The sequence below is a fragment of the Mytilus edulis genome, chromosome 13 (genome assembly GCF_963676685.1).
Source record: "Mytilus edulis chromosome 13, xbMytEdul2.2, whole genome shotgun sequence".
In the NCBI taxonomy this organism is placed as follows: Eukaryota; Metazoa; Mollusca; class Bivalvia; order Mytilida; family Mytilidae; genus Mytilus; species Mytilus edulis.
In genome coordinates, this window is record NC_092356.1 from 42904167 (window position 1) to 42976255 (window position 72089).

The following is a 72089-nucleotide window of genomic DNA, read 5'->3' on the forward strand; positions in this document are numbered from 1 at the left end:
AAACGTTATGAACGAAGAAGTGTAAAAAATCTACAATTTAGTCATGTTTGGAGACGAATTTTAATATCAGCGCCAACGTAGACCATCCTGAAATATTTCACAAGCAACTCTATCCTTCTACGTCGTATCCAGTCGTTAAGACATGTTGCTCCCTTTCAGAAAATAAGTAATACATGTAATTGAACCGATGCAAAAAAAAAAAACCTTCCACAGTGCAGACAAAATACAGAGTAATTTCCCTTGATATATGCAGAATTTATTTTTGTTCATTTTTTTTTTAAATTCATTTAAATCTTACAAATGAATTTTATTATAAGATCTAAATAATTTAAACTATTTGGTAATTTTAAAATAAATTCTTTATTTTATTTATTTGTTTTGTTCATTGTTTGTTTGTCTTTTTTTTTTTAGCCATGATGCTTAAAGTTTATTTTCGACTAATGATTTGAATGTCCCTCTCGTATCTTTCGCCTCTCTTTAAATTGTAAATAACACAATATTTATTTTTCAAATAAAGAGTAATTACATTTAATATACATCCCATACCAATCATGTTTACAAAAAAGTTTTGATCCACAAGGTTAGTTCACGGGCTGTGATGTGTGATTAATCCATGAATGGGTTAATCCATGTAGAAACATCTATAATTAAATCTGTTGCATAGGAGTAACCATAGGGGACATTAATATTGTTCTTGTTTAGATATTTGATCTAGTCAACAACATCAGATCACGGAGGTCACTAGTATAACCTCTTGTATCAGATTAATGGCTGTATGAATTTCTAAGTTTTGTTACAGCAAGTCCTGCGCATGAAAACATCCCCTAGGAATGAACGGACGTTGTTGGTATTTTCTATAAGACAGGGTAGTCTCGGGAAATGTTAGGAGATATTCTTAATATTTATAAAAAGCAAACGAGTATCCGAGTACTTAAATTGTACTCGAGTACTCGGCTTTCCGAGCGAGTACCCGAGTACTCGAGTACTCGTTGTCATCCCTACTTTCTATAGATGAAATGGTCATCAGTTTCAATTGATAATTACAAATGAAGAGGTTATATACATTCTTTAATATTCCTACACAATATTACTTTTATCAAATAGACGTTAAAACCTCCTAATTAGACAACAGTTCATTAATAGTACTAGTAATCTAAATCGCTCTCTAGGTCTACATGTTGTAGTTAAGTGTAACAGACCTAGTTTCCAGACATTTTGTTTGTGCTCAATTATTAATAATCATCTTTCATTTTTCGTAATATTACTTTATCATCATTTTAATAAAAAGAATAATCTTCGATGCATTCTTTGAATTTGTCAACAGCAGTTCGTAGAAAAACAAAATGTGATGTTGAAAGGTTCGCCATATGTAAGGTTTAATCATGGCTTGCTGTGCATACCCCGATTTTGTTCGTGAATGTGTGGTACCCGGAGAGGTTCTTTAAGAATTAAAAAAAAAACACAATTATTTGGATACAGGAAAGAATATTGTGTAAAACTCAATAAAAGAAAAACAAAGAAACAAAAAACAAACAAATAAAAAACCCAAACAAACGAACTAACAAATGATTAAATAAAAGCATTTTGAAAAATTGCCAACATATTTTAGAAAGTGATGCCTTTTCAAACAGTGTTCATTATATTTTGTTATTGAATTATTTTTTTATCGTCCAAATGGTCCGAGACCACAATTATTTCGTAGTGCATTTCTTTTTGACAATACATGCAAATCAAAAAAATCCCACCTGCGCTTTCTCAATAAATTTTTTACAGTGTGTTGTACTACTTTTGGGACAAATAATATCAAAACTATAGAAAACTTCATCGACTTAAACTCAAAATATGAACAATTTTATGTTAAGGGGGTCTTTTGACAGCTTCCGAAGTGCTAATTTTTAACCTTTTTTAACTGGACCAAATCACTATTTTCCATTTAAATTCTTTACCCACATTTTTTTGACAGTGTCATTTCATCCCTTGACTTACTATTTGAGGCATCAAACATAGAGAAATACATTTGGAAGGGGTATAAAAAATTGGCAAGTAACACACTGTCCACACTAGGGACTATATTCGTGGACAACGAAAAGAAAATCAAGGGACGACAATTGTGGTATCGGACCATATAGGAATAGATTAAACTGTTGTTTTTCATCTCTGTTGATGCATTTGATAGAAAGCTTTCATTCTGGATGTACTACCTTCGCGGACTTTTCACTCTTTGAACATCTATTTGAGAACCACTTCAAAGAATTAATATATTAATCTGTTATTTTTCTCCCTTATTAAAGCATATGATAAAAAGATCACAGCATGTCATTTTTTATATCGCATGCATTATCAGCCCTCAGTCAGTATCAGCCCTCGACCCATCCGGCTGCTCTTTGGCTGATATTGAACATAGGGCTGATAACAAATGCGATATGAAAAATGCCATGTAATAATCTGATAGTATCTGCACCTCTCACTTGCTCTATATCATACCACTGGTGTATATGTTTCTTTAAACCAAGAAGTTATCACACCTGCTTAAACATATCTAAAAACAAATATTCTCAGCTGTACCAAAGGAACATATATTGTTATTCTGTGTGACTTGATGCATTGCACGATATGCAGAACCATCATTTTCCTCTTAAATCAACAATTGTTTCTGCTGTTTGCATTTGTGTTTATTTTAAAAGTGTACCTACCACGGCACAGGGAATATGAATCACATTTGACATTAAATCGTTTGATCTACGTCTTGGTGCTTGTTGTGTTTACCGTGCTGAATTTTGTAATGTGTGATGCTGTTCCGTGGAAACTACAAAACCTGTCACAATAATGACAATGGCTAACACACTCAATAATGCACTACACTAAAGAAAAACACCGTTTATACTATTTTTTCTTCTTAAATGACACAATTGACGGAACTTAAAAGATTATTTCAAAAGAATGTAATAAGTGTTGTTTCTCAGAGCTGCCTTTGTAGTTTCAATTTCTTTAGTAAAAAGAAAATTAAAGGCAATTAAAAACTCCATATAATTTCAGTAACCTTGAATATATCATTCAAACAACAACAAAAGACTGTTGAAATACAAGCTCAAAATTTTTATAAAAAGGCATATACTTTATAGAATGCTGCTTAATAAAGAAACATATTTATCAATAGGAAAATTGAAATAGATTATTCTATGGTACAATTCAGTTCTCCTACCTTCATTATCGATACAAGTCAAACGTATAGGTAAGAGGTAGATTATATATTATTTACTATATTTATTTCATTACACGTTTATTTCGTTAAATGCAATGAAATAAGTTGTCAAACTTAAAACCGTTCCGTGATACAACATCCTTTGTTTCTTTGATTTTTTCTTGGAGAACCTTAATCAAAGCAAGTTAGACGGAGAACAGAGTTTCACAATTGGTTTGAATGAGAGGAAGGTAAAATAACACTTCGTAGCTCGATTAACAATATATCGGTACATTTTACAAATTTTACTGCACAAGATGCTTATTTTGTACAGTAATGATCGGGAACGACAAACTTGAAATTCAAAAACCTATGACTAACTTAGAAACGGATAATACACAGATGAGATAAAACAGGATCAAAGGAAAGCAAAGCTATGCTTGATGGAATATACTCTTTAGTTTTAAAATATTAAACCAATAAATGCAGCAGCTCATTTTCATAAACGGAATCAAATATAAGTTTTGAGTCTAGAGTTGTAGTGTAACCCATGCTCCTAGATCTTCTTATTCAGAATGTTATGAATAACCAAAATAATTCTAATTTTTGCAGCTAAATATCTTTAAACTGAATCTAAGTCTTTCTATACATTTATTTCATATTTTGAAAGTAACATCCACTTCATTTAAACTTCGGTGGATAGTTGTCTCATAGGCAATCATACCACATCTCTTTATTTTTTATATGGACATAAGATGTCATATTATGAATTAAATGAAATTCAATCAAACATGTTTATTTCTCTGCTGTTTTTCATTGTGTCGTATGTTTATACATGTTCTAATTACTAGGCATGCAGATGCATTTTTGAATATTTATATATTCCACCAATGTTTTAAATGATATAGTGCTTATCGACAGGTCTTATACTGATGGTTGAATGAAAGCAAGGCTATTTTCATTTTTTGTCAAGTTTCTAAAGGAAACTTTAACAAACAGATGCAAGCTTTTCTTTTCTTCTAACTGAAAAATGTTAACGAAGTTCGGCTAATTAAGCTCCTTATCTGGTGATCATTTGTAATCCGTACGCTGTAAATAATAATTTCTAAGAAATGATTTCTCACGTCTTTCATGACAAATTGTTGATGAATGTTATCATATTTTAAAGATCCATTAATTCACAATATAAATTCAAAAGTTTTAAAACGTTACGATGTGTTAATGTTGGAAACATAATTGTGCCAAAATATTTTTCACGTATAAATGTGAATATAAACACCTTTATGATATGAAAGTATCTTCGATAATATAACATTTATTTAATTTAATTACCTCTGAGTTCTATAAATTATTTATTAATATTTTCTTCGCTTATTTGATTATATCTGTATCCATCTCATAAGTTTCATACGAAGTCCAAAAGACATGGATGTAAATAGCTACAGTAAACCATGATATGGCCTTCATCAATGAGAATCCATATACTGCATAGGCGGCTAAATGAGACACCGACATGACAAAAATAGATTAATTCAATTGAGAAAACCAATGGCCTAGTTCACAATAAAACAATTTACGAAAAATCAAATACGAGAGACATCAACCAACGACAACTACTGAACTATAGGTTTCTTAATTTGAAGAGGTACAAAAAAAAAAATGATGCAGTGTTAATCATGTTTGAAATCGCGTACCCACCCTGTGGTGTAACATATCAAGATTATAACAAACTATAAAGGCAATTGAAGAGGGCGCAACTCGTCAGATCCATACGAGTCAGAAAAACATCTTACAAAAACACAGATGGACTAGGCAGTAATTTATGGTAAACAAAAAAATTACAATACAGACACGAACATAGCGAATGAGTTTGAATATAAGTAAGACGGTGCCAAGGGATCATCACCGTTCAAAAAAGGAAAACAATAACAATAGTGAATGAAAATTCATGCCTTTTATCGTAATTTCTTTTTGTAGAATTTCTCATGGTAATCTGATAGTTCTGAATCAAAGAAAGGACAGTTATTGTTGTTTATATTTGCTTTACATGTATTTATAGAAAAAAGTTTTTCGCGCAAATTTCTACACTTTCTGTCGCTTTTTCAAACTAAATGGCCGAATTTTTATTATTAGAAAATAAATGATTTTTTTTGCATTTGATGAGACTGAAGGCTTTTCACAATTGATCTGGAATAGTTTTTTTATTGATGAGATTGAAGGCTGGAATTCTACTTGTGAAAATACAAATAAGTATTTGCACCTCTCGCTTCCTCTATACCATATCATATCACACCTGAATATATTTCCTTAACCCAAGATATCATCACAGCTCCTTAAACATATTTAAAAACTAATTTTCTCACCTGTATTAAAGTCACAAATATTTTTATTCTGTATGAATTGATGCATTGGACGACATGCAAAACCATTCCTTACCTCTTAAATCAACAATTTGTTTCTGCAGTATGCCTTTGTGTTTATTTAAAAAGTGTACCTACCACGGCATAGGAAATATGAATCACATCTGACATTCTATCTTTTGATCTACGTCTTGTTGATTAGGGTGTTTACCGTGCTGAATTGTGTTATGTGTAATGCTGTTCCGTGGAAACTACAAAACCTGTCACTATAATGACAATGGCTTACATATTCAGCAATGCACTAAACAAAAGAAAAACAACTGTTTAGACGATTTGTTCACCCTGCATGACACAATTGACGTAATTAAAAAGATTAATTTCAAGGGAATATAATAAGTGCTCTTTCTTATAGCTGTCTTTATAGTATCAATTTCTTCAGGAAAAAGAAAAGTAAAGGCAATTAAAAACTCCATATAATTTCAGTAACCTAGCATATAACATCCAAACATCAAAAGAAAAATTGAAATCGATTATTCTGTGGTACAATTAAGTTCTCATACCTTCATTATCGATTTTCATATACAAGTCAAACTTATAGGTAAGAGGTAGATTATAATAACTTCTATTTTTATTTCAAGTTTATTTCGTTAAATGCAATCAACTAAGTTGTCAAACTTAAGGTGGCTCCTGGGTACAAAAATTTGAGCAAAAAAAATAAACTTTTATTTTTTCATTACAAGTTTTATTTATTACACTTTTAGTTATTACTTTATGATATGGTACAAAAATCAACCCAAAAAATTGATTCAGTTTGGCCCCAGATGACTTTTAAAATGTTTATATCTTTGAAAAAGGTCCAAATTATCTCCCTTTGGTGCAAAAATGCCATTTTTGGGCATTAAATTTGAAATATTTTTTTTAACTCATCGGTGACCTATATTTGTTATTATTGTTTTCAAATAAGCTGTACATAAACTAAATAATTATAAAATTTAAGCGATTTCTGTAATTAGGTTATTTTTTTATTTCGATATTACATCTATTTCTCCTATTAGTTCAACAGAAAAAAAGGACATTAACAAAAATGTATGCTTTTTCCAGAGACAGATTTTGAGCTTAAATGAACGGTGACCCCATCTTTTTATTTCATTTTTCTTTTACTTATATGATAAAGTTCATTTATAAAAAAATATAGCGAAATCCTATATTAGAAAAAAAATTTGATTTGTACCCAGGAGCCCCCTTAAAACAGTTCCGTGATACAACATTCTTTGTTTCTTTTCTTTTTTCTTGGAGAACCTTAATCAAAGGAAGATAGTCGGAGAACAGAGTTTCACAATTGGTTCCAATGAGAGAAAGATAAAATAACACTTTGTAGCCCGATCACTGAGATATTGGTAGATTTTACCAATTTTACTGCATAAGATGCTTATTTTGTCAATACCTCTATCTACAGTAATGATCGAGACCATCATATTTGAAGTTCGATAACCTACTTCAAACTTGGAAACATATAAAACACAGAGGAGATTAAACAGGATCCAAGGAAAGCAAAGCTATGATTGATGGAATATACTCTTTAGTTTAAAAACATTAAACCAATAATTGCAGCAGCTCATTTTCAAAAACCAAATCATTTATTAGTTTTGAGTTTAGAGTTGTAGTGTAACCCATGCTCCTAAATTTTCTTATTAAGAATGTTATCGATAACAAAAAACAACTAATTTTTGCAGCTAACATCTTTAAACTGAAAGTCTTTCTATACATTTATTTCATAGTTCTATTTAATGCAATGAAACAGTAAATAATTATGCTTTCTTTTTCATCAAGTTTCCCCTTGGTATATGTACTAAATGGCATATCTCTATTATACATTATATCTGTAGTTTTGATACAATTGAAGTTTGAAAATTCGTACAAAAATGGCTACAGAAGGGGTCATAAACCTTAACGAAGTACGGCTAATTATACTCCTTATCTGCTGAACATTGTAATTCGTACGCTGTTAATTACTAATTTCTAAGAAATGATTTCTCACGTCTTTCATGACAAATTGTTGATGAATGTAATCATGTATTAAATATCTATTAATTCACAATATAATTAAAAAAGTTAAATAACGTGACGATGTGTTAAACTTGGTACAATGACGTCAAACAAAACTGTACAAACATTTTTTCAAGAAACAATGTGAATCTAAACACATTTTTGATATGAAAGTCTCATGCGATAGATAACATTTATTTTATTTATCTCGGAGTTCCATGAATTATTTATTAATATTTTATTAATTGATTTTATTTTATTTTACCTGTATCCATCTGATGAGTAAACCCTTTTCATACTAGTTTTATAGTTTGTACTGACATGTATGATGTACTGTTGCACCACCGTCAATGTTAAGGGGGGTATGGCGCCTTCAAACTAGTTTATCCCCATCACATTCTGTCTGTGTCTGTCCCAAGTCAGTGGTCGTCATTCGTTGCTGTGTTACATATTTGTTTTTCGTTCTATATTTTGTACTTAAATCATGTCGTTAGTTTTCTCGTTATAATTGTTTGACATTTGTCATTTAGGGGCAATGCCTTTTATAGCTGACTATGCGGCATGAGTATGGGCTTTACTCATGGTTGTAGGCCATACGGTGATGTATTGTTGTTAATTTCAGTATAATTTGTTCTCATAAGAAGATTTGTCTAATTGGCATTCATACCAAATCTTTTTTTTTATATATTGACAGAACAAAGAACAGAAGTTGCTTGCTAACCGTCTAGTGAATTTAATACATGAAAATCAAAGACAGGAAACTTTAAAAAAAAATATATTGAATTTGTAGCAAAGTTGCTGAGTTGGACAGTAGGGATGAAGGACCGGAAATCTAAACTCTACAAGTAAACACATTGAGACTGTTCAAAGAGTTATTGCAAGGGTTCAACTTAAATTTGTGCATCGAACGCTCTCTATAAAAGAAGCATTTGAATGTGCAGCCTCATTCTGACTGGACCAAAGAGCCAAACGAACGCCCTATTAAAACAAAGAACTTACTGCAACTCGGAGGAAGACCAAGGTGACCTTTTTGACAGCATAATATTTTTTTTTGTCAGCAAACATATGTATGACTTGTTTTTTATTCTTTAAAACAGTAAACCATTACCTTGCTTTTTCTTATAGTACGTTTATATGGAATCTTGTATCGTAATAAAGTTTTTTTCTATTTAAATTATTAGATTTTAAAACTCTTTTTAACGCGCTAGTTCTCAAATTACATAACAAATTTCTGAAAAAGTGTAATTGATCATGTATGTACTTCTACTTGGTACAAAAACTCGAACAGATTCTTCTAAAATAAAATAAATGGCAAAGGAAGGTCAATGTCATTAACATTGATGTAAAGTTTATTTAGACATATATATCACAGAGGCATTCATCAACAACGACAGTTAAAATTGACCAATTCAGCTAAACGTGTTGTTATCCCGAGGTCAGACTGATTAATACAAGCCTAACTTAATTTATTGTAAAAAGTTAATCAGTCAATGAATCACGCATTAAACAGTAACATAAGTTTTTGACTGACTCTTTTCTCAATTAATGAGTCTGTTAAATAAATACGTTGGACCATGGTATATTTGAGATTAGAAGTTTCAGGATGAAATATTTTCTGAATTAAAAAAAAATTCATTGATAATATGGTCTTTCAAGTTAATTAAACATGTTAAACACTAATTTTTAGTAGTTATGTCTTAGGAAAAGTTATGAAAGTAACTATCAACAACAAAATTATTTCTCTTATAAAAAAAGTTCCGTTCTTCAATATTAAACACCTTACAATAACATTAATTTCATCTTTCTGTGTACATTATTGTATTCTATTAGGGACATTCAAACTCATAGATCGAAAATTAACTGACAATGCCGTTGCTAAAAAATTAAAAGACAAACAAACAAATAATAGTACAAAAGACACAACATAGAAAACTAAAGACTAAGCAACATGAACCCAACCAAAAACTGGGGGTGATCTCAGGTGCTCCGGAAGGCTAAGCAGATCCAGTTCCACTTGTGGCACCTGTCTTATTGCTCATGTTATTACAAACCCGGTAAATAGTCTAATTCGGTAGGTCACATTTGTGGTGAAAAGGGTAGTGAATTAAGTTACGACATAAGGAACATATCCGACATCATCTGTGAAACGGTTGTTCCTTAATGGTCAATCAACTCGTGATGGCGTCGTAAAATTTACGGAAAGATGATTTCAACTTCACCATTTGGAACTCTTGGTTTAATAGCTTCCTTGTTAGCAGCAACCCTCTATTAAGAAAATCATGATAGGAAATACAAGCCCGGGAATCACATCCCCCCTAATGTTATTAATTTTGTATTTAATATAAATTAATATGTCTTTTGATTGAGTTAAGCCATTTCAATTGATATGTTATAGTGTATCTTTTATCTATATTGTGATGTAACACTTTTGTTTCAGTAAAGAGTGACGGTTGGTACATATTAAAATGTAAACCCGCGGTATTTTTTTCTACCTGTCCTTAGTCAGGAACCTGATGTTCATTGGTTGTTGCTGGATGACGAGGAAGTGTTTATTGTTTCTCTTTTATTTTACAGAGATTATATCGTTGGTTTTCCCATTTGTATGGTTTTACACTAGTCATTTTTGGACCCTTTATAGATTACTGTTTTGTGCTGAAGATCGTACTTTGACCTATAATGGTCTACTTTTACAAATTGTGCCTTGGATTGAGACTTGTCTCATTGGCACTCATACCACATCTTCCCATATCTATGACATCATAAATGCGACGAAGAATAAGTCTCAAGAAAACAAAAGAAAAATGACCTTTACACACAAATTTATATTGCTCAAATCAATGGCAGAATGATCTAATCTCCCTTCGAAACTTTTACGGAAGCAAAAATAACTTTGTTAACATAGTATGAAAAATCGATGCCATAAAGGTATATACTAGTACCATTTTTGTAGCCATAATCCTAGTTTCTTTTCACGTTTATGACTACTTTCCAAACGCAACTTGAAATACACGTATATTGCTTACCTTTTCCAAGTATAGTACATCGTTTGTCGAGCGGTCTCAGTAGCTGCTATATAGCTAACTTGTCAACTCCGAGTTTATGAGTTGGAACCCCGCATTTGTCCTGTGTGCTCGATTTGTTGGACAGGGGAAAATATCTCAACATGTTAGAAAGGTCGTACTATTTACTAAACAAATGTTGTCGGGCAAAACATGACCGTATTTCCTGAATTTGTTACATGTACCTCAGTAAAGCATCCAGTGTGTTATAATCACAAGTGTCTGTGTATTTCAATGAACTAATACTGCGTGGTTGGGAAATATCAATATGTTTGCTTTTTACTGTGAGGTTTTGAACTTCAGTGAGATGTGGTCGTTTGCTCAGTATTGAATATTCACATTTACTGATTAGTCTTTCAATAAAATCCATTTTACGTGGCTCGGTACTTATAATTTCCGACATTGTGTGATTGTGTTATGGTGAACTTTTGTATTTTTGTCTTTCGTTTTTACTAAAGTGATTTGTCTATATGCCATTAATAAGCTATATAACCAGTTGTAATCCCACATTTTCTACATAAAATGCATGTACAGAGTACGGAATATGAAAGTTGTTATTCATTCGCTCGATGTGTTTGAGGTTTTGATTTTTGCCATTTGAAAAGGCACATTCTGTTTTCAATTTGACTCGGGGTTCGGTATTTTCGTTATTTTACTTTATCTTTTCTTCATATCATTGAGTGTGTACCAGTTTTTATAAACTAAGAAACGCATGGTTTCAAAGGTTTGTAATATTTGTCAACAACCAACTACATGTACTAATAGAAATCAAACATTGTTTTGAATTTGGTACATTGTTTCAAGACTGATCAGATATCGAATCAATAACCAAACATTTGTCTAATAATAAAGACTACTTTTCTCTCATTGTTTAACCTTATTGTTTGTTTCATACATAGCAGTCTTCACATTATGTAATATACACAATTACGTTACATATATTGTCCTTTGTAGACTGTTATTTATCTTTTCCACTGCATGAAAACGAACCTTTTGTTCATATTTTTCAGAAGCCAAAATGTGCTCAAAAGGTGATCCATTTTGGAAGTTTACATTTTGTTACCTTTCGTAGAACAAAAGGTGGTCTTTCATCTTTCGTCATTGTAAAAATGTCTAAAAATGTCATCTTGCTACTTTTGATGCTACAAAAGGTAAACAAATGTCGCCTTTCACCTTTTGTTGTTGAAAAAAGATTTTTAAATATCACCTTCCACCTTTTTCTAACTTTTGAAAATATGCAAAAGGTTGTCTTTCATCTTTTCACACATTTTGAAAAGTTGTTTATGTTACCCTTCACCTTTTACACCTTTCCATATCTTTATTTAAATATGTTTAACTGGATTTTTAGAGATTTTTTAAAAATTCTGTTGTAGCAGCAGACAATTTAATTCCTGCAACATTCCATTGCCCTTCATTGATTATGTTTAGCTGTAACACTACTGTTCCGAGTTAGGGAGAGGGTTGATTGCTCACAAATATGTTTAACCCGCCACATGTATATATACCTGTCTGCGGCTTGCCCCAAGTCAGGCGCCTGTTTTTCATAATTGTTTTGTTATATATTGGACTTTAAAGTTTTCTCAATTGAATTGATTCACGTTTACCATATCAGAGCCTTTTAAAACTGATTATCTGGTATGGGTTTTCTAATTGGAGGCTGTACCTTTTAAATTTCCTGTTAATTGCTTACATCGATCCACTTCATTTGAACTTTTTTGATATATAGTTGTCTCAGAAGCAAACATAGCACATCTCCATATGTTTATATCCTTCTTCATTGAATGGTTGATTTATTGTTAGTTGTTTAAAATCCAATACCTTGTTCATTGATCTCCGGATAAAAATTGATATATCCATATATTTAAATAAACTGTGGTATATATATTTAATAAAATAAACTATTGTTGATTTTTGAATTTAGTGTCACTAATCATAATTGAATTGGTCTTCATATAAACTAAAATAAACTAAAAAAGGACCCAGTCAAATTTACTGTTCATACAGTTCTTTTGATTAAATCATTAAATTGGTTTCTCTGTTGAATTAATATTTTGATCTGTAAGTGCAGGGCCTTCGATTTCTAGAAATACTTGGTTGTGGGTTTTGCTCATTGTTGAAGTCCTTACATGATTTTCATTTGTGAATTATTTGTCATTTCTTCCCTATTGAAAAGAGGTCTCATTGGCTTTCATACCACATTTTCCAAATACATAAGAAGATTACAATAACACATAGAAGATGAATGTGTTAAAAATAAGAACAATTAGAGTTACACTGAGTATTCATTTAATTTCATTTACAATTATTTCGATAAAGTGTACTTGTCATATTTGATTACAACATTTATCAAAAACTTTAATGACAAATGTTTCTGTCAATGAACATACAAAGGTAAAATTATCCACCCCTTTTTCTATATACATATAAATAAAATTATTAACTTAAGGCTTAAAATTGCTTTAAACACTAATATAAAATAATTTTTTTGACAAAAAATGCCTATTTACATTCCTCACTTAAGTTGACATGCACCGACCAATATTATTGCACAAACTTTTGATGGTCAATGGTTTTGCACAAATGTTTCATATTATTTTAAGATGGATCATCACTTATTCTGTCCTCAGATAGAAATTTAAAATACTTTGTCAAAATGTATATTTCATATAATTAACAAATTGGTTTCCTTGTTATTTTTCAAGCTTTGGTGTGTGCAAAGTTGACCAATATTGTATAGATTTTTTACAGAAGATTGTTTCCTTGACAGGAGAACACAATTTGTAAATGCAAAAAAGTCTACCAGATGAAGTTTGAAATGATAAAACAGTGGTGCAACCTTTCTTGTTAATTAAATTCTACTAAAGGCAAAGTAAAAAATAAAAATTTCATAATCATTCAAAAAATAAAAAATAGATATATGAGTTATCTTCATTTTATGGTTCAGTTGAAAAATATTAATTTACAAAAACAAATATTCAGTCATAATTAAAATTTTCTAAATGATACAATGGATAACTTTTTTTTTTTAATTAAGAACAAGTCTTGCATATAAATTGTGTACTACTACATGTATATTAAAATCATAGATTGTGATATAAACATTTATTTTGAGATGATCTACCTTAAAACTATTTTAGCATTAAGTTAGTAAAATTTAACACTGCTAAAAATCTATTACTTCTTTTTTTCCATTAAACCAAACAAAAAATGTTTACAAATTTTTAGGAATCTGTTTTAATGTTTACAGATAGGATTAATATTAATGCAAATAACATTTATTGAAAACACTATCTTTACCAAGCCTAATATTGTCTCATTATCATCTTGTTTGACCCCTCATACAATAAAGAATAGTCATATAAATTTTCTAAATAAGTAAATAAATGTAATATTATGTTATAAAATATAACGCTCTCTAGGTGAAATAACCAAAACATCTTTGTTAAACAATTTTGTCTTAGCAAACACAAATCTGCATTTAATTCTATGAACAGGAATAAATGAGGCAGAACCATTTTGTCTGTACAAATTCGAAGACCAAACTTCTACTGGCTTCCCATAAAAATGTCTAATTCGATCTTCCAACTTCTGGAACCAACGTACTTTTGCCAAGTAATGAGTTTTTATTGTACCATTTAGAATAATAGAGTGTATAAGAAACTTTTCAATTTGTCCCGGAGAAGGATTGAAATCATTATTCTCAAGTTCAATGCTACCATTATCACCACACCAAAATCCCATTACATACGAAGACCTCACACTTCTACTATATTGTGATCCTAAAATAGAACCATGTAAATAGGCTTCTTTAGCCTTTTGGTATGATCTACAAATTTCAAATTCAGAAGTATACAAAGTACTATAAAAATCAGATAAAATTCTTGCATCCTCGTCACACAATGACTCTGATTTAGGTTTTTGTACAAAAATACCTTCAGATAAATCCCAAGGAACATCTGCTATATTACAACTAAGTGATGACCTTTCTATTAGACTAGCTTGCTGCAAGCAATTTATTTCAGCTAAGGTTCCTCTTTCCCTAACCGTGCCAGATAGTTCTTCAAACAGCTGTGCAAAATTTGGACTTATGACCTCGTCTTTATCTCTTGCTCTGGATTCAGCAAGAAATCTCTTCATTATCTGCACTTCGACATTTTTTTTATTGGTTTTATAAGATCCTAAAATTCCATTTTGCCTTTCAAAACTGAACAACCAAAATGAATATACTGGTCCATAATCTAAAATACAATCAAGAAGATGACCATGAAGATGCATGTTTGGTGTAACAAATTGGTCGCCATAAAGGCTTTCAAACATTCTACAAAAATCCAACAAAAGTCGATCAGCAACCTTGGCATTTCCAACAGATAAATATCTCGAGCACAATCTCCTACAAGCTAGTACAAATTTCCTCCAGCATTCTAAGTGTTCGTCAGGTAAAATTCCTTTCAAAGCATAAACTGAAAACAAAATTGTCCAGTTCTTAAGCTGATCAGCATTAAAAGATCCCATTGAAGAAGATATCTTTTTAGGTAGCTTTCCAACATCTGATGGGCAACTAAAAAGCAAGATCTTATTCTCAATCATTTTGCATTTTTCATCATCCAAGAGTCCTTTTGTTTTCCAAATCTTAAACATATGCTTTGCGGTACCAAGAAATAAGTTGTGCATTGGATCTATGGGAGTCATACACACAGGATCAAAATATGGCAGTTCTAGAAGGCATGAATATCTTGTACCAAATTGTTTTTCTAACTTCAATTTGTCTCCCTTACTAGTACTTTCTAGAATGAGTTTGCATTCTTCCCTGTGAGTATGATTTTTTCTTTCTGGCCATAACGATCTATCAAATCCACCATAGTTTTTTTCTCCAACCATTCCTGGAAATTCTTTTTTACATTTATTGCATCCTATGGTTGCCGAATGACCAAGAAATCCACAAAGTTTCCTACTAGCTGGCACATCACATCCAACACAGAGAAGTGCAAGCTTAAAGCATTTCAAGTTTGCTGGTGATTTGAATGAATACAACAAAAATCCTGTTGACCAAGCTGTTTTCAGTTCTTTAACTAAAGGAAGTAAAAAAGTGTTTGTTGGAGGTTCAGATTTCATATCAGGAATCACACCTACTAAAATCATATTTTCCCTTTTAAACCTTTCTTCCCTAGGTAAATTTAAGAAAATCAAGTATATTGCACCGATAGAATAATTTGTATATTTATAGGGTTGCCACCAGTCAACATTCAACATTAATCCATAATTTCCTTCTTCACAGAAAAAATTAAACTTATTCCCATTAAAGTCATCCCATATTCTGCCATCATAGACATCTTGTAAAATGTTATCTCTCTGCTCTCTGAACCTCCATCTTTCACAAACTTCTTCAAAATCAGGACGAAGAACAAATTTTTGAAGACTGGCCTTCAATGATTTATAACAGAAAATCTTATATGGAATGAGCTTTATGGAAGGTCCTCTCTCAACCCCGATTAGAAGAGCCTGATTACAAACAGTTCTCCGATGTAACATTCTGTGGTTCGGAAAGTCCGCATGAGAACAATGTTTGGTTACAACTAAACCTTCAAGAATATGAGAACACTCTCCATAATCATATAATGTAAAACATTTTACACATATTACAAATTTTGTAAAATTTTCAGTGTCTTTACTAAGCATTTTTGACATCATGTACATATTTTTTGGAAAAATTATACATACCCTTTTCAACTGTTCAGAAGTTACAGAAAACAGTTTAAAAAAAGCAAATAAAATTTTTAACAAAAACCCAACAGCTGAGTCAGATATATAATATACACACTGCCATAACACTAACATACGACAAAACCAGTATGTCTCATTTGTTATAAGGGTGTCTCCGTCAAGGTTATTTACAATGCTATCATTTGTATTTATTTCACTTTCTTCCTCAGAAAGTTCATAATCAGAAAAATTATCTACAGAATCAATAAAACTATCATCTGAATCATTATCAAAAAAGCAACGTATATCTTCTTCATCTAAATTTTGCAATTCTGCACAGTTAATATGGCTACTGAAAAACTTATTATAGTCTATCTGTTCTTCATCATCACTTATACAATTTGGATCATCAAATGTATTATTACAGATATCATTCTCTTGAAAGTCATTATTCTGGTTTAAAGTGATATCAAAATCTAATTTCTTACATTCAAGTGCATGTCTTCTAAAATGCCTATCAGAAAATTCTTCATTACAAACACTACAAATTATTCTAGACCTTTTAGCCTGTGGTTCCATTTAAACTTGAAAAGTAAAAAGGGTGATTCTTGGAGAAATTGGTCAATAAGTAAAGGTAGCTGCTTCAGAATGCATGTCCCTGTGCAAGCTTTCCATCCAGTAAAGGTAGCTGCTTCAGAGTGCATGTCTCTGTGCAAGCTTTCCATAAGCTAGAGGTTGCTGCTTCAGGGTGCGTATCTTGTGCAAGCTTTCCATTTAACAAGACCAGATTTCAACAAAATGTCACTTTGAAAGCAAAATAACTGTTTCAATATTTTCTTTTCAAAAACTCTTACTTGCTATAGATTCAATTGTCAAATGAAATATAAAAGTTACAAAATCATTGTGTTACAATGTTTATATTGCTATTGATATTACAAAGTATATTGAAAATAACAAAGTATATTAAAATATCTTAATGTATGAAAAAAACAAAGTAAACTGAAAATAACAAAGTTTACAAAAGAGGGGAATAAACATGAAAATTTTCTTATCAATTATAATTAAACATTCTTTTGTTGCATCCTGTTGTGCAAGAAAGCAGAGAAACGTTTACTTTTTTGGTATTGAACCATTCTGGAGAAGAGTGGGTCATCGTTCATTTCTTTGTAAAATTCATCTGTATCTGTTATTGCCTGATGTTTCTTTGGCGTGTTTTTTTCTTTCTTGTGGGCTCTCAATTGTTTCAACATTATTTATTTCACACACTTGCTCTTCATTTTCTCTTTTTTTATTCAGATATCTGAAAAATAATAAAATACAATATATATACAAGTTTATTTTAGGCTTAGGCCAAACAAAAACATGTGTTTAAGTTACATCATAAAAAGCTAGAGGCTCTGTCGCTCACCTGTATTTGCTAATACTTTGAAAATCATGTAAAATAAGGTTAAAACATAATTGATAGTATAAATATTAGATATTATTAGATACTATATTGATATCTAAGATAATAACAAAAAACTGAAAAATGTCTGTAAAATTACTTATTTAGGGCAGCAACCCAACAACAAGTTGTTGATTTAGTCTGAAAACTTCAGGGCAGACAAATCTTAATGTGATCAACATTTTTGCCACCCATCAAATTTGCTCTAAATGATTTAGTGTCAGAGATATAAACCAAAAACTGCATTTAACCCCTATGTCCAATTTTAACCATGTCCGCCATGTTGGTTGACAGGCAGGGGTCATCGGACACATGTATTAAACTTCATATCCTTAGTAGCAATGATGGTGGCCAAGTTTGGTTTAATTTGGTCTAAAAGTTTCAGAAGATTTTTGTAAAAGATTACAAAATTTATGATAACTGTTAAAAATTGACTATAAAGGGCAATAACTCCTTAAGGGGTTGACTGACAATTTTGGTCATGTTATGAGAAAAGCTTACTTGACATGTCAGGTCAGGTGAGCCAAAAATTGGGCAGGGAGGTCAATTTTTCCATTTTACTTTATTTTTTAATTTTAATTTTTGCACAATGATACACAGACCAGTGTGGATAGTTTTAAGCATTCTGAGAGTGTTGCACAGAGCTGTGAATCAACTCCCTACAGGATAAACTAGTTCAATTGTCTCCCTTTAAATATTTGGGACCAGGATTAGTTGCTCTTACAAGACATATGGACAGACAGAGAGACAGGGTGAATCCTTTTTACCCCCAAAACTTTGTCTGTGGGGTATAATAAGTCTTTTTAGCAATGTAATTTCAAACTCAATAGTAAACATGATATCATTATATAATCCATGCAGTGAATCGTCTTTACGTTATATCTCCCTTACCTCTGTTTCTTGTATATGCGTCGTTGTTTACTTCTGGCCTTTACAGCAGCTTTATTTTTCTTGCTTTTACCCATGGAAATGCAAAAACATCTAGGTGTAATTCTGAAACTAATAAAGATGAAAGAACCTTAGTAAGTTCACTCACATATCACACAACACCACTTTGTCGCTAGGCAAACAAAATATTATACATCTATGATTCGTAAAAAAAACCTCACATTAAATGATTAATATATCTTATGTTCTTCTTGTATTATGCATACAAAAGATTACATAAAAAAATATGGAAAAAGTCGTTTATAATTAAACATGTAAACATATTTTTAGGAAATATTTTCTTTAATCTTAATCATATACATATATAACTGTCTAATAAATATACAATATATGGTCAATGTCAGGAAAATACTTTTTTTTTTAAATTGACATTATACAAAATATAGCTATGTTACTATATTTTTGGAAATAAACACAGGTACATGTACATGTAGTTGCAGTATAAAATAAAAACAAGTCATTTAGAGTTACTGTATGTAATTAATGTCACATTTTTGAGACGGTCCCAATTCAGGAGCCTCTGTCCTTTGTAAGTCTTCTATGGTTTTTTTTAAATTTTATATCATTTATATGTTTTGGAGTTTATTATGGCGTCAATTTTATCTGAACTAGTACACCTTTTTGTTAAGGTGCCAGCTCAAGTACGACTCTGGGTGTATGATGTTCTCCGTGTTGAAGACCAATTGGTAGCCTTGTGCTGCGTTCTGCTCTTTGGTTGGGTTGTCATCTCTTTGACACATTCCCTATTTCCATTCTCAATTTGATCTTAAATATGTTTTAAACCTTACCAAGGGTGTTCAAGTACATGAAGCAAACTTTCATAATACACTCGTTTTCAACAATCAAGCTCCATGTTTCTAGCAACCTCGGTTGTTAATTCAATGAAAATTCTTGTATATAATACTCTGAAATAAACAACATAAATAAGATTAAACATTAGCAATAGTATTGACCACAGGTACATTCATAAAAAAGTTAGCCATGTTAGCCTTGTAATTGTTTGAAAACAGTTTGGAAAAAAATAATATTCAACACTTTTCAGTTTACTGTCAATAAAGCTATAACACGTATAAATCAGAACAGTGCATACACATGCAGCAAGTATGGATATTTTTGTTTCGCAAGCATACAATATAATTGCAGTTGAAGGCAACTTGGAAGTTTTTTTGTACTTTATTCTAACAAAGTGCATTTTTTATTAGGAATGAATGTAAGGGGGAAGGAAACCAATGTTTTGTTCTGTACAGCTATTTTCCTCAATTTTATATTTATATCGGAGCACTCAAACTTGGGATAAATGTGTTTCATGCTGAATCAAATATTATCACAGATATTTACAGTGTGGTGGGGTGCTTATATGTTAATAAACAGCTGCGCCATGAGCGCATGATACACCCTTTGTCTTGTGTGAGAAGTTTTATGCTATAATCATAAATAGTTTCTGAGATACGGCACAACATGTGAAAAAATACTCTAAAAAAATCACCAAAAAAAATACAGATCTTTAGATTAATATAACTAAGAAGTGTGTAAAGTTTTAAGCAATAGTCATTTAATAATGGTTTTCAAGATAGGATGCAACATGTGAAAAAACACTTTTTTACAAAAAACTCAATTACTCCAAAATAAAATTTTGAATCATCACCAAAAAGTATACGGATCTTTAGCATTATATATAACTAAGTTTCTTGTCATACCATTAGTTTGTCTTTGTCTTATCATTTGTAATGGGTAAATATCATTGAAAACAAGAGACACATAATGGTCTGGTTGCATCTAAGGAAGAATCATGACTTGATAAATCTAGATCAGGATCTGTGACGTCGTAAAGCGATTGAAATCTTGATTGCAAAATTAACATGCGTGAACAAGGTATATCTGACACAAATTTCAATTTCAAATGAGTCAAAAACTGAAACAGACGGCTAAAAGTGGTTCTTAAAAGGTATTATCTATGTATACGTCCTTAACGAGGCTAATCGAATACTTACTAAAAACACTTTTCCCACTTTCATCAACTCTTAACTCATCATCTGGATAGTCGTCGAAAACTACTTTTTTACAATGTCTGAAGGCATGTTGATCATCTTCGTCTCCATTCTTTTCATCATCATAAATCTGTCGGGTTCATCATCATCTTTTTCGTCGCACACCAACTCCTCAAATATCAACCGAACGAATTTTTCATTGTTTGCATTAAAACCGTGTTCGACAATAAATTTAGCAACATCCTCAATATACTTCATTTCAAAGTAAAATTTATCCCAGTAAACAATATATGAATTTTGTCTATATTCCACTGGTGCTGACATTTTTGAAATGCCCTGGTAACCAGCTGCCGATTCTAGGTATGCAGAGAGTTTACCTATGAGTAATTTGTCGTCTACTTTAATGATATTTGGGTTTGATATAGAACCGGTTAGGGGTCTACACAACTTCAAAATGGTTGGAATGCTTCCATATTTAAATAGCAATGCCTAAAAAAAGTCTCTGAATTGCGAAACAATACTCGATCGTTTTCCCTCATCTAAAAGTCCATCTAAAAATGTTTTTATATAATTCGGACTTATTCTCATCGCATTCTGTTTCAAACGTGGGAATAAAGTTAATACAATATCAGGAAAACCTTTAGCTATGAGATTTTCGAACACGTAAGTACCAATTTCATATCGACATCGTGCAATTTCCAAAAAAGAATAAGAACGATAAAATTTGTCTGTATTTCTACAAAAAAATGATCCTTGTCCACTGAACCAATAGGTCTGCAAAAGGCAAGGAAAATTTTCCTCCCGGAATGCACCATTATTTTTTAGCACAGTTTTGGATGAAACATGACAAATTCTGCGTTTTTACCATAATTTATTAAACCATTCATAAGACATTCGTAATGTTCTGGTTTAAAATCTTCTGAACTTTCAAAGAAAAACTGTATTGGTTTATCGTGCCTATTCAGCAGCGCGACACCTTTTAAATACATCCCAACGCGAGTCCATGCTTTATCATCATGCTAATAAGTCTTTTGGCGAGGGGTTCATACTCAGTGAAAAGCAAAACCATGGTGTCACTGAGTGGATCCTTAAAGCCATTCGGTCTTATGTATTCAATCAAAAAACTCAAGTCACAAAATGTTAAAACATCGACGTCATCGCCATATGATGCCAATATAGCCTCTTGAATGGTATAAAGCTGTAGAATATACATCTCCGAAACATTTGTTTGCTTGTATACTTTTCTTTTCGGTAAAGGTGAATTTTTCCTTATGTATGTCCCTTCTAAAGAAATAACAGCTGCTTTAATTAAAGGCATTTTTATTTTTTTACTTTCATCATACACGGATGATAATATTTGAAGAAGACATTTTTCATCAACATCACTCAAATCAATTGATCTTTTCATTGCGATATATACTAAAACGCAATATTGGTACTGAATTTGCTTTTTGTCAAAACCTTCAATTTTCAAATTATTCATTTCCTCTACTAATGATTGGGATGTGTGAATAAAATAGGCCTGTCTTTGTTTTGTGAAATTTTTGTTGCTACAAAATAAATAACAAGCCTGTGGAAAACCTATTTGAATTTCATATTTTCCACAACATACATCGTAAAAAAATGAAAAGCACATCCTAATTGAGTTATCGTTCATTTGACAAACGTCTGTACTGCGTGTCCTTAAAACCATAGGTGGGGCAGATGTTCCAATAATATTAATCCGCTTACATTCACATAGAGATATACCATGTTTATACACATGTTTTCTCAAAATTGACATATTACAGTGCAAACTCCTACTTTTTTCCAAATTAATGATAATATCTTTTTCGAAAATTTTGTGCTTTTCGACCAATTTCCTAATAAGTTCTTCTTCGCCCCGGATTGTCATTATTAATTTTGTTTGTCAAGATTCACTTTTGATATAAGAATAAAAAACATCAAGTATACCTCTATGTAAATGTTCATTGAAGTCTATGTTCGATCTACCAAATAAATCTTCTACTATTACAATATTTTTATCATTAAAATTGATAAATTCTCTCTTTCTTACTATTTCATCGTTAACAAATAACATAGGTGTATACATTTTTTCTTGGTACATTTTAGCTATTTGAAGACTTGTTTTAGACTTGCCATCTCCTGCTTTGGCAAAGACTACCAGTGCATTGTATCTTTCCAGAATTTCGCAACACTGTTTAACATCTTTTGTTATGGCATATGTGTCATCTTTGGAGTGTTCCGATATGCAGGCTTCAGCTTGTTCTAGAAGAACGAAATTAAAAAAATAAGACTAAAACAATCATAAAGCTATCCCAATTTTTTTTTCAAACTATTGGAATTATATTGAGGGATTTTTTTTTATTATTTCACAGTTTTAACATACAAGCATTCATGGAGCGACAAACAAACCCTCCTCCGATTGAATGTTTTCCACCTGCATACATTTATTTATAATTGGACCCTCGAGATATATCCGAAAAAAATAGGTGAAAAACTACATTTCATTCACCGATAACAATAACACTGAAATAAGAATTGATGGTGTGACGAGCTAACACTTAATTTTCACGGGAGGAAAACACACTCCCACTAAACACAAATGTGTGTTTACAATAAAAAAAATCAAGATCATTCATATTTCAATTCGAAAGGAGAATTTTTGTATTACCAAATTTTTATATAGTTTATAATATGAAGGAAAAAAATAGAAAACAAAAGTTATGTACTGTTTAAATAAGATGAGGGATGTATATCCTTTTTATTGGTTAGTAATGTTTCGAACAGCATATTGAAATTAGGATCATTATGTCTGTCAATCTATCAAAAAGCAATAAAGACAAATATTAATACAAATATTTATCAGATTAGTTGTAAAATTAAAGATAGATTCTCTTCTTAATCTACTTTCCCAACTGTAATTAATAGTTTACCAAATGTTTTGTTTTGCCTCGACGAACCACAAAAAAATTGACACTAAGGAGTGATGTCACGGCGGTGATGATTTGTAATTAGGTCAGTTTTTGTAGTACCACTATTGGAAGTCAATGATATTTGGTATGTAGCATGGTAAATGTATAAGCATAAGCACGTATCATTTCTGTTGATATTTCTTGGTCCTTCCTCTCGGTAATATTTAATTGATTAGATGTGTGTTTAATACATGTCTAAGTGCATGACGTTAAAACAGAGAATGAAAATGGGGAATGAGCCAAAGAGACAACAATCTGAAAGAAGTGCAAAAGACACTTATATCAAGTTAATAATACTTGGTAGATTAGAACCACGTATGATAAATAAATGTTTTTTGGTATGAAGTTTTATAATTATGTCTTATTTTCAGCAAGTTGATTTGGCCCCGTACGTTAAGTCGTGGTTAATCAACTTTTAATGTTTCGCACAGTTTACATTATAACACATTGTCATTTTGATTTCATCATTTGTATTTTACTATCGAAACTTCATGCGAGTGTCAATAAGAAAATATATATATATATATATATATATATATATATCAGTTATAACTCAAAAGAGGTACCCGACTTGGAACAACGTGTATTTTAAAAAAGAGGGTTGAAAGATAGCAGGGGGACATTCTTACTCATAAATCGAAAGTAAATTGACAACTCTCTAGATAAAAAAGAAACAGACAAACAATAGTAAAGTAAACAAAACACAACATTGAAAAGTATAACTAGGCAACACAAACCCCACCAGGTTTGAAGGTGATCTGAGGTGCCCCTGAAGGGTAGTCTTAATCTTCCCTAAATGATTGAAGTAATGAAATGTAAGCATAAAGGTTAGAAAAGAAGTAAATGAATGTTTTCCTGTTGAATTAATCACTAATGCTATATGTTTATTTTTAACTTACCAATGAAATTTATCATTCTGTAGTCTATAAAGAAAGAAAAATATTTAAAACTTAGACAGTATTCTCTTATCTTAGATCTTGATTTAATCAAATTCGCAAAAAAAATATACTGTTGTAGATAATCTGATACTGCTCGGTATTTTGATTATGAAAAATACACTGATTGGTTCATTCAAAGAATTAATCCCGTTTATGCAAATCATTCTGGACCTTTACAAGGATTACTTATATCCACAGCGAGAAAGTTTTTTTTTTAATTGAACATTATAAAAGTGTATGGAAAGTCAAAGAAACAAAACTATCAAAGATTGCTTAATTATTGATTATTGAGATACATTGTATGCTTCTCAATTTGCTTACCCACTTCACTGACTTTGCCTTCGAGCATGCCCATACGGTAATCTATTCTTTCATTTTGTGCTGTCAGATGTTGTTGCAATTTATCAACCTTCTAAAATATAATAAAATATTTTTTTTAATATCACTTGAATTATGTAATAGTTATCAAATGTACCAGGCTTATAATTTATAAAAAAAGCCAAACGCGCGTCTCGTCTACATAAGACTCAATCAGTGACGCTCAGTTAAAAATATCTTAAAAGCCAAACTATTAAGTTGAAGAGTATTGAGGACCCAAATTTCTAAAAAGATGTGCAAAAGACGGCTAAGGTAATTTATGTCTGGAATAAGAAAATCCTTAGTATTTGATTAATGTACTAAGTAACTAAGACTTTGGAAAAAAATTAAGAGGTTATTTTTGACATCTTGATTGAATTTTCTAAAGTAAAATATACATGTACAAGGTGGAAAGTATTTTAGTGTATTTTTTTGCCATATATATGAATCCGTTGTTATAAAGGTTCATGATTTTCTCTGTTAACATGAAGAATTATGTTGATTGTCACATGTCTACAGAAGTAGAAAGCTCGTTAGCTATTTTGTTCAACTAGATTTTGGTTATGTTTCAAACTTGATTAAAAAATGTCTTAAATAAATTCAGTTTCACGTTTTTTCAATTATTTCAAAATGAACATTTAGAATGACAAACATCTTTTTGAAATATACCTCTTCAATATTCCTGTCTCTTTAACTCTGCTGCATCAATGCGTTTTGGTACTGTATAAGAATAGTTTCATCCAAAGGTCTTTGAGAAACGTCATTCAGTTTTTGCTGCATTTCGTTCTCAATATTGCAAAATCGAGCAATTCGGAGAATAATACTTTTTACCTCACTTTTGTACTTTGAATAGTCAGCATCAGTAGGTCTGGCCTCCTGTCCATGGCCATACAATTTGTTTCTACATTTAACCAGATCTTCTACATCTTGCCTAAGGGTAGAATTTGTTTGGCAATTTTGGGCAAAGTTCACAAACAAGCAGCGTAGAAAGGTAATGTCTAGATTAGATATAGATAAAGGTTGCTTTGCCAAACGACAACAATGTTGAGACGTACGAGATTGTTTATGGTTATGTACAGGCAAGGTTGGTCCGCTCTTATTCAGCAATACATCCAGTTGGTCTGGATACAGAATCCTGTTTTGATTTGCCGGAACAAAACGTCCTCCCGGACATTGGCAACAGGGAATGTTGTTATAACAAAGATGATAAATATCATGCAGATGTTTGTTAATGAAATCTTCGAAGGTCAAGTTTGACTTTGACAAATCATTTTCAAGAACAGCTGAAAGTGATTCCTTTCCATGGTCAACTATAGCTATTACAGTTGCACTTCTATAGAAGTTTTCTCGTTCCTTTTGCGTCATAATCTACTATTAGTCCTTGTATCATTACATAGTTGTACAATACATTAAGTAGAATTTGAAAACTAAGAGAACCACATTACTCAAAAAGAAGCAAGCCTAGGTCCATCGGCATGGATTTAAGATAAGTACCTGTAGAATAAATAAATATCAATAATAGGGTGTTAGTGCGTAGCAGTATTTCATGTCGTAAAGAAACATGATATCAATGTAGATTTTCTAGTTGCATCTGGTTGATGATAAAATGACCCTTCAATGATATTTTGTTTATGGTATTCTAGTTGTATCATAAGTCACATCAAATCTATTTCAAAGTAATGAATATATCATGTTTGATACATTCAAATTTCATGAAAACATATACCTGTTAACAGTAGAAAAGATATATAGCTGATTCGATCATATACACTTTTGTTTTTATTTAAAGACATCAGGTGTTCTTAATTTAAAACAAGCTTGTTATACAGTAAGTTGATTACCTCCTAGGTATTTTCTACAAAATTTGACAGTAAATGAAAATAAATACAAGAATTATCTTGCTGTACATACCTTTGTTCCATTAGACATGTTAATGCATTGTTCCCGTTGTCAATGGTGTTTTACATTTAATACGATATTGTTATGGCAGAAGCACAAATCTAATTATTGATAAAAACGTTACACTTATATAGGTTTTTTCTCTGATATAAGGGCAAATGATAATAATAATAAATACTATAGTTACTGTTATAAGCGCTTCACATTTAGAAATAAATAAAATGCAAACTACACAACATAAATAAAAAGCACCAACTAGTACGAATCAAACAAGCATATACAAATTAATACAAGATTAAAAAAGGATGTAAGAGCAGACGGTTTAGTTACCAAATAAGTGCATAGATTTTGCCGATTTATATTAATATCCATTTATCATGTTCTCGTCATTTCATGTATTTAAAATACTTATTCAATTTGTCAATGGACGCTAAACAGTCATCCTTCCATCAAATTGGATCGTATTTAGTATACAGTATCTAACTACAGACCAGGAAACGTTAATTTGATTATACTTTTCTTTAAACTTTAAAGTACAAATATGATAACTGTCTACTGTCGATAGACACTAAATTTTACATTGCTCAGTGGATGATCTGCCATTCAGTTAAAAAAAATAGATGTTACTGATTTAAGGATGTGCTTAGGTGAGAAGACATTTTTTAAGATGTTAAGACTCCATGTGTTTATCCCTACGATACAGGGTAAATATTGTGCTCCACATCACGCATTTTTCTTTTCATGTAAGACTTTTTGAAAATAGCTAATAAAAGGTCATTTAACAGATTCAAGATTTATTTTCTATCGTTTTAAACCTAAATAATACCATTGCAAATATAATGTAAAAATTCCGATTAAGTCTTTTCCCGCATTTTCTGCCCTACTAAAATTTCGAAGAATAGCTGAATAACGTATCAATATGTCTAGCTAATTTTATTGCACAACAAATTGTATTCTGACTTAACGTATCAATTTCAAATTCTTGATTGTTTCAATTTCATTCACCTGAATATTGAAACGAATCTTCATTTACGAACTTTAGAATTAGATCTTGTAATAAATTATAGTCTTTTCTTTTTGGTCTGTTTAATAAATAAAAAAAGGAAACATGTCCTTTATAGGATATCAAAAAATGCATATCGCGTGTGTAATTTAATTGAATATAACAACTTTAGATAATTTACTAATATATTTCTTGGTATTCGAGTGTCATTGATGAGTTTTTCTTTTAGACAAAACGCTAGTCTGGCATACTGAATGTTTATAGTCTGAATAGGAAAATTGAAGTCGATTATTCTGTTGTACAATTGAGGTCTTCTACAATCAGTATCGATTTTCATGTATAAGTCAAACGTGTAGGTATGAGACATTATTTACGATATTTATTTAAAGTTTATTTCGATAGATACTATCAACATAGTTGTCAAACTTTAAACCGTTCCATTATAAAACATCTTTTGTTTCTTTCCTTTTTCATGTAGAATCTAAATCCAAGCAAGCAAGTCAGAGAACAGAGCTTCATAATTGGTTCCGATGGGAGGAAGATATTGAGATCACAGTCCGAAACTCGATTTGGGATACAACAGTAGATTTTATCCTTAAAGTTACCAATTTTTACTGTACAAGAGGGTAATTTTGATTATGTCTCTACAGTTATGTATTTGGTCAACTTGTTTGAAATTTCAAAACCTAGTTCAAAATTTGAAGAGCAGAAAAGATAAAAACGTGGTGAAGAATTCAAAGATAAACAAGAAGCCAACGTCAATAAACTTTATATCAGTTATGAGAGTAGTGATGTAGCGTAACCCTTGTTTCTAAATCTTCTATTTCAGAATGTTTGTTTATGTGTTACATATTTGTTTTTCGTTCATTTTTTATATAAATAATGCCATACGTTTTCTCGTTTGAATTGTTTTACATTGTCATTTCGGGGCCTTTTATAGCTGACTATGCGGTATGGGTTTTACTCATTGTTGAAGGCCGTACGGTAACCTATAGTTGTTAATTTCTGTGTCATTTTGGTCTCTAGTGGACAGTTGTCTCATTTGCAATCTTACCACATCTTCTACTTTTTATATATAACTACTATTTGCAACTAAATATCTATAAACTGAATCTACTGCTAAAGCTGCCACTAAAACTCTTAGTCTTTCAAACGTTAATGTCATAATTTGAAAGAAACATCAATGTATTTAAACGTTGATGGATAGATGTGTCATTGACAATCATATCACATCTCTTTATTTTGATATGGAAATAAGTCGACCTATAATGATTTAATTGAAATTTCACCAAGCATGTTCTTCTCTGCTCTTTTTCATCGTGTTATATGTTGATACATGTTTTATTACTAGGCTTGCAGATGCATTTTTGAAAATAAATTTAGTCCATCAATGTTTTCAAAGACGTACTGCTTATCGACAGGTCAAATACTGATGGTTGAATGAAAGTCAGGCAATTTTAATTTTTCTGTCAAGTTTCTAAGCTAAACTTACGTTGTAAATTATTAATTTCTTAGAAATGATTTCTCATGACGTCTTTCATGACAAACTGTTGATGAATGTTATCATATTTTAAAGATTTATTAATTCATAATCTTATTTTAGAAGTTAAAAAACGTGACGATGTGTTAAATTTGGTTCAATGACGTAAACAAAACTGTGCAAACACATTTTTCAAGTATGAATGTGGATATCAAGTCCTTCTTGATATGAAGGTATTTTCGATAAATAACATTTATTCTATTTATCTCTGAGTTTTATAAATTGTTTATCAACGTTTTCTTCGCTAATTTGATTATATCTGTATCCATCACATGAGTTAAGCCTTTTCATACGAATTTATATAGTTTGTTCATATGATATACTGTTGCACCAATGTCAAAGGTTAGGGGGAATGGCGCCTTAAAACTAGTTTAACACCATCATATTCTGTTTGTGCCTGTCTCAAGTCAGGAGCCTGTAATTCAATGGTTGTTATTCGTTGCTGTGTTACATACTTGTATTTGTTGTTCGTTCCATATTTTGTACATACATTATGCCGTTAGTTGTCTCTTTTGAATTGTTTTACATTTGGTATTTTGGAGCGTTTTATAGCTAACTATTCGGTATGGGCTCTGCTCATTGTAGGTCGTACAGTTTCCTATTGTTGTTAATTTCAATTTGATTTGTTCTTTTGAGAAGAAGTGTTTAATTGGCAATATACCACATATTTTTTTATTTAAAAAAACCGGAGAAAAGAATTCTTTACTAAACGTGAATTTGAAACATGAAAATCGAAAACAGGAAACTTTTAAAAATGTATTGAATTTGTAGCAAATTTTGCTGAGTTGGACAGTAGGGAAGACGGACAAGAAATTTAAACTCTACAAGTCAACACATTGAGACCGTTCAAAGAGTTATTATAAGGGTTGAACTTAAATTTGTGCATTGAACTTTCTCTAAAAGAAGCATTTGAAAGTGCGGCCTCATCTGACTTGACCACACAGCCAAACAAACGCCCTATTAAAACAAGGAACTTACTATAACTTGGACAAAGACCAAGGTGACCTATTAGTCTATCCCAGTCACCGTGGTAAGACGTTAAGTTAATCAGGTCTCTTCGCATATCTCTGCTTTCGTGATATATTGCTTTATGCCCGGAATGTTATCCTCTAGTTCAATGCATATTGTGTCTTGGAAAACATCTTTCTACTAAAGCGGAAAGTCATTTTATATGAATTAGTTGGATTTATTATAGCATTACTTGAAAAAAATATGAATAGAAAAACCTACTGTAAGAAATATTTGCAGTTTTTTTTTATGGTAGCAGGCGTTCGTAAAAAAAGATATTGTTTACGTACATTCATCTAATAATACGTTTACTAGAACACACCTGCGAAATCGCGGGCATTTTAAGCTTGGTTGAAAGTATGTAAACTATAATTGTAGGATGAATTATTGTAAAAGATTTTCAGAAAAGATATCAAAAGTTATATAGGTACATCCGTTTTTTTTCTGTTATATTCCATTATTGTCGCGTTTCTGTATACTATGAACATAGTTACGTATATATTATAAATAACGTTTTTTTTGCTACTACATGTAACTATTAATTCTAAGTTTCTTCTCCATGGCTATCACTGCTATATTATATAAAGAGTCTATATATTAAAGTATTTTAATCATAGTATACATGCAGATAAACACGAAAATAATTGTCCTGTCCTGAGTACTTATGAAAATTATGTGTTAAACCGATGTCTGACTCTGAAGCTGTTTATTTTCGTATTTCTGCCAAAATAACCCAAACTGAATAATCATAAGAATGGATGAAAAACGCGACTATGCATGGTACATATAGGACACAGAGGCTGATTAGTTTGTTGTGGAAGAAAGGTAATCGACACTCAAAATGAGGTCTTTTCGTTTAAAAGTATAGGAGATATGTAGTCTTGTAGGTATCGTAGTACCCTCATTGGTAAATTATCGCCAAAATAAATTTTGAACGTTTGGTACAGTTTACGAAAGTTTCTACAACTTCACATGTAAGAACTTCTATTAGATTTCTATGTAACGAATTGAGTGATAAGAATTGTTTTAATATATCATTATGGTTCTTTTTTTTTGTATTTATATTATTATATTTAAAACTCGTATTAACGCGCTAGTTCTCAAATAACAAAACAGGTTTATGAAAAGTGTATTATAAATGATTATGCATGTAATTCTACTTGGTTTTCAAAACAAAAACTCGAACCTACATGTACTTCTAGAAAAAAATAAATTGCAAAGAATGGTCAATGTCATTAACATTGATGTACAGTTTATTTAGACATATATATCACAGAGGCATTCATCAACAACGACAGTTAAAATTGACCAATTCAGCTAAACGTGTTGTTATCCCGAGGTCAGACTGATTAATACAATCCTAACTTAATTTATTGTAAAAAGTCAATCAGTCGATGAAGTAAATAATGATCAAATATTTCTCTGGTCGTATTTTCTAATTTAAAGGGTCCGGTAAATAAATAGGATGCTGATAGTTAAGAGATAAGACTTTTCGACAGGATGTTTTTTTTTCCAAAGCATTAGCATATTCAAAAGGAAACAATAACGAACAATAACATTTCCTTTAACATTCTTTAACACTAATTGTTAGAAGTTGTGTCTTACGAATAGTCCTGAAATGTAACCTACCCGATATCCTAAATGCAATGCAGAACAATTCGTTAGTAGATGACAAAAGATAATAACATTCACAATATAATTTATATTGCAGCATGCCTTATCTCATCAATTAAAATACTTGAAACATTTTCCTAATACGTAAAGTAGATATCCCTCGTCAGAACTTTTACGATAACCAAACTGAATTAATGGACCCAGTATGAAAACACATGTGTCACAAAGGTCAATTCCATATTTCGTAGCTACAACTCAAATTAATTATGATATGATAACTACTTGTACGACTTGTTACGTGAAGTTTAGGGCCTCAGTGGCTGAGTGGAATACGTAGTCCTACTACTGAACCCCTAATATGTAAACATTGAGGTTGTTAATTCGAACTCCAAACATGACAAGAGTGCGCAACTCCCATCTTGTTTGCCTAGAATTTTCAGTTTTTCTTACCGAATGTCGTTTGTTGTCTCCGTTTCTCAAAAATTCTGTCCGTCCCTCGTTGAGGGATTTATAATTGCTCTCCATTTATCATCTTACATATTGCTTTGCATCAGTTTCAAATATATTTCCGACAAGATGTATGTCCACCAATAGTTATGATCAGGTCAGCTATGTTTGTATAAAAGCTAGAGTAAAATATGTTTTTTCAATGCATTTTGTAGTAAGCTAGAACTTGTTTTTTTTTTATCTTTTTCCACGCTGATAAATAACTCTGAACAAATAAAAAAAACAAGACTATTTTGATTTTTGGACAAGACAGTTATCCACCGCTTTTGTTACATATTTCAATCTTTATAGAGTTAATCTATTCTGATTGCACCAAAAAAGGAATATGTGATTTTCTTGTACGTCTCCTTTCATATGTACATGTAGGCGGAATATGGAACGATATATTTCTTAAATCATGCAAATCTTAAATCGTCAATCCAGTGTCATCTCAATATGGCATTTTGATATGTATGCTATAGAAAAAAGGGATACCGTATAATGCAAACGTACATATATGACTGTGAACTTTTGTAATTTGAAGTTGCATTTAACATAGCGATTACTTTCCATGGTTCTGCATAAAGTAACATTTGTTTTTAAATATTCAAACTTTCTGTCGGAAATAACATACCCCAGTCCCACTAGGTCACTATCGCACTACGATCTGTGAATAAAATGAAAATTTTGATGATCGTAGTACGATCGTGAAGATCGCAGAAAGGTCGTATCACGGTCGTGGTGAGGTCTTCAAGATCGTGATGAGCGTGGCCAACTTTGAACATGTTCAAAACAATCGTGGTGAGGTCGTGGCCAAATCAGGTCGTAGTAGAAGCGTAGTGAGAGCGCACTAAGATCGTAGTAAGATCGCAAAGGTCGCTGTACCATCGTAGTGAGAGCGTAGCGAAAGCGTGAATCTATTCGGAGAAACTGCGCTACGATCTCATTGCGACGTTATTACGACCTCACTACGATCATCACGTTTTCACCGCGACCAAACTACGCTTCCACTACGACTATATCACGCTGTTCACGACCATATTACGATTCTAGCACGCCCTTGCCGTCCTCATCACGCTCTTCTTACGACCTAACTACGTTCATACTACGACCATTATTCTCATTGTCATTTTCCCATAAAATATATTAATTCTCTCCAGGTTTTGTTTGTCTGTATGTAATTGGTACTTCTTGTCCATTTTATCTAACGGCTCAAACATGCTTCTTGTTTTCATATAGATTAGGCCGTTGGTTTTCCCGTTTGAATGGTTTTACACTTGTAATTTTTGGGGCCTTTTATATCTTGCTGTTCGGTGTTAGCCAAGGCTCCGTGTTGAAGGCCGTATCTTGGCCTATAATTGTTACTTTTAAAAATTGTTACTTGGATTGAGAGTTATCTCATTGGCACTCATACCACATCTTCCTATATCTATTGACAGATCTGTTTCATATCTGCTATCGTTCACTAAAATATCGTCATTTCAGCTTTATGGACCAGCAATAGGTTGTAATTTAGGTCGGATTGGTCGGTCCGACATCTCTATTTGATCAAGATTCGTTACTTTTAGAGCTCCATCTGCCTCTACATCAACCCTAACACCACGCCCACGTGTTCAAGAAGATTTTGGTGGCTTGGTTGTATTTTTTTCTCGAGAAATCTACGTATTAATTAGAAATAGAACTGAAGGAATGATACTGTATTGATCTGGAACACGATGTTGACGTTATTGCTGAGAGCGTAGTAAGATCGCGGTTTGAACGTAGTGTAATCGTGGTAAGAACGTGCTATAATCGCAGTAGAAGCGTGGTAAGATCGTGTTGCAATCGGATAACTCGTGGTATGGTCGTATTGAGAACGTGACGAGCGTAGAAAGATCTTGATAAGCGTAGTAAGGTCGCACAATAGGCGCGATGAGAACGTGTTATAATCGTAGCGGGATCGTTGTAGAAGCGTAATGAGGACGTAGTAGCATCGTGAAAGCAACGAAAATTTAAATTTACATTTTCATTCCGCTCATACCGCGACCTCACCAACTTCTGAATTTAATTTTGATCGCCGTGAGCGTGGTGCGATCGTGGTCTAGTGGGACTTGGCCTTTATAATAAGATGATAAGATGATAAATATAGGAAATTATTTATCTTTATGAATAATGCGTTTTAAAAGTTACTTGCCATCTTGTCGTTCATATCTTAGACATAGTGTAATCCTGATAAGCGTTAGCAAAAGATAGATTAAAATTTAATTAATCAACAAATTATTCCTTTAGTTGTTTTGCACTATCAGTGGGGCTCCTGTTACTCAGTGTTGACTTTTCTATGTTGCGTTTTGTCAAGTCTGTTTATATAGTACATATGGTAAATGGTTCAAATTAGACCGTTGGTTTTCCCGTTTAAATGGTTTTGTATAGAATGCAGTCAGGTTTTCGTGCAAACCATTCTTGTCAAACTGCTTTAACAGCTTTAATAGATAAATGGCTTAAAGCCATTGATGATGGCGATCTTGTTGGAGCAGTATTTCTAGATCTAGCAAAAGCCTTTGATCTTCTCAATCATGAACTGCTTATTCAAAAATTAAACAAATACAAATTAGCTTATACTTCATTACGTTGGTTTACATCATATTTGGCTGACAGATATCAGAAAGTATCTATTTCAAATACATTATCAGACGTACAAAAACAAAAAAACGGGTGTACCTCAAGGATCCGTATTAGGACCGGTGTTGTTTTTAATTTTTATTAATGATCTTCCTTTGTCTAATCCTAATCATAACACCGATTTATTTGCAGATGATAGCACCATATCAGTCATTGGACAAAACAAAAGTTGCATCAGTCAAAAACTTAATACGGTTTTACAAGATATTTTTCGCTGGTGTGATGACAATAAAATGGCTGTAAATGTATCTAAAACGAAAGCTATATGCATTGGATCTAAACAAAAGCTTTCAGTTACATCAAATGAAAACATTAATCTTGCTTTAAATGGACAACAAATTATAGAAAGTACATGTGAAAAAGTTCTAGGTGTTTTTATTGATGCATCTCTATCTTGGTCTTCTCATATCGATTATATAATCAAAAAAGTTAACTCTTCTTTAGCTTTACTAAAACGGATAAAGAAATATTTAAATCATAAAGCTAGACAAATGTACTATAACGCTTACGTTTTACCTCACTTAGATTATTGTTGTTCAATATGGGGAAACTGTAATAACTTTCTATTAGATACTTTACTAAAACTGCAAAAAAGGGCAGCAAGAATAATTTTAGACGAACATGATTACACCAAACCTTCAAGAGAATTATTTCACGAATGTAACATTGTGCCAATCACACAAAGAATACTTTATCACAAATCATTACTAATGTATAAGGCAAAACATGGCTTAGCTCCAGAATATATGTCCAGTCTTATTGTATCAGCCTCTGCAAACCAAAAATGTAATACGAGATTTTCATCCTCAGATAATTTTATTATTCCAAAAACAAATACAGAGTTGTATAAGTCTAGTTTCTCGTACAATGGACCAAAAGTGTGGAATGCTCTTCCTAATTCAATAAAAAAATCAAAGACAGTATCCGAATTTAAACATAGATACAAATCTATGTACTTTTAACATTACCATCATATTTTTACTGTAATGCCATATCATAATTGTTTATTGTATTTTAAATTGTACATAATCTTTATTTACCATTATTATTGATGCATTGTTTATTTGTTATGTAATTATTATTGTATTAAGAGAGCCTTATTGAAAATTGGTGTAATCCAAATGAGTTACTCTCTCTAAATAAAGATATTATTATTATTATTATTATTATTACTAGAAATTTTGGGGTCCATTATTGCTTGCTCTTCGGCGTGAGCCAAGACTTCATGTTGAAGGCCGTACCTTGACCTATAATAGTTTACTTTTATAAATTGTTACTTGAATGGAGAGTTGTCGCATTGGCACTCATACCACATATTCCTATATCTATATTAGTTGTCTTTTGTCTTTTGTCTTTTTTGTCGTTGTGTTACCATCGCGTTGACATATTCTTATCGATTGATGAGTTTGAACTTCTGTCTTAAATTGTGTTACAAAAGAGGGACAATCAAACTCACATGAGACTGTCATCAAAGTGAGAGGGTTCGCGCTATAAAACCAGGTTTAATCCACCATTTTCTACATTTGAAAATGTTTGTACCAAGTCAGGAATATGACAGTTCTTGTCAATTCGTTTTTGATGTGTTTTGTTATTTGAATTTGCCATGTGACTATGGACTTTCCGAATTGATTTCCCCTAAGTTCAGTATTTTTGTGATTTTACTTTTCACAAATCGAATATAAACGGACAACACCATGACTAAAAATGAAATCCACAAATAGACAAATAAAAGAACACAAGGCATAACATAGAAAACTAAAGACTTAGCAATACGAACCACACCAAAAACTTGGGATGTACAATTTGTACAATATAGATCCAGAGGTGAAATTGTGGAATACGCTACTGAAAAATAGTACGATAAAAGCTTTTCAATTCACATATTATTTTGAATGCAAAGTCACTTGAAAATCAAAGTGCTTCACAAAGTTTATGCATTTGCTATAGACTATCCTTTTATTTCAAGATAATTAAAACAACTTTTAATTTCATTGCTTTTTCCATTATTAAAACATTATTATTTGGTTCATTTTCCGAAAATATTCATACTGTTTGACACCTCCATTTTAATGGACAATATATTTTCATCTCATTTATCCGAGTGAACATGACATTAATGATACTATTGGTACTAAAAGGACTACTTGAACTTCATTCCTTGATCTTTTCCTCAATATTGACACAGATAGACGACTCCACACTACAATGTAGTATCTATGACATGTTTTTAAATTCCCAATTATCAATTTCCGATTTCTCAGTAGTAACTTCTCTGTCGTATGGTGACAATATATCTGAATTGAAACGTTATACTCGTGTATATTCTCACTGTAAAACGCAATTCATATTCATGTGCCCCTTACACAGAAACTTCACCAACAGAGTTATTTAAAATGTCCCTCCATACATTTTATGGACAGCGTAATGAAATGGTCTATCTTTACGGTACGGTTGTGTATAAACCGAATAACGACTGATTTACCACGTCTAAGAGATCGTGGTTTAACACCTATGTCGTCGGTCGATTGAGTATTGAACGCGCCCTTTTCATGAATATGACGTTTTGTAGAGTGTGAATTTGCATTTCTTTACGACGTGTTCTGTATTTTCACTTCCAACATTCACGTCTGTAGTGGTGTCGTTGTTAAAGAACGATTTTCGTTGTAATTCTGCGGTATACAGTCATGTTGAAATGTATTAAAATACTACAGGACTAGTAACTGTTTTTGTATTTCTATGTGTTTAGTGTTTTTGCGTCTGTTTGTACTGTTCCCGTTGTACTGTTTTCCTGTGTCATGTAATGTTGTCATTTTAGCATTTGTTTAACGTTGCCTTATAAGCGGGAGGTTTGGTTACCCATAAAATCAGGTTCAAACCAATCGATTTCTTTAAGATGTCCTAAATCAAGTCAGGAATATGGCAGTTGTTATCAAATAGTCCGGTTCTATGTATGTTGGCGGTTAATTGTGTTGCTCATAAGTGTTTCTTTTATGCCGTTAGTTGATGTGTTTCCATCGGTTTAATTTGTACCCGGCTTTGTTATCTCTTAGTCGATGTATGACTTTTGATCAGTAGTATTTGTGTTGACTTTCTGTAATGCTACCAGAATACTAGTAGTTGATTAGCACGAAACTTTTTTCATGTCAACGCACCTAGTCTAGATTTTTTTGGTGGTTTATACGGATGTGGTTTTATGGTACTGTAGATTTAAATGTATTTGTATAGAAGGTGTTCGCAGTAACGTCGAATCAAAATAAACGACATTATAACTAGTATATATGTTACAGTGAATTTGTATAATCAGGGATTATGTAGAATCCCTGATTTTTGAGGGAATATGTAGAATCACTAAAATCATTAGTAATTATATATAATCCCTTAAAATGACCAGTGATTTCACATAATCACTGAACATTTTAATAATTATTCTACAAATTCCCTAATATTTTTTTCAGGGATTATGAATAATTTAAGGATCCTTTGTTTGATAAAAAAGAATAATACATATAGACTAATCATCATTTTTTACTTTCATAGTTTAGTTTAAACATATTTTATTTGCTGAATTAAAGCAAATGGATTAGACATAAGTAAATCATACTTTCATATTCCTTGTAGATGAAATAATTTTGCTTTTAAACACAGAGGATGATCTGAAAGATACGACCAACTGAAGGTTTAGAGATAAAGTTGAAGACTTTCAAAATTAATATTATCAAGATTCACTTTAAAGCGATAACTTTACATGTATTGTTTGTTTATTAAAAGCCAGAGTCCAATGGATATTCATGTTCTATTTGTAATTCCACAGAGGAAAACAAATGGTGAAGACGATTATGGAACATCTGTTTTTTTTTGTTCAAATGAACAAGATATTTAAACAGAGAGAACTTACGCATCTAAATGTATAGAAAAACTAAGGATTGACAATAAGAACAAAAGTTTAGAGGAAACTGGCATTGGGTGTAATATTCTCTTAGCATGATTCCACAGGGTAAAAAAGGAAAGGGGATACCAAAAAACTTAATGATAATTGTTCAACAAAAGTCTGAAAAAAGGATATCGCCTGGCCAAAAAACATGGTTTCTTGCTCGAACCAGTTCGGTGTTGCTAATTCCCGTTTTGGGGGGTACCTACAGATGTTTTTTACTGAACATTTTATTTCTCTTAAGCGAGTCATAAAATCTGATTCGATATGTGAATGAAAATGGTTTCTAAAATGTGGATATTGTGGTAATAACAGATGTGAGGCATTTATTTTAATATATTGTGTTTAACATTTTAATATATTGTGCTTAACATTTATAAAAAAAATAGGGTTATCATTTTGATATGTTGTGCTTAACATTTTACAGTTTATGTTTATACAGTGTAATGCTGTTTTATTATGATCATTTATAGCATACATTATTTGACTTTCATTCATTTTCTTTATAAATTAAAACTATTTCTTCATTTCAGTTATTATGTATAGTCCCTGACTTTTTTTCTAGTGATTATACATAATCCCTGCAAAAATTTTTAGTGATTATATATAATCCCTAAACTAGCCAGTGATTCTACATAATCCCTGAAAATTTCAGGGATTTTACATAATCACTGATTATACAAATTCACTGTAACATATATACGGTTGCTGTAACGTTTAATACATGTATTCATAGGTTTTTTTGAGAGTGAAAAAAATCTGCATAATTAAGTGAAAGAATGTATTGTATCATTAAAGAAAATAACATCTACTTCGAGGAACTAATGATATTTCTGTGTTCGTATTGTTTATGGCCAATTGAATTTGAAATATCTGCTTGATAGTATTGATAGCAATGCCTCTTCAAACTGGCATTTAAGATCAGGTATCAATGTCATTTAAGTGGACCTCGAATACTCAATATTCAATTATAGAGGGCTCTTTAATATGTGATAACATTACAATGTTACAAATTTACTTGTTTTCATCTATAGAATTTACATTTTTCATATGATTAAATTGTATTTTTTGAATTTATTGATTCATTTTAAAATTATAGTATTGAAAGATAGCAAAGGGACATACAAACTCATGAGACGAAAATAAGCTGCCAACGCCACGGCATAAGATGAAACGACTAATAGACAAACAACAGTATACATAAAACAACATATAAAACTAAAGATTAAGCAACACTAACCTTATCAAAAACCGACAGTGATATCAGGTGATACTGAAGGTAAACATATCCTGCTCCACATTTGATACCCGTCATGTTACTCATGCAAGTACAAACCCAGTGATAAATAAATATAATATGTTAGGTCACATTCAGGGGGGGGGGTTGTGGTTAAGAAGATGGGAACATATCCGTTGTCATTCTTGAAACGAATATACAATAACAGTCAATTAACTTATGTTTACGTTCATACTATGTCCGACAGGATACACATAGATTTTCGTTTTCTGTAAGGAGTTATAGATAACAGCCATGCGTTTAGAATTCTTTTAAACTTTCATTTTTTTATTTCATTTTTTTTAGCAGTTTTGGATATCAAACCAGCTAATGACTGCCCATTGAATTTTAATACCACGAACCGGTCGCTAACTTCATATACGCAATACTAGTCATGAATACACTAACTCTAAAGCTCCATAGAAATAACAAGTGGTCTTATTAAGGACAGCTACAAGACGTAAAAGAAAAAAAATTTATAACAAAGCCGACAACAATAGTTAAAAGAACTCAACACTGTATAGAAACATGAACAATATGGTAGGATGGCTAGCTTTACAATAATTTAAAAGTCTTCATAATACCTTAGAATGAAGATGATGTTTGTGGAAATGATATAATAATTATTGTACTAAATGGCATTAGTTTCAATTAAATATCAAAATTGGCAGATCCTTGTTAATACTTTTTTTTGTAAAGTTTTAAAGTCGGAAATGTATACATATATATAGATTCTGAATAGAAAAGATATCACATTGTTACTTTTTTCATTCTAACTTTTAAAAACGAAACAATAATTATGTTTACATATACATTTACAAAGATATGTCAAATTTGCATTTATTTTGTTCTGGACTAGAAAGAATATAATCAATTTTGAAACATTCAAAATTCATACTTCGAGGCTTTTAACACGACGGAATTTATGTAAACATATCAAGAATTTGGTGTGCAGTTGCATGGCATCATAATACAGATTTTATGTACTGTACTGACATTAAAAAGATTCATCCGAATCATATGAATCAAATTCACAAAACATGTCTTTTTCACGTGTGATATAAAACAGTCGGACGAATTTCTTCCTGAGAATTGTCATGCGATCATATGTTGAGTCTTCATTCGTAAACCATCTTACAATAAGGAATGATAAAAACTCAAACAAACGATGGTATGTCGGTCTAGAAAAAATGCAGTGCTCTTGGTATACTTTTCTAACGAAGATATCTTTTAAGTTCATATAAACAACCGAACCGTTTTCGTCTTCTCCTATTTCTTCGTCTGGATAATCGTCGAGAACTATTGTTTTAGCGATTGCAACATCTTCTTCATCTTCATTCTGAAATAAACTTTCTAATTCAAATCTTCCAGCATGAAAAGTTTCTTCTATTCTTGGTGTATATGTTTCTAACTTCTCAGACATTGTTCTGACGAATTTGTCATTACTTACTTTAACTCCATGTTCTAAGACAAACCTAGCAATGTCATCAATATATCTCATTTGAAAGTAATTATAATCCCAGTGAACAAAATATGCACCGCTTTCTCTAGGAACAGTTTGTTTCAAATCAGACTTATCTCCAAATGTCGATTCTAAGTGTGCAGAAAGTTTACCAGTAAGTAAGTTGTCGTCAACTAGTAATATATTTGAATCTGTTATGTTGCTTGTTAACGGTCTGCACAATTGTAAAACTGTTAGAATACTACCATATTTAAATAACACTGATTCAAAAAATCCTTTAAACTTTGATACAACGCTTGCCCGTTTTCCTCTATCTAAAAGTCCATCTAAAAATTCTTTAATATGAATTGGATTGATTTCATGTTCTTTTTGTGTTATTGCTATTAATAATATTTCTGCAGTAACAATAAAACCTTTGGCAATGAGATTCTCAAACACGTAATTACCAATTGCATAATGATAATTCACAAATGTCGACAACGAAGACAAAGGGTGACATTTTCGTTCGTTTTCTTCGGAGTTCGGGTCCTTTCCATTAAATCTGTTTAAAGTCATCATGAATATAAGTTTTTCAATCAACGTTTTGGTCTCTATTTCAAAGAAGTTTGTATCATCATACGACCATCCTATAGGTCTGTGGGAGGCAAGAAAAACTATCCATCCGCCATTGTTTATTATTTTCGTGCACAGTTGTGGATGAAACTTAATCAAATGTGCATTTTTTCCCAAATTGGTTAAACCATTTAACAGACAGACGTACTGATCGGGTTTAACATCGTCTAGAGTTTCAAAGAAAAACGGAATTAATTTATCGTCACTCTGCATCAAACCCACCTTTTGTAGATATACTCCAACGGATATACATGTACAATCATCCGTCGAAAGAACGCTGATAAGTTTTTTTGCAAGTAGTTTATAATCAGTTAAATGGTGAACCATATGGTCACTTGTAGAAAATTTATAGCCTCTTGGTCGAATGTATTCGAACAAAAACCGAAAATCACAGAATGACAAAATATCGACGTCTTCCCCATAAGTTATTAATATAGCCTCTTTAACAGTGAAGTGTTGTAGAACATAAATTTCCGAAACTTTCCGACGCTTGGAATTATTGCAAGACGATTCTGAAGAAGACTGTTTGATGAGATATGTTCCATCTAATCTACGAACAGCTTCTTTAAGGAGTGAAATTATTATTTTATTATTTTCATAGTTAGATAATATGTTTTGGAAACAATTTTTATCAATATCATCCACATCAATTGAACTTTTAATTGATGTATATACTAAAACGCAATATTGGTATTGCATATTTCTATTATCGAAACCTTGTTTTTTCAATTGTTTTATTTCTTTGACTAATGATTGAGATGCATGTGTAAAATATTCTATTCCCAATTTTGTTATATTTTTGTTGCTACAAAATAAATTGCAAACTTCTGGAAAACCAATGTGTATATCATATTTCCCAGAACATATCTCGTTAAATAATGAAACACAAACTTGCAACGACGTATCTTTCATTTCAGAAACAGATGACTTGCATTGAGGATTCACTTCGGCAGGGAAAAAAACAGACCGGATATTTGTCACCTTTTTACATTGACATAAAGATATACCATGTCTATTCATATGTTTTGTCAAAATTAATTCATTACTATGCAAACTCCGTTTTTCATCTAAATTTATTATAACTTCGTTTTCAAAAATTTGGTGACTTTCATTTAATTTCATTTGTATTTGGTTGTTGCCTCGTACTGTTATGATCAATTTTGATTTACACGATTCTGCTTTACAACAAGAGTAAAGAACATCAAGTATACCTCTGTATAGATCTTTATTCAGATTTCGATCAATATTCGATTCATCAAATAAATTGTCTACAATTATAATGTTGTTTTCATTAAAATTAACGAGTTCCCTTTTTCTTGTTATTTCGTTGTTTAGAAATAACATCGGTGTATACTTTTGTTCTTTGTACATCATAGCTATCTGAATACTTGTCTTAGACTTGCCACCTCCTGCTTTGGCGATGATTACCAATATATTATGTTTGTCCAGAATATCGCAACACTGTTTTACATCATTTGTTATTACATATGTATCATCTTTGGAGTGTTCCAATAGGCAAGCCTCAGTGTGTGCTATAAGTAAGAGATTAAAAAACAAATATGAAAACAAGTAAAGGATTGCACTTTTAATTACTGCCCAAGAAACCACACTTTTCGGGGGTTCAAACTACAGGCATTCTTCGCGAGACAAGTAATATAACTCATTGATAGATATTCATATGCATAAATGTTCTCCCAAATATAAAATATGAAATATTTGCACCGGAGAATTCAACAAGTAAAACGCATAGACATAATTTGTTTTTCCAATTCATGTTATACATAAACAACTATAAATGTGCTTTATATCGTCCATTATTATCAGATTACACAGAGTAACCACAAAAATTGACATAAGAGACTGATTATAATTTAAATAAGTTCACTGATCAGATTTGCGTAGATGAAACGCGCGTCCATGATTTAAATACTTTTAGATATGATGAGTATATTATGCTCATTCTTATGATGTGTTTCGTTCAAAACTCGTTGCACGTGTCTTCGTTGACAGTTCATTGGATATGTAATATGTAATGTATAACTAATTCAATTAATTGCAAACGTGACAACTACGCACCAAGAACAATTTCTATGCAGCGACTGCATACGAAGTATATATCTCCAAATTGATACGATGTTCCTAGGCTTGTCTTTCCTATCATGATTTCTTTGGTAGAGAGTTGCTGATCACAAGGAAGCTATTAAACTAATAGTTTCAAATAGTGAAGTTGAAATCATCCCTTCGTAAATTTTACGGAGGCCACCACGAGTTATGAAATATCATTTTCACAGGTGACATCGGATATGTACCATATGTCGTTAATACAATCCCGTTCCCTTTTCCAGAATTTGACCAACGGAATAAGACTATTTATCGGGTTGGTAATAACAAAGGATGCCACATGTGAAGCAAATCTGCTTACCCTTCCTGAGCACATAAGATAACCCCCTGGTTTTTGTGGGGTTCATGTTGCTTAGTCTTCTGTTTTCTATGTTGTGTCGTGTGTATTAATATTTGTCTGTTTGTATGTTTCCTTTTTAGCCATGGCGTTGCCAGTTTATTTTCCATTAATGAGTTTGAATGTCTCTCTGGTATATTGCGTTCCTCTTTTAAACGGATAAAAACTAACGGGACAGTAGTTTGACAAGGTTAACATCCCTTAACGTCTGAAGGAAGACACACGGTCTCAAAGAGATAGTGATATCAATAAAAACAATGGTAGAATATCGCTGTTCCTAAGTCCAAAAACAATTGAGAAAACAAATTCCTTGTTTCAAAAACACAAAAAACAAACACCGAATCTTACAACCACAACAAAAACAGCGAACATACCTAGAATTGGACTTTTTGATAGCTACATGTACTGCCATACTCCTGACTTGTGACATGACATTTGAAAAAAATTGTGTGATTGAACCTGATTTATTGCTAGCAAAACATCTTGCCTAAATAGATAGTTAAAAAAATATTGCTAAAATAACAACACTTCGACCCAGAAATACAGTACAACAACATGAACAAGAAACGCAATAAAAACAGCACAGAGAAACGCATAAATAAAATAATAGAACATGAGTAACCTGTGAACCGCATTAAATATTGTTTGTATGTGGTTGAATTGTTACAAGGATTTCTGAGAAAGAATGAAAAAAGCTAGCCTAACTGAACTTTTCGCGTGCTAGCTTTATAGTTGTATGATGTAACCTAATTTTGAGTAATTCGATGTGCGGTAATTATGTTGAAATCATCTATTCCACCAAACTTGAAATCAAGGATATATTATTTATGGGAACTACATGTAATTGTGCCCTCTTCTTGCCGACTTGTTTCTTTGTTATTATGAGGCTGACTTCATACAGGAACTTCAGATACAAGTTAGTCTGCCTCATATCATGACTTGCATCTAGAAATTTACAATGAGAGTCGGTGGAGAACAAATGACAACAGAGATCAGCTGAGCTTTCAATTAAAAAAAAATGCTTTCCTATACAGAAACTTTCCAACTTGTGCTTGCTTATGGAGTATACATTTATAAGTTGATACGATTTCCTGAGCTTGCAATTTCTTGGATGAATTTTATTATAGAGTGTTGCTGCATACAAAGAATCTATTGAACCAAGAGTTACACTTGGTGAAGTTTAAATCGTTCTTTCGTCAATTTTACGGTCGTCACTATGAATTGGTTATCTGTTATGCAATATCTGTTTAACAGACGATGACGCATATGTTCCAATTATCTTACCGATAATCCAGTTCTCATTTCATCTGAATATGAGTTACTGAATTAGACTTATAAATGGGTTTGTACTTTTATGAGCAACACGGTTGATGTCACATGTGGAGCAGGATATGCTTAAAGTTATTGAGTAATTGATATGGTGGGGCTCCTGTTTATTTTCTTTGGTTTTCTATTGTGAATCTTCCATACAGTTTATTTTATGTTATGACATGACATTGTCATAAAAAAAAAGAGTATGGAATATCCATCCTTGAAACAAAATCAGTATATGCAAATTAAAAAAAATCTATAAAAAGTAGAGGAACAGCGCTTTTATTGCTAAATTTCGTTTTTAAGTCTCAGTTGGTTTTCGACGTATGTGTTCTATAAACAGTTTTAATAGAATGATAACAAATGAAAATATAAGTTAAAATATTTGTAAAATTAAATGTTGGATGAAGTTATCAAATAAGTTTTACTTACAAATAATATTTCTCTTTCCGTAGTCTGTAAAAAAGGAAATAATTAAAGAAATATGGCAGTCATTATGTTATACTGTTATACCCTTGTCACAAGTTAGGGAAGAGTTGGGATCCCGTCAAATATTGAACCCCACCATATCCTATATGTGCTTGTATCATGTAGGAAGCCTGTAATTCAATGGTTGTCGTTTGTCGCTGTGTAACATATTTGATTTTTGTTTATTCTTTTGTACATCAATTATGCCGTTAGTTTTCTCGTTGGAATAGTTACACATTTGTGATTTCTTTTTTTTATAGCTGACTATGCAGTATAGGCTCTGTTCAGTGTTGAAGGTCGAACGGTGACCTATAGCCATTTTAAATTTCTGTGTCGTTTAGTCTCTTTTGGAATGTCGTCTTATTGGTTATCATATCACATCTTCTTTTTTTCTCTTTGTTTTCTTCGCTCTTGATTTTGTTGGTTTCGTACAAAAAATTATCTGATTATATTGTACATTTGTCTTTTCAAATTTTAATTTACATCCTCAATAAACATTCGTTGTTAATGAAGTGGTGCGGCAACAATATGGAATGGTATTAATTCTTTATGAGAAAATATCGATTGAATTGTAAGACACAATTCTTGATAGACAACCCATCCGCTATACATTACATACCTGTATACTAAGCATTCATGTTAAGAAGATACTTTATAGATTATATATGACATTCCATATTAAAAACGTATAAATCAAAATGATCCAAATCGCCCTATATTGTACATTAGACATTTTATGTACTTACCCAATTCGCCGATTTTGCCTTCGAGTATGCCCAAACGACAATACAGTGTATCATCTCGAAAGGTCAGATGCTGTTCCAATTGATCGACTTTCTTAAATGTAATAAAATTTGATTTAACTTGTATTATGTTAGCTTGATAATTTATATACGCAAATACAAAATTCAAATCTACGATGAGTTTAATTTCATATACATTTGTAGGAATTTTGATGAGGCTAAAAAATAAGATTCCTTAATTGAAAGTCTTTACCAGAATTGACATGTATAAGATGGTTTGTACATTTCGATGTAGAATAATCGTTATATGCAGGTAAATGTTAACATATATGAAACAAGAGCTGTTTTAAGAAATGAAGGTGCATTATGATATCAGACAGCTGTACTAATAAAAATAAGGAGATTCGGTATGATAACCAATGAGACAACTATCCAACAAAGTTCAAATACAGTAGGTGTTAGCAATTAATACGGCTTCAACAATGAGAAACAGCCATAGAATTAAGTCAGCTGTAAAATGTTCCGACATGAAAAATATGAAACAATTCAATTAGGACATCTAACGGTATAATTGATAACAAAACAATAAAGGAAAATCAAACATTACGGACGTAAACAATAGACAACCACTGAAATACAGACTTCAGAATTAAGACAGTCCTATAAAGAATGTGGTTGTTGAGACATGTTTTTGAGCATTAAACTCTCCCTTAATATTGGACTGGGGTGTAACAGCACAATCGAGACAGGACGCGGCAAGGTATATATTCATGCCTTATTCTTAACAAAACGGACACTATGTACAGTTCCGAGAGTACTTACGCTCACAGCTAATTCAAAGAATATTTTATAAAAAATCATGTATCTAAGATGAATATATCAATCAGTACACATCCAACATCAAATTGTTTACTGTAAAAACGTCTTTGATTTTCAGACAAAAGTAAATCATGTGCAATTCCAAAATATAAGTGTTGACAAAATGTACTTCCGTGAATACATATGTGTATTTTCTAATATGGTTTAAATTTACGGGTAACAAAGTCATTATTTATACCAATAAAACACATTATAAAATAGGTTTTCCGTGGTGTACACGTATCTATACATACAGAGGATTCACTATTATTTTCCAGCTTTAATTCGATTTTAGTTTAAAAACTCCCCCTTCCCCTCCCCGAAAAAAATGGGGTTTGTTTTCCTTATTTATGATATAAAGAAGATATGAAAAAAAATTGAATGATACCTTTTCAACATCCCTGTCTTGTAAACTCTGCTGCATCAATGTAGTTTGGTATTGCATAAGTAAAGTCTCATCCAAAGGTCTCTGAGAAACGTCAATTAGTTTTTGCTGCATTTCGTTCTCAATATTGCAGAACCGAGCAATTCGGAGAATAATACTTTCTACATCAATTTTGTGATTCGCATAGTCAGAATTGGTAAGTTTTGCTTCCTCTGCATGGGCATGTAGTGTGTTTCTACATTTTACAAGATCTTCTACATCTTGCCTTAGGATTGAATTTGTTCGGCAGTTTTGAGCAAAGTTCACTAGTAAGCATCGAAGTAAGGTGATATCTAGATGTGAAGTTGACAAAGATCGTTTTGCCGGACGACAACAATATTGTGACGTCCGAGATGTATTTGGATTGTGTCCGTTCAAAGTCGAACCGCCTATGTCAAGCAATATATCGAGTTGGTCTGGATAGAGAATCCTGTTTTGATTTGCCGGAACAAAACGTCCTCCCGGACATTGACAACAGGGGATTTTGTTGTAACAAAGATGGTAAATATCATGCAGATGTTTGTTAATGAAATCTTCGAAAGTCAAATTTGTGTTTGATAAATCATTTTCAAGAACTGCTGAAAGTATTTCCTTTCCATGGTCGACTATAACAGTTGAATTTCTGTAAAAGTTTTCTCGTTCCCTTTGTGTCATTATATGATCTAAAATTAAAGAACATAGTAAATGTAACGATCAGTCAAACACCTCCCCGAGGGTATCACCAGCCTAGTAGTCAGTACTTCGGTGTTGACATGAATATCAATTTCCTGTTGTTTTGTTTTAGTAAATTTCCTGTTTACAGAACTTCGAATTTTTGGAAAAAACGTAGGATTTTCTTATCCAAGAAATAGATGTCCTTAGCCGTATTTGAAACAACCTTTTGGAATTTTAAGTCCTCTTCAACTTTGTACTTGTTTGGCTTTAAAACTGTTATGATCTAAGCGTCAATGATGAGTCTTATATAGACGAAACGCTCGTCTAGCATACTTAATCATAATCCTGGTACCTTTGATAACTGTTTACATGCATAAGTATTGATATGGTCATAATAATGAGTTAACTGTTTACAAAATTTTGCATTTTTAGAAGAAAAAGACTTAGTATTGTATACAATTGATCTGAAATGAATAACTATAGGTTGCGTTCTGTAAATATTGACAATGCAATTTCCCGTAGGAACTCCTTTTACGGCTAAAACTGTACCACTTTTATTATGAAGTTTTGAATTTGTTTTATCCTAGAATTGAAAGTTCATATGCACTACAATATTTTTTCAAAGGTCAAAATATAGGGCTGTGCGGTATATTTGCAACGTTCATATGCCCTGAACATTTCAGAGTTTAAACTAACCCATGAATAATATTCAGGAAGGACCAATGAGTTTTAATGACTGCGAACAGTAAATATAAGCACTTCTTCACAATTCAACTTACATATATGCAAATATTATGAATTAATTTTGTATTCAGGACTTTAAGTAAACTATGCATACTGTAAACTGTGAATTTATGCTGAGTCATCATATCTAAGGTCCACGATTCTATCAATCTTCATGAAATATTTATATAACTTCATATTTGAGTTAATTTCTTTAAAATCTGTGAGATAAACCAAATTTGGTTAAATTCTGAATGTTCTCTTTTTCACCCTATATAGGTTGCATTTTTGTAAATATTGACAATGCAATTTCCCATGGGAACTCCTTTTACGGCTAAAACTGTACCACTTTTACTATGAAGTTTTGAAATTTTTTTATCCTAAAATTGAAAGTTCATATGCACTTCAATTTTTTTCAAAGGTCAAAATATAGAGCTGTGCGGCATATTTTCAACGTTTATATGCCCTGAACTTTTCAGAGTTAAAACCAATACTAATTTTCTTAACTACCCCTACCTTGAATGAAGGGTTACCGCTTATTTCAATGTAAACAATATGCACATGTATATTTACTGGTAACATTTCCAATTTATGTTTCTATGAGATGAAACACAGAGAGCATAACTGGGAACCAGTATGTAAACAAAATTAATTTTCTATGAATATTCTTAATCTCCCCAAAAGAGGCGTGGTTTGAGAAACAGGTGTATTTACAAAGTGCAACCTATAGATATATATTGAAAACTTTTAGTAATTAAGGGTTCTTAATGCTTGTCAATTTTGAACTGTTTGACTTTTTTTACCTCGTGTACTTAAACGTCACTGATGAGTCTTATTTGTAGGATGAAACACGCGGCCGGCGTTAAAAATTCAAATTTTGATTTCTTTGACGAGTTTATTGATTAAATCAAAAAGACACAATTCTTTTGTCCGCTAGTAAATGTCCCAACGTTTTAAAAAACACGAATACTTGTTTTATGATTTTCTATAGGTATTCATGGTATTTATAACATGAACCTGTTTGAATGTTATCTCTATATCTTTTTTGTCACGTTTATACTTCGTGAATACATAAACGTGTCACTTAAAGTGCAAAACAAAACATAAATGTTGGAATATTGCCAATAAAAGCTTTTCATAATATTCACTGAATTCATAACAATAAGTCAGTTTGAATATGTTAGTGGAACAAATTAGCTTTAATTTTATATTTACATTCCAGACGACCCATTCTGTTGTGATACTATGCATTTAAGTAACGATTGAAATAATTCGGCTCTAGTTGAAATTTTGAAAATATCTCTACTCCACATTCGAACAACTTGTTTTCAACATTAATTTACATAACTGTAGTTTGTTCAAATTGTCATTTTGCTCATTGTTGAAGGCCGTACGATGACCTTTAGTTGTGAATGTCTGTGTCATATGGTCTCTTGAGGAGAGTTGCATCATACCACATCAATCTTTTTTTTAATATTAAATACATGGTTTTGTTGTTAGTGTATGACGAATTCATTTTATCAATTATAGATTACATATACTTAAGAGTATATCTACTAAAAATTTACTTCATAACTATAACTTACTTGTTTTGTATCCGTCGATGATTTGTTGCTAAATTCTCTCACATATGAAAACCCTTTTCAAATTGTAAATCATGTCACAAAAACCAGTATGAATTTGTTGATTTATTTCACACACAAGAACATAAAATTACATATTTAGCGTTTCCTGCTTGTCACAAAAGTGTAGAGTTGAAATGTTTACATTTCTGACGACAAACACACTTGCGTGTTGCTATTGTATTTTTTGACGTAATTTTACAATTGGCTGCATATTTAAAAAACCTTTCATTTAAATAGAAAAATAAATAGTTAGTTTGAATATGTAAATAATATCTATAAATGATTATGAAACTCGATATTTTTACTTTGTGCGAATGTATAGAGCAGTAGACATAGGTTTACATATGGTTGACTGCACTTTGGTTAATTGTGACCAATTTCAATATCAACATAAATAATTTAACTGTCATTTATAATTAGCTAATAGTAACATTTTTATATGTTAGGTTAAGTGTGTTATCAGATTGTATCAGGTTTACATACATCTGCATTTTCACACATAGCCATTTAATACAGTTAGAGATCATCAGAGATTATATTAATTAGGAGTAATATTTAGATTTCTTTGTTTGACTAGTGAGCCCTAATAATTTGAATATGGTGTCCTAGTAAATTTATTCCAGGAGCACAGAATATTAGGAGTCCGGATCCGGTACGAGTGAAACTTAGACACCCAACAACACATTACAACCACGAGAATACACACTTTAGTTTAAGTACCATACTCAACCTTTTTTCTTCACATAATCATCAAATAAAGATATGTTTTGTAATAACCAGAAAGTATCAGTTCCTTTATTTGATAATTACAAATCAGTGCATGATACAACTATACTGCAAGACTTTTACTAATTTGTGTATGACACCAAGCGCCCTGCAATGACGTCATGTCTTCTACGATTATCCTGAAAATTAGAAATGGCTAAAAGTGAATTGTAACCAATGAACATATACCGGGTATACGAACAGCTACTTGACAATGGTAAAGCTGATGCTATTAAAGATGACCGTTTGATTCATCATATGCCATTTTTGATGATATTAACGATAAATCAATAAGGTATTTACAATTTACTTTGAAACTCGACATATTCCCCTACGAAACTTACAAACGAAGAAATCTTAAATAGTTAAAGTTTCACACCATGTTCTTTTGGAATTCAAACCAACGGTTAAGGGCTGGGGGTTCAATTACTGTATTGGATACATTAACTACTTAAGTGTCCCGACAAACAGCGATTTATTGCTAGGTCTTCCAAGTGCTCCAGGATACCTCTTTCTTCATTATTGACATCAATGTTATCCCTAATTCAATTTAGCTTCAAAAATATTTTGAAACAACCTGTCTAGAGTTGGCGTGAATCAGACATGGTTACCAAGGTACTGAAGAGTACAATCTAAGACTCTATCATCTTGTAATAGTAAAATTTGACTTTTCTTTACTTTACACGAGAATTCCCAGTTATAAACTAAAAGGCAAATTATAAGAATTCCCCTTTGTCTCTAAAGAAATATAATATATACATATATTATAAATATCCAAATTCGTTTGTTTAGCCCGTGCTTGTAGTCATGTCATAAATTTTATAAAGAACTTTTACAATGTCTCACTGGTTAATTACTACGTCAGGGATTTCGTTACCATAAATTACTTAAAACCTTTACCAAATTCTTTCAAAGAAACACAAATTTGATTACTAAATTTGGCAGTAGCCTTATCAACACATTTATTCAAAAACCAGTTGTTGGCATGACACGGGTTATGTTCTTCTCATATATGTTATGATGGTATGATACTAAACCCCTAACGGGAAAGATTGTGCCTGATGTTCATATGATGAAATCATAATCTTTCAGTCAGTTTAATTGAAGTCTGGAGCTGGCATGTCAGTTAACTGCTAGTAGTCTGTTGTTATTTATGTATTATTGTCATTTTGCTTATTTTCTTTGGTTACAGCTTCTGACATCAGACTCGGACTTCTCTTGAACTGAATTTTAATGTGAATATTGTTATGCGTTTACTTTTCTACATTGGCTAGAGGTATAGGGGGAGGGTTGAGATCTCACAAACATGTTTAACCCCGCCGCATATTTGCGCCTATCTCAAGTCAGGATCTTCTGGCCTTTGTTAGTCTTGTATTATTTTAATTTTAGTTTCTTGTGTACAATTTGGAAATTAGTATTGCGTTCATTATCACTGAACTAGTATATATTAGTTTAGGGGCCAGCTGAAGGACGCCTCCGGGTGCGGGAATTTTTCGCTACATTGAAGACCTGTTGGTGACCTTCTGCTGTTGGTTGTTTTCTATGGTCGGGTTGTTGTCTCTTTGGCACATTCCCCATTTCAATTCTCAATTTTATTATTGAAAACGGTGTTACACATTCTAAATTTCGTATTTCTACTTAAGACACAGGAACCCCTTTGTCATCCTTGTAAACTCATCGAACCTCCAAACAAAGTTTTAAGTAAAGTTTAACTTATCAATGTTTTAATAAGATCTTTTAAGATTGTTTGGCACAAATATCGATTTTGCCAAAATAAAACATAACTAAATTTGTATTCTTTGCAAACGTTTTTTGAGGTGTTAAAATACACATCAATATATATCGAGATAATGTAGATATTACTTTTATCTATATTTAACATTATACTCATTGGTTCAAATTATTCTGCTGCGTGTAGAGACTTTTATTTTGGCAGGGCAACTGTCATGCCTTTTTTTTACTGTCCTTGACGGTAAAACACTATATCTCTGGAATGTTTTTAATAGATTTTAGTCTCCGATGCATGATTTTTTTTTTATTGTTAAATGGTTTTGGATTTTAAGTTTTAAGCTTTCAGTTACTGCGAAAATTCTCACATCGTACTTTCGTGATAACTTGATCTGTTGATACAATTTGAAATGCCTTTTTGATATTTATTTTTTTACGTATACTGTGTTAAACCTCGTCTCATTACGAATAAATCCCACATCTGATAAGTCTATAGTATTACATATTTTAATTTTCAATCCTGATCTCGTACTATGAACAACAAATTTATTTATTTTGTAAAAATAATACATCCGTACTTAATGCACTTCTGACAACAAAATCATTTTCCTGTGTACATTTAGTTATTTTGATCCCATTTTTCAAGGTAATTGTTGTCTTTCTGGTATTGTTTACATCTCCCCTTTTTATAAGTATTGTATTTATATTGTGTCATAGATCAAATTTATTCGTTCAGTTTATGTTTACCTGTTTTTGTTAATATATGTTGTTGATTGAGTTTATCCATTTCAATTGATAGTTTTTAGTGTGGTTTTCTATATTATGATGTTACACTACTACCTCGGGTCAGGCCGAAGGTTTACACCATTTAAAATGTTTAAACCAGCTATATTTGGTTACACCTGTCCTTCGTCGCTCAACCTGTTGCTCAGTTGTTATCGTTTGTTGATGTGGTTTAAAGGTGTTTCTCGTTTTTTATATATAGATTAAACCGATGGTTTTCCAGTTTGAATGGTTTTACACTTGTCTTTTCGGGGAAATTTTATGGCTCACTGTTCAGCTTCAGTATTGAAGACCACAGGTTGACCTATAATGGTTTACTTTCTACTAGTTGTGACTATGATGGATAGTTGTCTCATTGACACTAATACCACATCTTCTTATATATACCAACAATTGGCATTCTCATGGGAATACACTTTGCTCCTCTACTTGCCGACTTGTAACTTTATTCATATGTGGCTGCCTTCTCACAGGAACTTCTTAGGAAGAAAGCAAAGAAGTTAGTGGCATTCTTCAACTTTATTTTGCTCAGTTTTCTATGCTGTGTTTTGTATACTAATATGTGTCTGTTGGTCTTTCTATGTTCCACGGCGTTGTACGTTTAATTTGACCTTAGAGTTTAAATGTCCCTCTGGTATCTTTCGCCTCTCTATTGTGGAGCAGATGGAATATCAAACCATATTCTTTCCCGGATATTGTTGAAGCACGCCATTTTTTCTCGTGCAGAGTGTTGGCATGTGGTAAGAAGTTGTTGATTCAAATTTAACGTTAAATTGTTTACGTATATTGTTATGTTATGGTATTAGGTTGTTTAAAGCATAGGGAGAAGGAAAAAAAAAACATAACTTTATTTTAATATCTTGTTTTCTTTATTTATTTTATAATCGTTTTGTATTTGTCAGAAATCGGAATGCATTTTATGTTGTCCATTTTAAATGCGTGACCGACATTAAATTGCTTTCTTGATTCGCATGTCGGAATATTGTTATATTTTACTGTGGTGGAAAAGTGTGTTTACGGCAGACTATGCATCATTGTGTTGTTCCCATTATATCGAAAATTAACAGCCCTTTTTCTTCACTTTTATGTTTACATTATGCATAATATTAAATAATTTATGAAAGTAGCATTTATTTCCCTAGGTAGAGTTTAATTTCGTTTTAAAAGTGAAATTTGGACATTTTCAAGTACAACTTCTAAGGTGTGTTTGACTTTTGGGACAACGTCAAGGTTGTATTGGTTGTGATGTTTGTTTAATATGTGTTGTAATTATTTAACACTTGGGTATCATAGATAAAGAAGGGAGTAATATATAATTACAATGTTTGCTTTTATGAAAATGACGAAAGGTAGGATTTTTTGTTTTTGAAAAAAAGATATGTAGAAAACTTGATTTTTCTGATTTTATTACATAATTTAGAAGGGAACTTATACCTTGTATACTTAGAACTAGAATTTTCTTTTGATGTGTGTTTAGTCGAGTAGACCTTTTATAATAGTAGAATAGCTTTATGATATTTAGCTTTTTGTTTCTTTTAGTTGATTTATATGACTGGTGTGTTGAAACTTAGACATTCGCTGATAGGGAAGCTGTTAATCCCGGTTATCCTGTAGTGAGGTCTCAAGGGGAGCCGATATCAGATTCAAGTTTAGCAAAGCTGAAAAGGGACAATATTTTAATAGATTACTCTGTAGAGAAACGTGTTAAGGAGTATGGGGTTATCAGGAGAAACGGTGAATAGTGTGATGGTGCTGACAGGGAAAGATATACATATGGAAAATGTCTGAATGCTATTGCATTTTGCAATTTTGTATTCCAACCTATAGTTGATGCCTCAAAAGGGAAGTCTTGAAGAAAACATATAATATACAAACGTGATCACCGAGTACGGCTGTTTTTAAAAATTGGTGGTGGGACTGAGGCAGTTGTCATTCTTAGCAACAAGTTTCATGTTGTGTTTACCTACCTTTCTAGAGAAAGAGTTGCATAGCTTTCTTCCACTGGGTTGGCAAACATTTGTGTTGCGTTGATGACAAATGCAAGAAGTTAATTGTCATTCAGTTGAACATTTACAGATAGATTAATGTTGCTGGTACATGTACATGATTGTATGTTTGTTATAAGGGGCTTTGTCAGTATCTTTCAGATGGCTTGATGGTTCAATTAGATATTTTTAGTATCTCGAGTTTGAGGCCCGATAAATTAAACATTGATCAAACTTGGCAGTTGGACAACTACAACATCTTTTATTTTGCTAAAATAAAATAGTGAAAGGAAAAACGGTGCATGGCATAACCTGTTGGAATGTTAAATGGTTTGTTTGTCTGCACTTCGGTGTTTTAGAATACAAAGTGAAAAATGACAAATACATGTATGTCTAACCTAGTTATGCAAGAAAAGAATGGTGTCACCATTGTAAAAGAGAGGGCCATTATATAGCAGATTGATCAAAGATAAAAAAGGAATGCGGTAATTCATGTATTGTATTTTTTGCGTTACTTTTTCAGGGTAATAATATTAAAAGATTAAAAGATTAATATTATCTTTATTTAGTTTTTTAGATATGCAACCTTTGACTCAAGGGACACTGAAGCTCTAGTGATTTTATTTTCACGCGGGTCGAGGGTTGAGTATCAACCTCTGTAATTTTCCTGTTGGGTGTACATACAAAAGAAAGAAAGAAGAAAAAAAAAGACAAGAAAATCTTTTTGTCTCTTAGGTTTTTATCCAAGAAATTGGGTTAGAAAATAGAAGGCTATCTACATGAGGTCAGAATGGAAATTTTCTTCCGTTTTTAAAGGAAAAAAAAACGAACACAAGTGAGCTGAGATAATTACAGAGGTGAATAGGCTTAACCCTTGTCCCTCATTTTGGCTGCTTCAGTGGGTTATACAGAGGCTAGTGTCTGTGTCAACCTGGGTGACTTGCGGTTTAAAGACCCTAATAATTTTGTAGCTTGGAATATCAATTTAAATTTTAATGAATGGGGAAATATAAGCGCATTGCAAAATGTTTAACTGGATTAAATTTGGTGTTGTCAATGATATTAAAGTTTGTCAAACACTTTGATGATGAAATTTTAGAGGGGAGTCGTATAATTCAAACACTCTTCCAAAAAGACAATATCTAATGCTAAGATATGCTACAATGTATGTGTATAAGGAACTCATTGTGAAAACTTAAAAAAAAAAAAAAAAAGAATATGTAATGGGTCTTTCACAATACTTGAGAGGTTGGTTAGTCACGATAAAAGATTCACAATTTAACTTTGATGCGTGAAGTACCAAGGTTGTTGGAAAGGAACTGAATGACTTGATTGCGTCAGTCGATGATTAATCTTGGTACGACCATATTTTCTATGTGAAAAATCTTGAAAATCTTGTGGGTGGAGTTTGATGGATATTTCATGATATTCAAGACAATTATTTTCGAATTCAATGCTACTGCTTTTGTCCATTAAGCAACTGACATGGTAGAAACAAGCTTCTGTAGGTCTTTAGGCGTACCTGGTTAAACAGTTCATTGATGGTAGGTGTGTTTCGTAATCGGGTTTAATATATTCAAAATTATGTGCATACAAGTTTGGAAATGTATGCGGTTGGTTAAAGCTGCGACTATTATAATAGTCCCAGGTTAAAGTTGTTATTTATTTGCCTGTACTTGGTATATAAAGCAGATATTTTATTGATTCTGCCGCTTGATCGTTTAAAGCCTATCTCTGCAAAAGACAAAATCAACGTTTGGGTTTGAATAAAACCGCCGTTGTTTATTTATATTTCTAAGAGTTTTACGAGTGTTTTGTACCCCAATGTCTGAATAAGACCCTGCAATAAGATTATACTACAGACGAGTACCCGAGTTTGAGACGGACACGTGCTTGGTATGCCTTGCTTTTAATTTTCCGGTTTACTGTTTCAATGTTTCTTTTAAGTGTTGTATTGGCTTAGAGAGATCAGCTGTAGGTTTTTCCAATTTGAGGTAGGTTTGTTATGCGTTGCTTAGGTCTAAGCAGATGTAACATTTTCTAAAATATGAGTGTGAAGACTGTACCTATGTTGCAAAGGTTGACGTTTAGTTGTTACAGAGAGAACATCGCACTTGTCTGGGTGGAGGGACATCAGCCAGTCCTCTTCCGAATTCGCTGCTGCATCAAGATCAGCTTGAAGTTTGAGGCAGTCATCCTGGGATTTAACTGGCATGTGTATGATACTGTCAGCAGCAAATAATCTTAGTTTGCTATAAACAAGATAGTCTGGAAGGTCGTTATTACAAGCATAAGACTGGACCTAATACAGTACATTGTGGTACCCCCAGAGGTTAATGGGACTGTGCTTAATGATTTTCCCTCCAGAACAATTCAATTAAATGTGTTTCCAGTGAAGCCAAAATGATTTAATTTGTAAAGTTAGTGACGATTTGAAACTTTGTAAGAGGTTTTTGCAAAGTACACTATTACGAGTTCTGTTTGTGTATTTGAAGTTCATGAATGAAAGAAGTTGTGTTTCACAATATTGAATATCGATAGTACCGAAAGCCATGTATGAGGTCTTGCAAGATGTTTCATGTTCGAGGTGACTATATGCGCCATTAACTTGCAGTAAATACAAGTTAACGGATTGGTCTGTAGTTGACCGGTTTATGTGTGTCCCCCTTTTTGTATGATAGTGCGACTCTAGCATGTTTCCAGTCGTTAAGGGTGATTCCTCTGATGTAAGACTTTTTGAAAAATTAGGTAAAGAATTGCTGCGATTTGTGTCTGGATTTCTTTGAGTAAGCGGCAAGTGATGTTAACTGGGACTGTGGCTTTGTGAGGGTTAATCTCGTTTAATAGCTTTTCGATTCCTTTTGATGTGATATGTAAGCTTCTGATTTTAGGATGTGTGTTGATGTCCTTTTTTGGTATTTCTCGGGGTGATTCTTCGTTACTTCGTTTGGTCCTGTTTATCTCAAATATAGGGTCTAATTCCACAGCGTGTTCTTGTAATAATTGAGTTGGATAGTTTTTATATTTCGGTGTTGTAAACTTATATTTAATAAGATTACCATAAAGTTAAATAGTTTAGGGTATTTATGGTAGAATTCCGTTTGTTTAGAAGCCGTTAATATTCATCTTACATTTTTGATTTTAACTGTAACATTAGTTTACAATGCAATATTTTGATAGACTTATTTGAGTGCGCTGTTTACGTGTACATTGTGGACGTCATATTGTTATTGCATTTTAGATGTGTTGATATGTGAGAGACCTTATAAAATTTTATAAAAAAGTACTTAAATCGATCACTTCAGCCATGGATACTCGCGGCCCAGTGGTTCGAACCTTTTAATGAGGTTAACGGACGGTTTATAATTTAAAGTCGGAAATATCAAGTAGAGTTGTGTTTCGGAAATTAATTATTTCCGAGCCATAAATTAAATCAATTTAGCTTGATTTTATGTAATTGTCCGATTGCAGGTATTCAATGTACAGTTAACAGAGATATTGAGGTCAAGGTCCGTGATCAGTATTAGAGTATTTATTTGTCGGTGTACTTATAGATAAAGGTGTTTTCGAGTAGTAGAAATACGTAATATTGGAGAAGATTGTATATTTTTACACAATATTAAAAGGAGCGCATCAGTATATAAATAATGTAAAAACTACGTGTAGCTTGAGATGCTGATTTAACATTACGGACTTTACCTTATAAAATATACAGACAAAAAAGCATAGTTGATAAATAGAAAATAGCCAAATGTCGAACCGTCTCCTGTTGCAGGTAGATACATGTAGGTAGCGGATTTATGAATAAAGATTGTCTTATTGTGACGCTCAAATACAGAGAAGGCATTACTGGTTGTTAAAGCTTTATATATTATTTCATAATCTGATGTGAGTGTATGTCTTTAAAATTATATAAAGGGTTTAATCATTTTGAGGTGGAGATATCACATGTAATTCATTGGGGATGCGCCATAACTGTGCTGTCAACAGGGGCAACTTCTTTTCAATGCAATATATAAATGAATCATATGGGGTGGTTTCGAATAGATTTTGTAATAGATAGTCAAGAGTTATTCAGTTTGTTGATTCTACATCTGTAAGCTTTCTTTGTGCCGAGGTGGCTGATGCGGACTAGATGAATGTTTTGATAAATTTGGTAACAAGGATTGATAAAAAAAAAAAACCCTGATCGATGCTGGTTATTATTGAGAAATTACATATATTTCCATTGTTTTCACTTTGCATGTTATCTCTGTATTTGTTGTAGATTTGCTTAAAATATATTAGGAAATATCTGTTTGATAAATAATATTTATTTCATTTGGTTTCATTAGGCATGTCGGTATAGCAAATTTATCATTCATGTAGATAAGTGATTCCTAACTTAAATTATTAGTTTATACCCCTGTCATATTATTGTACTGAGAATGGCTAATTTTATTTGGAAACAGGTTAACTTAGAGGTGATGGTCATAGTGAATTAAGTAGGGGCTCATCATACACTTTATTTAATTAATTATGGTTGGCTAGTGATGTGTTAGCAGAATGGCAGTGTTTAATGCCCATATTATAAGCAGAAGTAAATGAACAAACGCAGACGAAACCAGTTTTTGAAATATATTTATAAGTTGTAAACCGTTTTCAGTTACAAGGTGCTATCTCTTATTCTAATGTTAGTACGCGACCCGAACAAGGTAACCTTTTGAAGTGCACCATGGCCTGGCTTTTGACATTGGATATTTGCTGTCTTTCTATATTTGGTTCTTCTCGTGTTGAGCTTACTGATAGCGTTTTGCTATAATGGGCGCTAGTAGCGCTGAGTTCCGTTAACACCCCATTTGCCTTGAAGTTCGTCTATCATCTTTCGATTGTATTGTTAGAAGTTTTAACAGTTCTCTTAATTCGTGTTACTAATGTGTATATAAAAGGAGTTTATGGGTAATATATGGATGACAATGTTCGACAGGAAGTCATTATGAATATAGATTTAAACAAGATTAACATGCGATGGCGCTTTGATTGTCATTCTTCATCTTAAGTTCACAGTGAGACTTTACGACGTGTAAATTGAATAATTGCACCTTGTTGTAAGTTAAGTACGTCCCCTGGGAGCAGTATATGTATCATCGGGCTTAACTTTCTGCTTTCAAAGCTGCCTGACAGCATATGGATTTATTTTAAGGTTTGAGTTTTGGGATGAGTTTTGGGAAGTCTTAAGGTTTGTTTTGTTTCTGTATAGTAACTTCCATTGTTCAGGTGAAGTATGACTGTGTTTTATATCTACTTCACCCCAATACTTAACCGAACCCTAGTCTTTTTGAGCAATCTTAATTTCTTAATTATGGTAGTATCATATCTTAAATGAGATCTCGCGAGAATAGACAAGGTGAGTTATCCCGTCATTCTTTGCTGAACTGTAGTACTGTTAGTAGGACATTGTCATATTTTGTCGAATTGGACGAAATATTTACTTGATACGTGGAGAAGAGAAATAAATGTTAAAAAAAAAAAAAAAAAAAAAAAATCGACAAAAACATTGATGGAGAATCAATTTTATCAGGTTACATTTGCTTAAATGACTTCGGGTTTTATATCTACTTCACCCCAATACTTAACCGAACCCTAGTCTATTTGAGCAATCTTAATTATGATAGTATCATATCAAAATAGATGGGTATAAAATAGGAGAATTAGCTGTGCCTTCCAGGCCTATAATCATTAAATGCAATTCTCCAACCAGAAGAATTGAAAAGATTTTAGATTTAATATTAAAACCTTTATTGAGAAAACTAGAGTTTTACATTCAAGACACAAAAGATTTTATCAATAGGATAGAGTCAAAGACATGTGTACGTAGCTGTACACTAATTGCCCATGATGTAACTTCAATGTATACAAACATGAACATTGACAATTTACTAGATACAACCAAGAATTTCTTAGATCAAATTGATCGAACAAGGTATAAGTTTAAAGTACCAAACAAATCAGATCTAATATCTTTTGCAAAAACTATATTGGAAAACAATGAGTTCCAATTTAATGGGACTTTATATAAACAAATTATATAAATATAGGTTAAATATTATCACCCACTGCCACCGATCTGCATAGGTCAACAATACTTACAAAAATCTTAGACAGATTTCAATTTAAAAATAGCATTAGTATGATTTGTCATTATCGTGACGATGGTTTCATGATTACAGAGTGCAACAAATCACAAATTGATGAGTTCTTTGCAATTGCAAACAACATTGATTCTCTACTTAAGTGTACATATAATTTCTCCAATACAGAAGTGACGTACTTAGATACTGAGGTGTACAAAGGGGAGCGTTTTAAATCGAGTGGTGTCCTTGACATCAGGTTACATGTCAAACCAACTGAAACGTATCAGTACCTCCCACTTACAAGTGCACATCCTAAACATACTTTAGAAGTATTATAACAGGTGAAACAATTCGTCAAATAAGAAACACTAGCAACGAAACTGATATTAACAAACATCTTCTGACTTTGGAGAATAAACTTATAGATAGAGGCTATGATAAGTTGGAAACTGCAAAAAACATAAAAGATGTGAAATACAAGATTAAACGATGCAGCCCTCTGTCAGATAATTTTAGACAAAGGGAAATTCCACTTACACTAGTAACTTCATATAACCCTACAGTTATCAATCTTAACAGAGCTATTAAGAAACATTGGCAAATTTTGCAAAGAGATGAATATTGTAAAACAATATTTAAACAGATGCCTAGCATTGCGTATAAACGCAGTAAACATTTGAAAGAGCACCTAGCAAAAACAAGACTTTTAAATAGGGAGACTTTTGAGAAGGGATCATTGCTAAAATAGAACTTAACTAAAAAATCCCGAAACACCGTTAATTAATTATATAAATATATTTCTAGTAAAAAAGGCAATTAGTCATTTCGACTCTATAAAAAAAGGTGTCAAGTCTTGAGGTTTAACAATGTATGTTGGTGATGGGAATCTTTGCATTTGTGGAAAGTTTACCCAAATGTTTGTTATTTTGGTACTGCATACGTGTAGTCTCATCCAAAGGTCTCTGAGAAACGTCATAAAGTTTTTGCTGCATCTCGTTCTCATAATTGCAGAATCGAGTATTTCGGAGAATAATACTTTCTACTTCAGTTTTGTACTTTGTACTGTCGGCATCGGCAAGTCTTGCCTCCTGTGCCTGGTCATACAGTTTGTTTCTACATTTAACCAAATCGTCTATGTCCTGCCTAAGAGTAGAATTTGTTTGACAGTTTTGGGCAAAATTGATCAACAAGCAGCGTATTAAGGTGATATATAGATTAATATATGACATGGATGATTTTGCTGGACGACAACAATGTTGACATGTTCGAGATAGATTTGGATTATGTCCGTTAAGGGTTGACCCACGTATGTCGAGCAAAATATCAAGTTTGTCTGGAAATAAAATCCTACTTTTATTTGCTGCCAGAAATCGTTCGCCAGGGCATTTACAGCAGCGGAAGTTATTGTAGCAAAGATGATATATATCATGCTGATGTTTGTTGATGAAATCTTCAAAGGTCATACTTGTGTTTGACAAATAATTGTCAAGAACTGCTGACAGCGATTCCTTTCCATAGTCGACAGTTACAGTTGAAATTCTGTAGAAGTTTTCTCGTTCTTTTTGAGCCATAATCAATCTGAAATAAATAAATATTTTGCCTAGTCCGTGATATTATATAATTGTTTCCTATTTAAGCAACATTAGCTAACGAATGTGCAAATCTAAAAAAAAATCGATTTAAAGAATACAGATTAACATAAAAGACAATAATCAAGGGATTAGCATATACTGTATAAAGGGAGTGAGCCTGTGTACGTTGACAGAGTAAAAGAGTACATGTAATATGATATTCAATTCTAATAATGGTGTTGGCCCGTAGCAATATTATATAACGTACAGGAACACGAACTTTGTATAGATAAAATTATGTTGTTTTAAATACGGATAATTAATAAAGCGGAAGAAAACCTGTTTGACGTTACATGTTTTGAAGATATTAGTAACATTAAAAATTGGCAAAGTTATCAATATATCAAGTTGGAAATTAAAAAAATAACACATTCTTAAATAGTTAAAGGTGATAAACAAAATAGAAAATAATGTCAATTTAATTATCAACCATTATTTATTAATAGTAACCAGGTATTTACGTTTATACTGAGCTGGTTGAAAACCTAAACCTAAAGTTGAAAGTGATCAAAAGAATAACAAATATTGTCAATTTTAATCATTTTGTTATATAGAAATCAGAATGACACATTTATACAATTTTTTTTTCAATCAAAAGTAGACGGACCATCACTAAGTTATTCTTTAAATTTTGATAATATCAAAAAATGGTAAACAATAATTATCGTACTTGTTTAGATAGTGTGAAAACTAGGTTTAATCTACCATTTTCCTCTATAAGGAAACGTCTGTGCCAAGTCAAGAATATGAAAGTTGTTTTCCATTCATTTGATGTGATTGAGCTTTTGATTTTGCTATTTGATAAGGGCATTTTCTATTTGAATTTTCCTCGGATTTTGCTTTTTTATTGATGTACATAACTTTTTTGTTCTGTTACACTGTTTAAATCTTAAAATATAACCTTTATTAATGGATCTTAATCGTGGTTTTTCAACGTAAGTTTTAATCAATGAGTCATTTTGAATGCTACAGAAGTACAGTTGATGAAAATTAAATCATCTTTCAGAAATTTACTCTCTCTAACCTGGTTCAATATTGTCATGTTGTCCTTTTATAACAAAATGGCTGCTTTCAATACACAAAGATAGCAAATTGTTTTTTTACAACGTATCGTTATACTTTGATGCATCTTTAAAAGTCATTTTTTGTATATAAAAATGCGGTCAACAATTCAAGTATGTTAATAATAAAAACTAATACTATACTCTCACACTGTACTTAGATATGGTGTTTAAACAGGGTCAAAATGGTTACCATCTTTAAATCGGACAGACTGCACTTAGAACTTTGGTAAAAACAAAACTGAAATATATTTTATTGAAATGTTGTAATTTACACATTTATTTTAATCTATACTGTATTCATTCTATTTGAGCAGTACAAATGCACTGATAACGACCTCTTTAACCTTAATTTGTTTTCAATTAACGTTAAGTGTTAAATAAAATGTCATGTAAGATGTCTTGTCACTTATTTTGTCTTAAGTTCATAAATGTGTTCATATCTCATTCCACATCTGTATGTAAACCAAACCTATTGTCCTACGTCTGTCAGGAAGGCAAAAAGTTAATATATATGATGATATTCAATATTTTGGAGTTTGCTTTGGACTGATCTCCCTTGAATGGTCATGGGGAATTTTCCTTTTTAAATGGACGAGGATTAGTAGGACACATCATAACAAACTGACGGATCGATTCCAAAATGTAATTAAAATTGTGACTGAATCATAAACTTCAACTTGAGATTATCTAATGGAGCCACAACAATCCATTGAGAGCACATCTAAAATTTTATCTATTTATGATAATATTGATATCGGATGCATACTCAAGTATAAGATGAAGCTGGCGGTATATCAAAACAGTGTGATCCAAACTCTATTGAAATGAATGAATAGGATATTAAACTGTTCATTCTAGCAAACGAAAATATAAACATCTGCAAGAAGACAACAAGTATGATAATAACTAGTACAGAAAGTTTTAAAGATTGAAAAAGAGCACAGTTTTATTCAAAACATCCATCAACGAACTTGACTTTTCCAATTACCAAGGATACTTTAAATCTAAGCTTAAGGTTTTTGAAACACAAAGCAAAGACAACAAGTCAAACCGTACACAACCTTTACTGATACAGAGATTACATTCCTATATGAAAACAAAACTTAGAAGGTGGTTTTACACCACCAAAAGCAATAATAACCACCATGTGGCTGAACAACTCTGTCCACTTTGATCTCAGATGATAACAGAACATTTTGAACTTAGGTGGATCCATGTATTTGACACATTTATAGTGATTTGTAATCTAAAACCATTGAATCCCATGTCATGTCCAATTGCATTGTTTGAGCCTTTATTCCACCCGTCGTGATGCTCCATATGCTTCTTATAAGTTTAAAGATTTAATATTAACTTTACTACCCTAATTTCATATTAATAAGTATTGTAATTTTCATTGTTATTAAAACATATAAAATCAGAATTACAAACCTAATATTAAAACTTAATCCTATTTTTGGAAATGTTTAGAAATTTAAATGTGACGTCACTTTTGTGCGTCGACCTAATCGGCTAACACATATCGTCGATGCTTGCAAGTTCTTTATGCTTACAAGTTCGTGACATCTCGGGATTTCCAATTTAATCATGATGTCATGCAAACATATTTATCATCGGCAACGTGCTGCTTCAAAAAACTTAGCCGCATATTTTTCATGGCATTTTCACTAGTATCGGCTCCAAAAAGAGAAGTTGAGAATGTTCTTGCATATTATTTGTTTAAATGTCCGTTTCTACTATGACTGTTTGTTCCTCTACTAGAATTTGGTTGAATTCTTGGGAAAATCCTTTCAGAAACGTTACTGACATCGAAACAATGACTCGTCATATATTTTTAGGTTATGGCGTGTTTTTCCTTTCTGAGGCCAAGAGTATTATTTTTTTAAATCTGGTTGTAAGCGAATATTTTATGATCAGAACATGCTTTCATATATATTTTGATAAAACACAATCTGCCAAGTAATTGCTCGTAAAAGTAATTTAATTCTATACCATTGAATGCAAATGGAATGAAAAAATACTTTGATGCATTTATGACATTATGACATTGTTTTAGTTATTTCAAACATGTTTTAAGTGTTAAATACTGAATTTTCAAATTATCCATCGAAAGTCACATGCAAAATTCTTATATGTTATGTATTAAGGATAAAAAAAGTTTGTATGTCCCAATTTCTCTATTTAACGAGATATTTATTTGTTATTTGATCTCAAATTTATTCTGTAATGTTAATATACATAATACAATAGGCGTGACTTATATATTGTTGCACATGCGCAAAATTCACTATCCGATACAATGGTCACGAACTTACAAGCATGTCTACTTATTTTACGGAATCGGGTGACAATACGAAATATAGACAGATTGGCCATAATTTCTGAAACTATTCATGAATTAACTGTATCAGATTGTTTGCAAATAAGTAAAGAGTATTTCCATTCATAGTGGATAACATTTGCTCCAAGGTTTTGCTTTGTTCTTCCGTTTCGAGTCAGGGTAACGAACTTCCAGCCATCGAGGATAATATGTTGTTGGGCTGTGCTGTTTTTATGTGCTGATTTAAGTTGTTTTACTTATTCGTTTTTATTCTGTAGTAAGTCAGCCCTACGGTGTTAACATGTATATCAATCATTCAATTACATAGTCATTTTTATAAATTTAATGTTTGCAAAGTATGAATTATTCTAAATAATAAATATTTTCTTATCCCATGCTTTCATCTTTGTTTGGCTTTCTTTGTTATTTGGACAAGAGCGTCACTGATGTGTTGTGTAGACGAAGCACGCGTCTGGCGTATATAAATTATAAGCCTTGCATCTTTGATAATTATTAGCTTGTCGTAATGTTCTATTGTATTATTTATTTGTCTGTCCTGTATGTTCTTCCATTTATTTCTATTGCAGTCCTATCAATTAATGTTCTCATTTTAATGTTATTCTTTACATTGCCATAAAAGCGGGAAGTTTGGCTGGCATCATCACCAGGTTCAATCCACCATTTCTTCTTAAAATGCTAGTACTAAGTCAGGAACATGGCCATTGCTATATTATAGTTCGTTTCTGTTGTGTAGTTGTTCTCTTATATTTGATGTGTTTCCCTCAGTTTTAGTTTGTAATCCGGATTTGTTTATTTTCAATAAATCAATGAATTTCTAACAGCGGTATACTAATGTTGCCTTCATTAGGATAACACAACAATGCAAAGGAAGATAGGATTATGACTTCGATTTAGAAACATATCAATGCGTTTATATGTTGAAGACACAATTCTTTTTATCAGTTTGATGGAAGTGTTGAAATGACATTTCAGTAACTGCTAGTAGTCCTTAATCATTTATGCTGTCAGTTTGATTGTTTCTTTTGGAAACTTTTCGAAAATATGACTTCTTTAATTTGAGTTAAACTGTGCGTTTGGTGGTCTGTTTGTTTATTCAATATTGACTACAGTAGTTATGAAAGGAATGTCATCTCTCAAAAAGATTGGTACTGGCAAACATGTTTAACCCGTCTGCATTATGTATGTGTATGTCCAAAGTCAGAAAATATCTGTATCTTTCATCAAACAAAATATGATATTATTTGCGTTTGAACAAAAGGTGGGTCTTGAACAACATTCGTCAGGAGAACTTGAAACCTAGGGTTTTGAAAACTAGCGACATAACATGTGAAGGAGCCAAATACAGGCTGAGGGACTTACACACGTAGCTTTACAAAATGAGATATCTATATGGACATGATATAATATAACTTTATTCGTCAAAAATACATAATAAAATTGAGAATGGAAATGGGGAATGTGCCAAAGAGACAACAACCCGACCATAGAAAAAAACAACAGCAGAAGGTCACCAACTGGTATTCAATGTAGCGAGAAATTCCCGCACCCGGAGGCGTCCTTCAACTGGCCCCTAAACAAATATATACTAGTTCATTGATAATGAACGCCATACTAATTTCCAAATTGTACACAAGAAACTAAAATTAAAATAATACAAGACTATGAAAGGCCAGAGGCTCCTGACTTGGGACAGGCGCAAAAATGCGGCGGGGTTAAACATGTTTGTGAGATCTCAACCCTCCCCCTATACCTCTAGCCAATGTAGAAAAGTAAACGCATAACAATACGCACATTAAAATTCAGTTCAGTTCAAAGAAGTCCGAGTCTGATGTCAGAAGATGTAACCAAAAAAAATAAACAAAATGACAATAATACATAAATAACAACAGACTACTAGCAGTTAACTGACATGACAGCTCCACACTTCAATTAAACTGACTGAAATATTATGATTTCATCATATAAACATCAGGCACAATCCTTCCCGTTAGGGGTTCAGTATCATACCATCATAACATATATGATAAGATCATAACCCGTGTCATGCCAACAACTGGTTTTTGAATACATGTGTTTAGTTCCGATGTAGTAGATAAAACTACTTCAAATTTAACGAAAACGATGAACATTTCTTATATACTTTAAAGACTATGTTTGATTAAAAACATGCGTAGAACCTTTCTTGTAAAAGAAATTCCCTTGTTTTATTCAAATCGTCAGATATGTACTGAAACAGAACTGTGTACCACTTACTTCAATACACCGACAGCTTTTCCAAATGCAGTGACATTAACCATGACACCACGAGATAGAAATATGGGCGCAAAATGTAAAGTGTAAAGAGATATTCGTAACGAATGAAAGTACAGACAGAAAATTGACTGTACCAAATAATTACACACAACAGTTACCTAAAAGTTATAAGACAACCGAGAAGGTAGTGCAACCCATGAAAAATATTTTAAAAAAAACAACACAAATAAATATTGTTCTATTACCTCGCTTATCATCCACTTGATTGTGATTATAAGTTTATTGCTTACATAGGTTACGATGGATAACTTTCAGCAACAAAACTTTACGTTAAATTAACAGCATATGTTTTCGATCAATAATCACCGATTGAAATATGTTTGTCGATGATAAATTTGGATAAAAGTCGGGTGCACTCGACTGCAATCTCAATTGACTAGAATTGTCAGTTTTCCTATCAAAGGCCGGTGGTACCCCGGCTTCCTTCACCAGTTAAAACTGACCTCTACGAAATAGCACAAAAGCGGTGCTTAAAAGTAGTGTTAAAACACCAAAAATCAAAAATTTAACATCATAATTACACAAGAGTATTTGAAAGTCTTTTTGAAAACATTCTTTAATAATTATATAATGCTTAACAACTGTTTCAACTGTAAATGATTTTTTTGTAAACTGCAGGATAAAGTAGCAATCCCGCAAATGTGTTCGCACCACCATCGAAAATATTGCCTGGACTGTGGAATGCCTTAACCCAAACCCTATCTCCAGCTTCCAAATAAAGTACTATCATATTTGAAGCTGGGCCATAAGAGTCATTAAATGCAGCAAAAATTGTCATTATCCATTTTTCATATTTTTTACAAGATAAGAGTCTATAAACTTGTATGGCGCTGTGAAAAAGTTGACAAAGAAAGCATAGTATCCTGGTGTGGGAGACTGAAATATTCCAGTATTCTTGTCATATCCATTGGCTAGGTTTGTATTTACTGTCTCATAACGAATTATCTGGCCATCATGAAGAGAAGATGTATTTGCCCACTGTGCATGAAATTATACATTAGTTGCTGAAATAAAATAACCAAATGTAAAACGTCTGGTTAAACAAAGAAACAACGGGATGTTGAAGAAACGCAAATTAAACAACAATAACAAAGAACAAAAAGCCAGCTAAAATTCAGAAAATTTACAGAATTTTACAATGTACTGGTCTTACGCCTTATTCTAAGTCTGGATTTTTAGTATTCATATTATCAACTGATAAAGACATGCTGATTATAAGATGCACAGTTTTATCTGCTTTCAAAATCTTACTCTTTGAACCCGTCTTACAACCAGGAAGCGTACGAGACATATATAATTGCTTTCGGTATAAAATTTGGCCAGGAATTTTTCTATTGTGTTAATAGTTTTATCAAATATGCAGAAATGTGCAATATGTAATCAACACCTTTGAAATCTATTAGGAATTATATAAAATTAGATTTTTTTACTAACAAATTTGACTTATTTTGTTTTATTCAATCAAGATATTACAAATGTTATTTCAACTGATCGGGCGGAGCTTACGTTTAAAATTGCATGAGGACAGTCTATTTTAAGATGTGTGTGATAAGGATGATTGCCGTTATAACTATTACTGATTTCTAATCACCTATCAGTGTCTTCAAAATGAATTTACCA

General features: G+C 31.9%; 2 protein-coding genes across 2 annotated transcripts; both read right to left on the reverse strand.

Annotated features, from left to right (window-relative positions):
• Nucleotides 1-12943: 12943 nt before the first annotated feature.
• On the reverse strand, nucleotides 12944-19764 carry LOC139500872 (uncharacterized). Its single transcript, XM_071289766.1, has 3 exons — nucleotides 19527-19764; nucleotides 18682-18789; nucleotides 12944-17646 (listed from the first exon to the last, which is right to left on the reverse strand). The coding sequence occupies exon 3, from the start codon at nucleotides 16923-16925 to the stop codon at nucleotides 14043-14045; it is 2883 nt and encodes a 960-aa protein (XP_071145867.1). The 5' UTR covers nucleotides 16926-17646; nucleotides 18682-18789; nucleotides 19527-19764; the 3' UTR covers nucleotides 12944-14042.
• A 21329-nt stretch (nucleotides 19765-41093) lies between these two features.
• Nucleotides 41094-51847, reverse strand: LOC139501444 (uncharacterized). Its single transcript, XM_071290522.1, has 5 exons — nucleotides 51708-51847; nucleotides 48709-49406; nucleotides 47466-47556; nucleotides 46684-46707; nucleotides 41094-44014 (listed from the first exon to the last, which is right to left on the reverse strand). Exons 2-5 carry the CDS (start codon nucleotides 49396-49398, stop codon nucleotides 41406-41408), a joined length of 3414 nt encoding a protein of 1137 aa, XP_071146623.1. The 5' UTR covers nucleotides 49399-49406; nucleotides 51708-51847; the 3' UTR covers nucleotides 41094-41405.
• Between the last annotated feature and the right edge of the window lie 20242 nt (nucleotides 51848-72089).

Bases quoted from the DNA above. Each gene is read 5' to 3' on its own strand.
- LOC139500872 (XM_071289766.1), bottom strand. From the start codon at position 16,925: ATGGAACCACAGGCTAAAAGGTCTAGAATAATTTGTAGTGTTTGTAAT.
- LOC139501444 (XM_071290522.1), bottom strand. From the start codon at position 49,398: ATGACACAAAGGGAACGAGAAAACTTTTACAGAAATTCAACTGTTATA. The intron at 47,557-48,708 runs GTATCATTCAAT...ATTACATTTAAG, and splicing joins AAGACAGGGATGTTGAAAAG to AAAGTCGATCAATTGGAACA. The intron at 44,015-46,683 runs GTAAGTAAAACT...TCTTACTTATAG, and splicing joins CGGAAAGAGAAATATTATTT to CACACACTGAGGCTTGCCTA.